Here is a 72,089-nt window from a genome sequence, read left to right as displayed (position 1 = left end):
AACACTAAAACGAGGAGCGTCCCTCAAAAAGTGGAAAACTACAGCTTTGGCACTAAAACGAAGGGCGTCCCTCAAAAAAGTGCGAAATCACGGTTTTGGCACTAAAACGAGGAACGTCCCTCAAAAAGTGGGAAATCACGGTTTTGGCACTAAAACGAGGAGCGTCCCTCAAAAAAGTGTGAAATGACTGTTATTGCACTAAAACGAGGGGCGTCCCTCCAAAAAGTGGGAAAACACGGTTTTGGCACTAAAACGAGGAGCGTCCCTCAAAAAAGTGTGAAATGACTGTTATTGCACTAAAACGAGGGGCGTCCCTCCAAAAAGTGGGAAATCACGGTTTTGGCACTAAAACGAGGAGCGTCCCTCAAAAAAGTGTGAAATGACTGTTATTGCACTAAAACGAGGGGCGTCCCTCCAAAAAGTGTGAAATGACTGTTATTGCACTAAAACGAGGGGCGTCCCTCCAAAAAGTGGGAAATCACTGTTATTGCACTAAAACGAGGGCCGTCCCTCAAAAAAGTGTGAAATCGTTGTTTTGGCACTAAAACTAGGGGCACCCAAGCGTGAAATCGCAATTTTGGCGGTGAATCGATAAGCTCCTCGAATAAGCGTTTATCCCAATCTTGATGGTGAAAAGAGAGTGCCTCTTGAAGAAATCCGTTTTGACGATAAGATGAGGAATGTCACTGCAATATGTGCGAAATCGCATATGTTCAAACATCAATGATAATTTGAGAGTATTCAACGTGTATCAAAAATGTATTTATTGACCATTAGAAATTTCTATCAATTTAATAAGCACAAATGTTTGATTAATTTTACATAATTCTTGATATTCAATTCATAATATTTATTGATGAACACATGACTTTTAAACACGCGTTGTATCTAACAACGCTGAATATTTTCAACGAAAGTGGTTATCGTAATAAGTCTTTATTTCATAAAATATGTACACACCAGGTGTAAAAAGAACATACAAAATTAACAACAAGTTCATATACATGGAAAAAGTGTCACCGTATGTATAATCTGAATGCATTATGATTATGGCATAGATTAGAAAAATACTCTCACTCTCATTGGCTTTATTAACAGATACAATAGTATATAACAATTGCATAATGCTGGACAGAATAAAAGATATGTACATACGGGATCAAATTAACGTGTACAAAATATAGAAATTGACTCAACTATACATAAAACATTGCAACTGTGCAATTTATCGTGGTTACAAAATATGTTTTCAGTTTCCTATACACGGAATTATTGAAATGTTGTGTTAATTTAATTTACTCATCCAAGTTATACAAACGGGTCTCACATTATTCAACAAAATAATTATAAGAAGGCCGTCTACTAATGACGGCGGAATGAGAGAAATGATAAATGTTATAAAACATGACGCAGGCATTAAACATGATGATTTTTTGCGGATGATTATGGTTCGATAGAAAATAGCGGATTCACCGTGTATCCATCAAATTCGAACGCAGCTTATTAAGGGGAGAATTAAGTACGTAACTAAAATCTAGTAAGTTTCTACTTATTTTACTTGAATGGAGGTAAAACTGGTAGTTCTCTGAAGATTTACTTTATTTAGATAAAGCTTCCACCAATATCATTTTTTCCTAACAACCACGGCATTAATTTATTGAAATTGCCGCACAGTCAATTCTATTTATAGTATATTTTTAAAGGAATTCTATGAAATTTCAAATCAGCCCCCATGTCGGAATATGATAACAAATGACTTGAGTTACAATGTACTAGTAAGAAAAATTCAAATTAAGAATTTAAAATACACAAATAACTGTTCATCTGAAAAAATCTAAGACAAGATTATCAGTACACCTAATGTAAGATCTTTGGACGGTATCGCGGGATAAGTCCTCTTAAAGTCACTTTAAGACGCAACGGTTATTGTCGAAATTCGATATTCTGCAAATCGAACTTAGTACAAAGAGGAAAACATTTTTTCACTCAAATTTCTCTGTCAAATTCGAGACAAGCAAATTCATTTGTTTTTCTATAGAAATCGCTTAAAGATATTTCAAAGTTAAGTCTTCACTCAATATCTATTAAATTGACAGGCAGCACTTTGAGGGTTTTCTTTATCTATTTGGCAAGTACGAGTTTTTTTCTGCTAGTCTAAAGAAGCGACCCGATGAAGCTTCTATAAACTAGTAGCGATAGATCGTATATATCAAATAAATGTAGACTACCTACAGAGTACTACCTGTTTAACGTCAATTCTTTTGGTTAATGAATTTCGGTCAATTTATTCTGGTTTAAACGGCTTGCTTCTTCTTAATTTTCCCTATAAATATATGTAGACTTTATATCATTCTAATCATTTCAAAATATCGTATAGCACTTAATTGAACGAATAATGATTATCATTGAGCGCTAAGTAAACTAAACCCATTTTCCTGGCAATCACGGAACTTATTTGTTGAAATTTTCGCACAGACAATTCTAATTATAGTATGTTTTCAGTGATCCTATGAAATGTCAAATCAGCCCCATTGTCGGAATATGATAACGAATGACTGAGTTTCAATGTACTAGTAAGAAATGTTCAGATTAGGAATTAAATACACAAATAACTGTTCATCTAAAAAATCAAAGACAAGATTATCAGTACACCTAATGTAAGACTCTGGCGCCCAATAAACTTCCTATCAGCGAAACAGAAACCTGAATGTCACCGTGGACCAGAATTTCTTATCACACCAGTTAGAATACTAGACTATGAAACTTACACCGGCCGAGGCAAGGATTTAATCCCAGGACCCCGGAGACGTCAAATCTTTGGACAATATCGCGAGATAGGTCCTCTTAAAGTCGGATATTGAGACGCAACGGTTATTGTCGAAATTCGATAATCTGCAAATCGAACTTAGTACAAAGTGGAAAACATTTTTTCACTAAAATTCGAGACAAGCAAATTGATTTGTTTTTCTATAGAAATCGCTTAAACATATTTCAAAATTAAGTCTTAACTCAATATCTATTAAATTGACAGGCAGCACTTTGAGGGTTTTCTTTATCTATTTGGCAAGTACGAGTTTTTTTCTGCTAGTCTAAAGAAGCGACCCGATGAAGCTTCTATAAACTAGTAGCGATAGATCGTATATATCAAATAAATGTAGACTACCTACAGAGTACTACCTGTTTAACGTCAATTCTTTTGGTTAATGAATTTCGGTCAATTTATTCTGGTTAAAACGGCTTGCTTCTTCTTAATTTTACCTATAAATTTACCCATTCTAATCATTTCAAAATATCGTATAGCACTTAATTGAACGAATAATGTTTATTATTAAGCGCTAAGTAATCTAAACACATTTTCCTGGCAATCACGGAACTTATTTGTTGAATTTTCAGTGATTCTATGAAATGTCAACAAGTGACTCCACAAGTTTCAGTCAACAAGTCCCCCCTGCGCACTAAGGCCAGCCTAGCTATCGTCTTCAAAAAATTATACCAATTACGAAGATACAATATCTCAATCTGCTACCACCGACAGTGGTTGGCAGGAACAAATACTTCGGATCGGTTTGTTTTCCTATATGAATCTGAAACTGAATGAAATTGATCAGAACTGAATTTGGTTTTTTTGTCGAATATAATTAACTTGATATTGAATTTGCTGATCTGCCACTTAATGGTTTAATTTAATTCATATGACTATTAATACTTCATTAAAGTTTCTGAATCTCAAGCTGTACCAACTAAGAATGCGTTACATTGATTTCAACTGCTTAGTGAAATATGGCTTAATCGAGTCACGATGATAGTTCAAAAGATCGAGAGGTACATTTGAATTTTTCAATTGTTGATAACCATCAATTTAATTTTAACCATTAGAATATTGCAGTGGAACTACTTCAATATACAGGAGGAAAAATGATGCTCATGTGCCCATAAACCCTTTGAGTAACTAGGTTACTATAGGGTATAGACATATTCATGTAAAATGTACCGCATTCTTTAAAATAGTCATTTGAACGGTTCACAAAGTAAATTGATATCTTGTCTCCAGTCATTCTTATAGAATTGTGGTCTTGGTAATATATGGTTGGGACAAACTTTTCTGAACATCTACCTCGGGGATTTTTTAAAACTTAGTGAGATTTTAAACTATGTAAATTTACATGTTCCAACCATAAATTACCAAAAGAGACTGGTAGATACGTATGAAAACAAACCACGGAATGAATGATTTTGTAATTTTTAAAACTTATTACAAACCAATGTTGTACGTGAGATATGTTGACGATATTTTCTGCATATTTCGAAATGAATTCACTTGTAAACTATTCTTTGAAGAATTAAATCGCCTCCATCAAACTTAAAATATTACATCTATATTTACATACTATCAATGATACTTTTAAATTTAGTGCTTAAAACGTATCCATTTACCCAATATTATTCAAATTAATATCTAAAAAATCGTTTTGTATTCATTGTTTTTAACATTCGAGTATCATTCTTGTAAATCGCTTAGAAACGCACATATAAGGCGGTATAACAATCATTACCTGGAATTGAATAATAATGGTAATACCATTATTATTCAATTTCATTTGAAAAGCGAACTCCATAGCCGCGCAATAGAGGGTAAAAAAGTCAGAGCAGATCCAGGTGGCTAGAGGCTAACTTCAGGCATTCAATGAATTCACACAGTTATCTGTAAAGAAAATATAAGATTAGACAATAGTCCTTTCATATTAAAGCAGCTTTTTGCTAAAGCAGCATCTCACTGAAACTTCAACAAAAATAATTCAAAAATAGAAATAAAACATACCACTGGATTATCTGTTCCTGCAACTTGTTGAAGCAGGTTAGCAGGAGTTTCTGGCACTGCATCAATCAGATCCGACAACTGATATTTCTTAAAACGAGGCAGAAACCAGTATGCATCTGCCATTGAATGGTTCTCCAAAAATTTCTTGTCATGTTGTAGTCTTTTTATGGTGTCAATGTATCTTGTCCACCAGTTCACCGTATTATCGTCCAAAAAGTTTTTCCATTTGTTTAGATTAGTAAGATATTTGCTTGATAAAAAGTCATCATAACATTGAATCAAAATTTCTGGCCGACCGACAGGTATTGAATTCAATAGTCCACCTCTCAATACACGCCATGTGCCCGAACTTGACTTTCTATAAAATAAACTGCAGCCATCCTCTGTTTTGCGGAAGCAAAAATTTCTTATCTTTGAATGCCCAGATATATTTCTAATATGGGGCTCAAGCCACGCCCTTATATCAAAAAGACCATTCAAAAATTGACCACCGATTAATTTCTGCAGCATCGCGTCAAGGGTTAAAGCTTCCTCCTTTCGTAAAGTTCCTGCGATTACCGAAAACATTTGATCAACATCCTCGTGTGTGTGACCGACAGATAGAAATGATAGATTTGTCTGCAAAATAGAATCATGAAAGTAGGGAGGTGAAGAAAGGCAAGGCAAAATTAATTCCATATCAATCTTATGAATCTGGAACGAGTGATATTCATTTATGAAATAGTCATGTCTTACCTCATGGCATATTCCAAGTCGTACAAAAAGTTCCAAAAAGGCTAATAGATAGCGATTTTTGTTTTCTCGACATGTATTATCCGCTTGAAGATAAAGAATTGGCGGTAAATGACCATTCTGAAAATAAACATACATAACGCTTTATCAACACTTTTTTGAAACCTACTTATAGTAAATTAGCTAAAATAGGGGATATGTTGTTTGCTAAATTATAAATTAGGCATCCAGGGATCCTTTGAATATAGAACTAAAATGCTTGACAACTTCTGACCACATTTAATATTCAAATCCCGCTAGCTATGAAAAAGAGCTATGAAAAAGATATTGCTGACCTTGAATCTCACCATGATGATATTTCATCAACCATAACTTTGTAACTCATTATCGTTACAAAATATGCATAGGTTCCATAATCTAATCATTAAATTTTTCAATGATGGTCCTTCGTGAAACTTGCCTCAACAATGTCAAGGTACGTAGGACTAAAACATCAAAAGCGTACCATATACGTACAAGGGTAGGCAAGGAAGACACATCAAGATAATTGATTAAAGCCTATTAAGACCTTTCGTGGGAAACTTCAGAACAACAATGGCTGCTCGTAGGCCATCATGATACTTATCCGGCCAGTTTTTGGGCAGCAGATGTGTCTAGCCACATGTATAAACCAAATATCAGCAAAATCAATTGAAGCGTCATAGAACTTTTTCCAAAACAACTGGATTCTTTCAAAGGATGAACATATTGAGAAAAAGCTTAAGACTCAATACTTACCACTGACTCCTTCCACAAAGTCTTCAATAACACATTCATTACCATGTTAGAATCATGCGGATACTGTAAGACATCTAAGTAGCAATACCTGCGCTGCATAGCATGACATATGACACCAGTCACGTGTGTTTTTAACAACTCATTAGAGCTAAATTCCTGCAAATAGTGTTAACCATTAAAAGAGTATGTATTTTCGTATGGAAAGATTATTGCTTTAATCAACATCGGCTTCAAACTAACCTTAGGAACTGAACCAGTTAAATGAGGAATGTACGTTTTCTTCTGATCCATACCATCGATGATTAATGATGTATAGCGTTGTGGGTTAGCTTTAGCTCGATTCCTCCTTACCGTATATGCCTGTCTATCCATTCTAAATAAAATCCAATTGCATACTTTAATAATCAGCTGTGTTAGGAGATATGAATATCGATGTCAATCGGTTATATCACTGAATCCCAAAAAAATCTGTATGGAGCATCAATTACTAAAATTCAAGGGAAGTGTTTATGTATATCTTATGACAGTGCCTTGCAAAAGCCTACTTTCCTTCTTAACACACAGCCACCATAAGAATGGTTTTGGTCTTGAACTGTTGGCCAATTGTGGAAAAATATCTAGTTGCCAATAATCTTAGACATAACAGAAATGCATGCCCGTATTTAAGGGGTTCAGGGTTCGCTTATTCATGAAGTTCCACTCTGATGTCAGCCTGACAAAAACTGGAGCATGACTCATTTTTGTAAGTGCTCGCTCAAATAGGAGTCGAACTTAATTCGAGGCAGTTTTTTGGAGACAGAAGTATTGAAAGTTGCTCCTTGTTGTATCTATTGTTTTAATGATTTTCTGGGGTAGCTTTACATGCCTTGGGTGGCATATTTATCACATATGAGTTAAACTTTCCTTAAAATTCAAACCCCCCCCCCCCCCCAAAGACAGGGCTGGCAATGGGCCTGAAATGCATCATTTTATAAGTACATACGTTATCTGGTCATAATGAGTTTGCCTCAAGCTTTTAATACGCTCTTTCATCGCTGGATCAGTTGTTGCTTGCATCTTACGATTTAGAATGACGCAAGTTGTGCATTTTGTGAAGGCATTTCCCTTGAAAATATATAGAATTCATCAACAATTACAAATTTCCAAATGAGTGAAATGAGTTGCACTTCAATAAAAAAATTGTTTGGATATAAGTAACTTAAGTGATTTAAATAGAAAGTAAATATCTTCCTCGCATACCTTCCGGATTTTAACATTTGGGAAAGATTCTTTCCATAACTGATAGAACGAAGTCCGCTTTAGGTATGGCAGGTTATGGTGATCTCTTTGTTTGCGGTAAAATTTCCAGACGTCAACCTTCCGAGTAGCGGATGGAAGCCATGCTTCAGCTTTGTGGGGTGCATGCTCAGCATTTTCGGTCAGGTATTTTTCTAACCAAGCCGATGCTTCGATGTTGACAGCTGTTTTAGAACGTGCACCCACCCTGACACGGCTTTTACCGGAGAGAACATTGCTCAGTGTCACAGCATGAATACCGTGAGCCATCAACCAAGCCTTCTGACACACACTAACACCTTTCACTGTATAGCTTTTTGTACTGCCCAATGAATCCTTTATAAACTGGTGACGTTCTCGCCACGATCTTGACCAAACGCTTCGGCGAATTTGCAAAATATCTTCTCTCAAAAGGAAGCTGTTGCAATGGTTCTTTTTACAGCATGGCATTAAAGCACGTGCTATTTGCCTTGCTGCTATTTTTTTCAGCAGAACGTTTGGTTTGGGATTTGATGAACCTACAAATGATTGCAATACATGTATCAGATTTAGTATTCATTGGGGTAACAAACTTAAACATCATTAAACTCATTGCATCTCCTCCTGCAATCAAGTGTATGATTAGTGGAACGAAGTGTGTGCACTAAGCAATAGCTATATCCCCTTCTACTACTTACTTTAGCCTATCCCTTGACTGAAATGCTCCAGGGCACCACATTGTATTTTTACAAGGAGCAGACTTGTAGGACCGTGTACCCCTCCCAACTTTCGCTATTGGGACTACCAGTCCTCTCATTCTGGTAAGTATAATTTCATTTTTTGAACCCATAAGTAGGTGCCTGTTTGAATAGTATTATAGGGGTCAGGCCATAAATGTGATCCCCTTCCACTATGATCCCTTTCAATTTATGATAGTAACTTCTTTCTGAATCTTTCTTTATCATGATACCTCCTCCAATACCATACCTTTTTTAATACATTTTCTAGGCTCCACTGGTTTGATAACGCAATCCATAGCAACAGGGGATTCAAGCACTTCATTTCCATCAACTGTAAGGCAAAAGATTTTCACAAAATACATTTTTGATATCATTTAATAACTAGGGGTCCTGGGAAAACATGGCCACTTGGGAGTTGGCTTGAAATGCTAAAAAATTAATTAAAATTATTCTTCAAAATTTCCCCTCAAAAACTTCAAATACATGTATAAACCAAATATGAAGACAATCCATAGAGATGCGAACAGCAGACGAAATAGCCTGCCTAGGACTGGGCTAAGTGGGCTAAAAACTGGTTTTAACGTGGCGTTAAAACAAAAGACTGGTTTTCATACATTTTATGAGTGTTATATTTTTTTCTTAATGTGGCCCGAATCAGCCACCATATGATGGGCTCTGAGGGATACAAATATATATGACAGATCAAGATAAATGATTGAGGGGTCTTCAAAATTTCCTCGATTAACCCTCGATTACAAGATAATTTGCTTTAATTCGACGAGAAAATGAAAAATGGCCCTTTCCACAAATAAAAACTATCCATAAAATCAATGGTAGTTTTTTATTTTGAAAATCCCTACGAAATAGTAGAGTATTTACAGAAGTATAGCTATTTTAGAAGTAGAATTTCCGTTTCCCTTACAAAATTCAGTGTAGGGATAGGGACCTGTGTTCTGGCAAAATTTAAGTTTTAGGTTATGAAGCCTTAAATAAATGCATCTTCTTATTCAGCTTGTGGAGAGGTTATCAGGGCGGGGATTAAACTCAAAGGACTAATGTTTTTTAAACTTAAGTCATTTTTAATGTGCGGAACTAAATAGTAAATATTGGTCCGGCCAATAAGGCCCCAAATGCCCCGGTTCCGCTGCCCATGGCTGGGTAGGACATATGTTCAAAGTGGGCTAAAAATTGATCTATAAAGGAATTCCCTGAAAATTTAATTCTATTAAGCCTATTTACCTTTGATGACACTAGTTATAGCGTTCAGGGTTGTACTCAAATCAAACTCGTTCGATTCTGAAAAAACACATGTGTTAAATGAATGATTTTGCTTTAGATGTCCATATGTTTCGTTGATTTTACAAATGCTTATTTCTTTTCGGGTAAACCTACGTTCATTTAGATCTATATCTTCATCATACAAGGAACGATTGTGTGAATTTTCTTCAACTAGCAGTGATCCCATATCTTCTAAAAATGATTTTATAACACAACATTTGCAATTTTCCTCATTACTGCAATGAACTGCAACTCATATTTAAATTCCAATTAGAACTCATTAAAAAATGAAAATTGTTTTTTATCAACATTGATCATTTGGGCCAAAAAACTAGATACCTTGTTTTTTATTACTATTTCTATTATCTTTAAGAAAAAATAAGTTTGTTATAAGACAATCACAAGCTTGCTCTCAGAAAACATGAAATACTTATTGAATATAAAACATTAAGGTAAAGGCTGACTTATGTCGACAAGCAACGCGACACCTATCGACTCGACTGAGAGCACCAGCAATCGCAGCCCAGCTTATGTCGACTGCGCTCCGATTCGCAGCAACTGATGGCTCAGATGGTCACGCGATAAACATTTAAAGAATAAATTTATATTATTTTGAATTATAGGGAAATATGTTTCTAGTTGAAAAGCTATTTCTTTAAGATCTTATCTTTCTGATTTTGTTTTGAATACAATGTGCTAGCGACATCATATAAAGATGGCCGCCCACACGGTAATTCTACCAATTTCATTTCTAGATCGCCGGTCCAGTCATCTGCCGTGCTGAAGGTTTGGTTTGCCTTTGAAATTACTTAAAGGGCAAATGCTGTCAAAATTGATCTTTCAGCGATTTCTTAACCAGAAGAAACTTAAGTATAATGACCCGAGACCTGACTTATCGAAAAAGGTTGCTCGAATTAGCCGTAAATTAGTCATTTATCCTTCACTCCGTGCGTATATTTCACATACAATACAACGCTAACTAGCAGTCAAAATTTGCACTGTACATATTCGGTCTCTGATTGGCTGGAATTCATGCGCTCAGTTCCATCGCGTCGTAAATGAGCTTATGTCGGTTGCGATCGAAAGCAACTGCCCGCCTGCCATAGGCCGGAGTAGAACATGAGCAACTAGCCGGATACGGTTTGCGACGAGTCTGTAGGCGTCGGGTTGCCGTCGCAAGCCGATTTATGTCGAACCGATAGAGCAGCAACTGGCGGCCTCTCGTAGGCCGCTATTCGGCGATAAACCCAGTTGCATCGGTAGGCATTGAGTGGCTTGTCGACACCAGCCATTCATGCAGTTCAGATTTTATCTATACTATTGAATTTTCAGGTCACTCTACAATCCTGGGCAATTTCGTTATCATTTAGCCTATAATTGTTTACATAAAAATTGAGACATGGGTAGTGATGAGAAACAAGGTATCTTTTTAGCCCTAATTAATTAACTTAAAGGGTTCATAAGATCCTATAAATTACACTTCAGTTTATCGTACCCCTACCTTCAAAGAGACCGACACCTATTTCACCTCCTTGCTGTGAAACGTTTTCAATTATTAGTGACTCCAATCCATCTGAAATTTATATTTGCAAGATTGTGATAAACAATTTTCATTCTGACTTTTCAGATATATTTCTATATTATCTTCATTTGATACTGTTTCTTGTGACAAACTTTTTGATATCAAGCCATGCAATGAGATTCCACTCCGCTCTAGATCATCAAAACCAGTTTTAACCAGGTTCACATATTCTCTGAGGGGTAATCAGATGTCACCTATGATCCGAGGTCACTGTTCTATGCAATCATTTATGAGAATTGGATAGTCGACCTCTCTCACGTCAAAATACATGATGTACTTATTTTCACAGTAACAGAATATAAATTAACTTTCATGATGCGGTTGCTTGGCTAAGGGATGATAAACTGGGGTCCGTGGACTTATGTTCACTTGGTGAAATGCTTGACAATCTGACAAATATAATATCCAATGCTGTGATGACTGACCAATTGTGTATGAAAATTGACTGATAAAACACCTGTGTGACAAAACAAAGTCCTATCCGAAGTATACCATCATGAAGTCCATCATGAATTTCAAATGACACACACCATGAATAAGCTACAGGGCATGGAAAATGTCTAAGTAGCGTCCAATTGACCTTGTCGAAAAGTGGCGTGAAAGACTTTACCTTTATGATACCACAAGCAAGGCATACGCAAACAGAACCACTAAACGCGCTGCCCACCAGTCACATGGCGCCGCCTTGCTTTTCCCTTGGTATTCAATTAAATTCAAATTTATTTAGATAGCGCGTGAGTTGCCGTCGATGTGCGCACTGTGGATCTCAACGATCGGCAAGTCAGATGCAGTTGCTGCAACTAACTGGTTGTAACTAGAATTTTGATTTGTGCGGGGCAATCACTTGTTAGTGGTCTCCAGTCGCTTTGTCAATGTACGCTAGGCTTAATTTACCAGGTTCATGTATTGATCTCAATGTAATCGTGTTGGTTCAGCAGCGACCACTAATCAGATCGTTAAAGAGTTCTTAGAATAGCCAGAAAAAGAGTTATGGTCAGCGATTTAAATTTTTTACCCTGCTGTTTTGTTGCACAATTATTCATTGTTGTAAGATTTCCACATGAGATTTACTTTGGACATGTCCGCAAATAGCTGCAACTAACAATATGTAAAAAGTACTTCTCGGTGAACAGCAATGGCTGCCAGCCAGCTAACTAGAATCTGATGTGTCTAGGGGTAGATACACGTATAGCCAAAATATCAAGGCAAAACATTGAACAGTCTTCGTGAAAAATGAACACAATTGCTTATTGGGACTAGGCTAAAGTCCTAAGTGGGCAAAAAAGTCCTGATCGGCGTTGATGAGTGAGACATCTATGTTCTCCGAAATCACACTGCCTTCTGCAACTACAATGCATAAAACCCCTTATTTTAAAGCATATATATGGAAATAAAAACAAACATTTATCATTCGTTTCCACTGCCACATCATCTTTTGACATCACACACGCGCGCACACACGCGCGCGCTCGCGCGCGCGCACCCACGCACGCACGCACACACACACACAATGGATGGATACATTTTCTCGGGTTAGTTCAGTGAATAGCAACAGTTATTTGTGTGTGGGCAATAAAAATATGTGTGTAATAAAACGCTTACCAGTACTCTCCTGAGGGGCTACAGATAATTCTAAGTCTTGATCAGCGTTGATGAGTGATACAATTGAGACGTCTATGTTCTCCGATATCACACTGCCTTCTGCAACTACAATGCATAAAAATCATTTTCATGTTATCCCTGTTAATAAGATAAAGGTTATTCATGCAATTGGTCGTGATACATACCTTTAAGTAGGGGTGAGCTTCTTTTCTTATTCGGAGTGCTTGAAAACACATTCATTGAAGTCACATCAACTGAAAATAAAATAAATGGGGTCCATATTTTTAAGTAATTTCTTTATGTATTAGCATATAACTTGATATTGGTTGCCCCCTAGCTAAAGGATAATAAAATAAAGTTATAAAGTTATCCCGATTAGATAAAAACATTACAAAATTTTCCTCAAAATATCCTTGTTCCTACGTAATGAGGTCAAAATGGTAGCCTAGCTGATTACGTAATAACACACTGCTCCTACAACCCATCAGATATAAGGTTCGTCCCTATCATTCATACCTCACATTTCACTATTATATGCAAACCATTAAAGATCAAGTGTAGCCTATTCATCAACATTCTTATTATGATCTCATTCCATAGATATACCAGGAGAAAAAAGTTATTTTTTCGATAAATACTGAACTTCAATAAATATATGGATTTGAGAAATGAATAACAGGTGCGCAAATTTTCTGAACGCGCACTGACTACTCGCTATGCATATGAAGTCGAGGGGGCTACAGTGAATACAACACAACGTGCGCTGTACATTCATTGTCAGTATAAGTCTTATCAGTCTTTTTATATTTCAGTAATCCATCACTCATTACAGCTAAAATTTCTCCAGAATGATAATTATGAATTTATGTAACATAATCTATTGTTATACACAAAAGCTATCTTGGGCTACACTTGATCTTTAAGAATCTGTAAGCCTAAGAATTCTAACCACAAAAACACTTTTTTGGATAATGCCATCGCATAGGTAAGAGTTTCTGATACAGCTAAATTTCATTGCAATACTGGGCTCTTATGTAAGTAGAACATATACACACTTAATATCAAATAAATTCATTGGGTTTTAACATGCTGATTTTGCGAAGAGGGGTTTAGTATGATCGTGCCAGATTTGGGCTGCAGATGTGACTACATAAGCTACAAGTAGGCTTATAACCAATTCCAAAAAATCCATCTTAGTGTCATCAAAACATCCCAAATTAAGTGGATTCCATGTACAGATGGACTACGGCAAAAAAGTAGATCCCCAAGTTGACTCGGGGTTCTCTGACATAGAAATCCAGAAAACTTTAAAAAAAATGCTTACCAGTACTCTCCTGAGCAGCTACAGATAATTCTAAGTCTTGATCAGCGTTGATGAATGATACAATTGAGACGTCTATGTTCTCCGATATCACACTGCCTTCTGCAACTACAATGCATAAAAATCATTTTCATGTAATCCCTATAAATAACTCAAGGCCGTTTTTCATTATTAGGTGGGATTACGGATCCGCCGCAAAAATTTTCCGATTCTTGATGTAAACAAAAATCTTATTCTTATCCCCCCCCTTATACTTAAGCATATACTATACGGATATAAAAACAAATAGGCCTATTTATAACTAGTAAAAAAACCCATCTTCGATGGGTTGGAAGATTATGTGCGGCTTCTTAAATGTCAGCCTAATAAATCCCGATTGACCTTTCCAATTAAATTCAAGCGATTTTTCCTCCCTCCCCTGAAATAATCCCCTTTCTCAACATGCCCCTCAAGCAACATTTCCTCCCAGAAGCCTGGAGAATGTCTACCCCTTTATTCCTGGATCCTTACTATGCCTTACAATAAATATTTATTTAGAAATTTATTGTTCACCCCGTACTGAGAGTGGCTGGTTTGCAGCGGATACAAATGGTTCAGTGAAATTCGGGTCAAATTGAGTAAAACATCCCCACACAACACTGCAGTAACAGATAACACAGCACATGCGCATGTACACGCAATCTACTTCCAACTTCTGGAATCTACTGGGATTTTGGGGATTTAAATGCAGGTGAAATTAGACCCTGGATCAAAAAAAGTTGTTATCTTTACCATAAGAAACCATCCCTCTATGCACATGCCAAGTTTCATTGCCGAACAACGAAGAGATTTCGCGCAAACTGGTAACGAAAAATGACAGTCCCCTTTATAGTATAGATTATTTTCCACTGCCACATCATCTTTTGACATCACACACACACAATGGATGGATACATTTTCTCGGTTCGTTCAGTGAATAGCATCACTTGCAAAATGATTACGTCAGTTATTTGTGTGTGGGCAATAAAACCTTGTGTAATAAAATGCTTACCAGTACTCTCCTGTGAGGCTACAGATAATTCTAAGTCCTGATCGGCGTTGATGAGTGAGACATCTATGTTCTCCGAAATCACACTGCCTTCTGCAACTACAATGCATAAAACGCCTTATTTTAAAGCACATGAAAATAAAAACAAACATTTATCATTCTTTTCCACTGCCACATCATCCTTTGACATCACACACATAATGGATGGATACATTTTCTCGGGTTCGTTCAGTGAATAGCATCACTTGTACAAATGGCGACGTCAGTTATGTGTGTGTGGGCAATAAATAGGCAATATTCGGGTATTGTTATCTCAAAACGACCTCCATGATAGTTTTATTATCCCGCTCCCTGATCACTTATTTAGTAATGAGTTCAATGCTTTGAGAGAAAAAGAATGTTTGCTTTTTAATTCTTTTCTTGCCTTTGCAATTCTTTCAAGTGCATCAAATCCGTGATCCAACTTATAAAAAACACCCCCATTGGAGTCACATCAACAACTGAAGAGAAGTTGAGAAGTTCTTGATTTCTCAAATTTTGGCCCCAAAAAAATAAACTTAGGTGTCAAAATATTTGTTCACCACACACAACCATAATTCACACAATTCCTTCTGAGCACAAATGCAGCAGTTTCTTTACCCAGAGATGAATGAACAAGAAACTTCAGTCACAAGCAATCCCAAAAGGAAATTGCCAAAAAGATAAAAATGACATCAGTTGTCAAGCATTCATGCATATCATGGAGATCCTAAACCGCCTGATACCAGAAATTTCTTTTTTTAAATTCCATCTTATATAGCCCAATGAACTATCTCAGAGTACGAAAATGTACACTCAAATTTAATTTATAATGCATGTTGATTAACTAGTTTTCTCGAGAGAAATAAAGCATCTATTTCTCTCAACTTCAGATTCAAGTTGTGTTGAGGAAAATCTAGCAATATTTATTGTTCAAAGACATGACTCAACTTCAAAATAGCTTGGCATCCTCGTTTCCAGTTGCTCAATTAGGCCTACTCAATGAAAAATTGTGTAGGCCTTGTGAACCTAGCACAACATTTGGTGCCAAAAAATCTTACCTACCTATCAGACTTATGCTAGTGTCAGTACAATCAGTTGATTCACCACCTGAAAGTACATATCGAAGGGAACTCATTATGAATTCTAATTTTCTAAAAGGGATAAAAATGTTTTAGATATGACCAGAGAAAACCGGTGTACACCCCACTTTACTATCAATTGCTATAAAAAAAATTAATAATTAGGGATAAAATTTGGTAAATTACTGATATTCTAGGCAGATTCTAAATAATATGATTTATGGCAGGAATCTGAACAAAAAGTTCAATTAGAATAAAGATAGAGTTTGGCGTGTCTGTTGCTGTTAACTTAAAAAGGGGTCGTCTCATTGCTCCGAAAGACCCATTACTCCGAAAATCCATTAGATAAAATGTAGTTAAAGCTGGTCCCATTACTCTGAAGTCGCAATACTCCGAGGTCCCAATACTCCAAACAATTTATTTGTGAGGATCAATAAAGCAGGACTGAACTTAAGATTTTATTAGGAAAGCTAGGCCTGATAGCACAAATTATGAAAAATGTTTAATTCAAGGCGCCGAAATAACATCCTTGAAAACGTTCTATTGATTTTTACAATAACATAATGCCGGGGTAGATAGTGATATAGGGTACGGCGACTTTACGATCAATTCCCCGTTTTTGAAATTCCGTGGCCAGGCGAGTTGTTTCAAAGCGAGTTGTTTAAAAGGCAACCAAAAGGCTCCCAATCTGAACCCTTCAAATAATGTTCATCAATGTCGTGATTGTGTCTCTTTTACCCCTTTCAATATAGGCCTAGTTACAAATGGATTAAAAATTAATATATAGGTCAACTGCCAGTGCTTTCAGGTTTCAATGCAGACTTTTTAGCAATCCTTCAATGGGGCCTACAGTGAAGAATTTATTAGAAATTAATGTTTTAGGTCAACTGCCAGTCTTCTCTGGCCCTAAAAAGACTTATATCAGGTATGTACCTCCAAAACTGACTGAGGTAGCCCACCTGGTATGCTCTCAAGTCAGGTCGAAATAGACATTAGACATTGTACTATCTGCATGAGGCCAAGGCCTAATTACCAATTAGGCCTTATTTGGCCTAATTACCAAATCACAAAATTTTTGATAAAAGGTATAGTTCCATCATAGCTTGGTCATTTTGATTACTTAAAAAAGGCACTTTTTTGCTAAAAAAATTACACTAAACATGTATTTATTTAAAAAGGATATCATTGACACTGATGCCTTTTTTCTTAAATGCCTTTTTTCAAATTCTGACATGGTCAGAAATAACAGCTAGATCCACCCTGATCCTCACTTGCCAGGGTTTGATTGCTTCCCGCCGCACAGCTCACACCAACACAAACCCTCTAGGCACCCACCAGTCTATGTATTAACCCAATCAGACGCGCTACTTTCCATCTAGGGCCTATTTAATTTAAACACCATCAGAGGGGCCTGACAAAAACTTTTTGACCCCAGTATCAGGTACTATTCTTAAAGGGTAACTGACACTTTTTTTTAATTTCAAAATATGATGTATTCTATTGATCTATACACTCATCTTCAACCGTTCTGTTCAAAAATGTTAAGTTCACGCGCAATTTGTGATTTTATAACATGATTTTTGACCTCATTTCGTTGTTTACATCGCTTACTGTTCAGCATCGGCTAAATCAGCAGGGGCGCGCTGCAACGTCATTAACCGGACAGCTGAGAAATAGCCTAGCGTCTATAGAAATGCGTTGTTGAATTTTGAGGAAACTGCGTGTATTTTCTGTTATATCTCAATGCCTGATTGTTCTTCAGCTTTGAAACTGGCCAGGAAGGCAAAAGGATCTATTGTCTATTGCATAAACCTATTTCAAAGAATCAATGAGTAGGCCTAATTTGAATAGGCTAAATCCATCAAATTGAAGATGCAGATTTCAATGCACTGCGTAACGGTACACTATGCTAAGCTCTCAGCACTGTTACTGCTGTTCTACAGTTCACCTATACAAAATGTAGTTCAGCACCACAGGCACAAAGTGTCTTAGCTGGTAAAAGTGCAGATTCGCACCTCTCGTGATTGACGCAATCTACTGAATTACAAATCACTGTTCTAACTTCAGAATGTCTCACAGAATCCAATGCAGTTATTTATTTTATGATATCTCTTCTAGAAAGCAGATTTTTGGCCCGGTTTTTATCCCAGAATCGTGACGATCTTTCAGTAGGATGCCTTATTGGATTAGGAAATCTAAAGTTAAGATTTGTCTTAAGTTATAACTGAAACGATGTGAGGGTAATCAGTAGGCCTACATAAAACTAATCAAATTTTTGTCAACTGTCACTGGGGTTATTAATGCTAAACCAAATTTCAAGATATCATCGTTGAAATAGACAAGAAATTTATATTTTCTTCCTCAAAATGAATGGGTCATGAAACATTGTTTCAGCAATATTCTAAACAAATCTTCACTTTAGATTGACCCATCCAATATGGCGTCCGGTTCAAAAATCGTGACGATCTCGAGACAAAATACAGGCTAAAAATGTACTTTCTAGTGAAGATACCATAAAATAAACCAGTGTACTGAATTGCTGATGACATTTTGGGTCTGAATCAGTGATATTTAATGTAATTGATTGCACCATTTTAAGAGAGGTGCGGATCTGCACTTTTACCTCTTAGCCTATAGGACAGATTTTGATCTCAAAAATAAATAGGCCCTAAATTCATATTCATTTGCTATTTATCCTACTATTTTTCATAGGCCTAGGCCTGTATAATAGCTAGATATAGACTAGTGCCGAGCAGCAACCTGTCTGCCCAGGTCTTGGACGGTGTTAGGCAGACCAATCGGAGGGTCTGCGGCCGGGAGACAACCCAATCGAGGAGCATGGGTCTCATAAACATTAGTCATCACTCTAGTCTCTAATCGTCTACAATAATAATAAAACCATGTTTTGTCCTTACTTTTAACTTTTTCGATGTGGCTCTGTTTTTACCGTACTTTGTTTGTGGACTCGGAGGAGGCAGGTCGGACAACAAAATGAATCGGCTAGCTAGGCCTAATAATGTTACGAGCCCTTGAAGTGACACTTTAGATATGTGAAACTGGTACCACTGGGGTAAAACACGTGTAGCCGTGTAACTCAGCAGGCTCTAGCAGAAATTCAATCGAAGGATCTTAAATAGGGCCTATTAAAGCGGATACTCCACACACCGCTTCTACGGTGGCCGTGACGTACATAACGGTACAGTACGGTGATCCGTGAGTGCAAATCGTTGCACTTTTTTCTCTAAAGATCCCCTGCTAGATGCACCCCGATTTGATCGATTGCTTTCCAAAAGCGATTAGGGCCTGGTCTAAATGAGAAAAGCTGACGAAAAAGAATTCCAAAGCCAACTTGAAATTCATTGGATGTAGCTGCTCTTAAAAAAAGGCCTACAAGCTGCAGGCCTATGAAGGCGAATAAAGGAGGGTACGGCCTAAACACTATATCGAACAATTAAAAATAACTTATTTTCAATTTCAGGTGTCGGATAATATTCACTTAGGGATTAACCTCGGGACGGCAGAGGAAATTTAAATATTCTTTTCTTAAATCCCGTTATTAAGCGCTTGATCATATCATATATCACATATTTTAAAGATTTCATTAACTTCCTATATTTATTGTCTAAGTTTGCGATTACGTACTGGTACTTTTTATCTTTTAATATTTATTGTCATAAATTTGTACCGTCGGAATTATATGGGCATTTTTAACATCCAACCAATCTATCACCTAGGGAAAACTCAATCAACCACTACGCGCGTAGCCTCCATTTAAAACGATTTGACGAGCGCCTCCCAAGAGAGGACTGGACTAGGTCTATAGGCTCTTGAAAAAGTTGGTTAAAGATAACCGGCGGATACAAGTCAACTATCCATTATGGTTACTCTAACCATGGACGTATATACGTCCATGCTCTAACCAACTTTTGACTGAGCAACTCACCCGAGATGGCACAATAGGCCTAGGCTAGACTAAATAATGATTATATTTTCAACTCACATATCGTCAAACTTATTTCACTGCTACCACAATCCATCTCCTTAATGTTGTAGATCAACTTCAGTATAACCACACGCCTTAATCCCAAAAATTTGACTGAAATGGTAAAATATTTCAAAATTGAACACAAGGCATGATACAGATAATCAATCATCCAAATCGAATACCCGGTATCTAGATCAAATTTATGATAAAACAATGTTGTTTTCACGTGAATTGGCCTTCGTGTGAAAAATTAAATCGAGACTCTAAAAGAAAACCTTACTTACGCGGACGCGAAACGGCTCGTGGAATGAGCGGAATGAGTGGAGTGGGAGTTCCAATGCAATCGCGTAGTGCGCAACCAATCATGTACCCGTATATTCATAGGCGCTATGCCTAAAACGTATCATGTGAGATAAACGCCAGAAGCGGGCAGGCATTCTTTATCACTAGGGGCCTAGATACTGAGTTAATGGCTAGATCTTGTTTTATTCGATCATTAGGAGAAACCCGGCGGAATGATCCTTAAGGCCTTTTTGAGGGCACGGATTATGGGAGGATAACAGGGAAAACGCAATTTTTTCATTATTCTATTAATTTTCAATAAAGTATTTTCCTGACCGAATCTTGAAAACATCCAAAAATTAGCGAAAATTGTGTTTAAATCAATTCAAATGCTGGGGAAGAGAAGCAACATATATGAAAGGCTGAATCCAAGAACATGTCTATCGCACTTTTGAGCCCAAACGTCTACTTTTACTTAGTAGTCACTTGAGAACAATAAGCAATTAACTATATCGGCTACTTTTCCAGTAGTATACATTTCAAAACAGTCACTCTGAAATTGTATTCCTTTCAATTCGGTTGGTTTTCTAAAGTGGCTGTTTGGAATAGTCTACTATTGAAAAGTGACCATGAAAACATCTGGTTGCGATAGTGCACACAAGCAGTAGAGGTGACTGTAAAACCACTCGCCTGTAAACAGTGACTTTGTGATAGTAACTCCTACTATAACGGCTGCTCCAAAACATATCGTTTCTAAAAGTCAGCTATTGAAAAGTGACCATTTTGAGATCGCTTGCCAGATTCCCTGTTATAAATACACTGTAGCAACATATGCTTCAGATTTGCAGTGATACGTGACAATATAAACATACTGAGAAACTCTACTCACGCTGTATAGTTCTATTTAGAGTGACTCAGTTAAGATCTGAAGATATTGTAGATACTCTTTGAGGATGTGAAAAATAATAAAATAATACGCCAAAATGTACGGTGTTTGAACTTCGCTGAATCGATGAACCAATGATCATTTAAGATGATTATCAGTTTTTTCCAACTAAACTCTTTTTCACAAATTGTCGTAAAATAATAACTACTAATATGTGGCACCATATTCGACGACAGAAGTGCATTCAGAGTAATAACGTTACCAATACTTGAATTCCGATGCGAATGCGGGCTAGAACCAACAAAGGTACCGATTTAAGGTGCAGATATACAGGGAATCCCTATCATAGCGACCAACACGGTTGTATATCGCTTCCGTGCCGAAAAGTGAATAATTTTCAACCTAAACGACTACAGGACCCGACGAAGTCGAATAAAATACTCTAATCCGTTAACTGTAGATAAATGAAGAAATTCCACGATAGAATTTTGTATCATAAAATTTACTAAGTTAACATGTTCTTGGATTCAGCCTTTCATATACTCAGGTCGAAATTTAGAAAATAATTTCAAATCCAAAATCAGAATTTCAAATCCTACGTTGTAGATTGAGTTAAAGTGAGATCTTAATTAGTCTGAATGTAGGCTAATAAGTGGAATGATTCATACCTTTAAAGAATAAATGATACGTGATATTGTGCAAATGTGATATGTGAATCCTTCATATACAGAGTCGATTTGCAAGCTTTAGATAATATTTTCTAGAAAGGATTCATGCCACGAGCAATCATCTCAATGACATAAATGCTCGTAGATTCATGTGACAGGTTTGAGGCCTCTGGCAACGGATAATGCCAGATTGCCAAGAAAACAAACTTTGAGTAGCCTATAATCAGGTCGCCATTAAGTATCTCAGCAAACATAGGCCTAATGCTTGTTGATTTTATAACAAATAATAGGTGAGAAGCTTCCTCAGACCAGAGCAACCAGGTTTAACTGCCATAAATGATAAAGAGAAACATGAAAATAATCTTAGATATTATTCTAATATAGGCCTTTATCTGAAGAGATCGTTTCGCAGATCAAATCTATGTGTATAACATGTCATGATTATTCATAAAATAAAAAAGACAAATTAAGAAAGTACATGTATAATATATCATAAACTTGATTGTTTTGCTATATAGGCCCCGTAACGAGCTGAAAATCGTGCTGTGCACGTTGCGTCCGCATTATTCGGTATATGGTCAGATGTCCCCGGGAAAAATTGTCCCCGGAAAAAATGTCCCCAGTCTATCATTACTCACTTGGTAATGTAGTTAATTTCACATCATAATAACTCCAGAGAACAAACTTGGTAAAATATTTTAATAACAATTTAAACATTTTATAACAAATAATGGCTCTACTTTGATTTAATTATATTTGCATTTTAAGTTTAAAATGTTCCTAAATTTGACGTATTAATTGAAGAAACTGTGCATCTACTTTATAACTTTTCATAATTTTTTCTATTAATGATGTGTAATTTAGCAAATGGCGCATTCAATTCAACAGTAAAATCTTCTTAAATTTGACGTATCATGTAATGAGTTCACGTGTTCTCAATAGGCAAAATTGATTAATGCCAAAGGCCTATAATTCTCATAGTCACTCAATGAATTCTTTTTTTATGGTTAATGTGCAATTTACTCGGTGTTTTGATGTAGTTGTTTGATGTGAAACTTGCTTAATTTTTCATTGGATAAAATTAACCCATCTTCAAGGCATTCAAAACCTCAGAAAGGCAAATATCAATAAAAACCATTCCGACTAAATGACTTTCGAATTCCCACCTCGATCGATTTGCTGCTCGTCGAGAAATTCACGATTCACATGTACCACAAAATTCACGAAATCACGCTGATGTTATATCATATATTCACGTGCACCAGTGCCTCTCACTATTATCAATCGATATTGCATTAGGCAGGCGGATCCAGGGGGTATCGGGGGTTTCGGAACACCGTCGAGCTTTGTCCATGCTCCTGGACTATCCCTCAATCTATTACAAGTTTAGTATAAAAGTTACTTTGTGTCATATTAGTGAAATATTAAACTTCATTCACATGGCAAAATGTCGCTTTCTTCTGTTTTGAGTTCGGCCTATTGAGTGCTCTTAATTTGGAACACCCTCGAGAGAGGACCCTGGATCCGCCCTTGATAAATCGGTTGTAGGTAAAAATCTCCTGGGTAAAAATCCCCTAGGTAAAAATCCACAAATATTCAAAGTAGGTAAAAATCCCCACTTGTTGAATTTCAAGGACATTTCAAAGCAAGATGTTTCTCCAATTTTGTTCGTTTGCAATGAGACTGAAATATGTTTAAACTGTGCAATGAAATCTTTTGTTGCGATAAATTCTTAAGAACATTCTTAGAATAAAATAAATAATTGTTAGAATAAATAAGAATAATGAACTTTTTATTTGTAATATCTTAAAATTCGAACTGGAATATTTTGAACTGTGAACTCTTGTTAACTTGTGGTATATTTCAGCTGTGCGATGCCATGAATTATTAGAAATAATGTACTTTTAATTTGAACTATCTTAGATTTAAGCTAGTGTAATTTAATTTGAACTATTTTAGATTTAAGCTAGTGTATTTGAAATGTGCGATGAACCTTTTCATTCAGTTATGCGATCACTTTAAGTACTAATTGAGTATCAATGAACTGTTAATTTGTAGTGTTTTAATTCAAATAGTTTAAACTATAGTTTGTATGCTCATGATATCCTTATGGTGTTCCACAGAATAATATGAATAAATTGGATGTATGTATCAATAATATGAATTGATTAACCTAAAGATTGTATCTACTTAGACTGCATTCGAAAGGAGGGGGATTTTTACGTAGCTACTTCGAAGAATTGGGTATTTTTACCTAGGGGCTTTTTACCGCTAAACCGATATAAATCTTGTCACAAAATCGTTTCACTATTCATTATAGCTAAAATTGTTTCACTGGCCCCTAATGACCCCCACCTGTTTTAGCGTATAAAATACGTTCCGGTATAACCTGGCGCGGGCTTGCTGTTGAATGTTAGCAATCTCTATTTCAAAATCGATGATTTCAAAGATCATGTTAGTTCGCTAGATCTACGAGCACTGAAACGTTACTCGTGGGCTAGATCAACTTTCATCAATTCTTCCACAAATAAAATGAGTCGCAAAACGAAGACAATTTTCGACAAAACGGCACGATTTACTAACATGGCACCCATTTCATAGATTAACCCAGGGCCGGGGTACTCGAGATATTTGTGGATTTTTTTTAAGTCACCTCGGGCCATCATATATGACCTAATAATCTTAAGTCGCAATGTAACATTCTATAATATGATCATGAGACAGTAGGCATTAGGTTTAAAATAATGTCATTTTTATGCACGTAGCTTGGTAAAAGGCACAGATTATCCAAGGTGAACATTGTGAAACACCACGGCAAATTTGAAATTTTTGAAAACTATTAAAGTTTTTCATAACATAAGAATATACATACATATAAGAATATATATACATAAGTATCTTATTGACTTTTGCTGTGAAATCAAATTTGGACGGTTTTTTATCCGGGAACTTTACCTAAGGACATTAACCGGGGGATTACGTATTAGGCCTACCTGTTATCGATAAAAATATATATCTGAGTTGAAAAATGAGTGTGCGTTTTATTGTTTCATAATTTTTTTTGGAATATGCACATGTCCTTAACCTTCTAAAATGAATTTACTTTTTATTTCTATAGGCGTTGATGAATATAAAAAACTCATAAACTGAAAAGAAAGATCTTTTCGGTTTATGAGTTTGCAGAACTTTACTTGTTCTATGATTTAAAGTAAATGACACGGGCGTTTTTAGACCACAAAATTGTATTTCATTCATTCTTCAACAAAAGATCACATGAGGCCAAATATAAAACTGAAGACTGGCGGACTGTGCTTATACATGTATCGTTTATGGTAGATACTCGTTCCAGATGTTAGCATTTCCCGCCGATTGCCACAAGGGATAAGAATAGCATTGTAGCCAGCTGAAACCACACACGAAAATCTAAATAGCAGCAGAGCGGAGACCTTCCCGTAGGCCACATGGTGCACTGTAAACAACGCTCAAGTTTGACCTATGCCGTATCTGAGACCGTGTACTCTAAAATGCTGAGAGCTCCCGCCGTAGAAACATATTTTATTCTAAAGCCTTTGCAAATTTTGTCAGTTTTACAACCTGTATAGTATATCCTGTGGTGTTAATATGTCAGCTGATGTTCATGTCAGCATCCAACATCAAAGTGATATTATGATCTTGTGACTAAAAATACGTATTTCACTATCTTGATATTCTTATCATAATCGCAAGTTCCAGACGTATTAAAAGAGGAATAATTTCAGTCAAATTTTGAAAAATCGAACAAAAACTGGTTCTATTGAAAATATGGGATTTCTGTTTAGCGGAAATTATGAGCATTTATGAAATGTAACGCATTAACAAATCTCAGTGTTGTTCACGGCGTGAAGACCATACTACTATTCTATTTTGGGGGTAGATTTTCCATGGACCCAAACTCTGTGAAAATATGGTGAATAAAGTAGCTTTTTGTAAAACACATATTTTTCGACCAAACCTTTAAAAACATTCTAGCTGCGCAACCGTGAAATATTTTCTTCGGGCCTGGTTCGCTTAAAATTAAATACCTGGCTTGTTGTCGTGTGAGAACAATGGTCACGATTTTAGTTATTTACCCCCTAATGATATTGATCGTAAACGATTGGATTTTTAGAGCAACCGGTTAAAATGCCGTCTCAATATTTGGCCAATACGTTTTGATCTTCGGCATATAGTCTATCCACACCAGGGGCGGATCCAAACCGTGTCACAGGACGGCCAAAATTGTTTGTGCCCTTCGAAAATCTATTTGATTATAAGGTTATTTGGCCCACACGGCCGTTAGAAGCTATGGACAACGCCTGGTTCAGGGGTCATAACATTTGATACGTGACATGTGACGTCTTTATTATATATTGATATAGCCGGGCCTCCTGCATGTTCTATCTAGCGAGGACCCCATTATCAAATAGTTAGGCCCGCTAGGCTGTTAGAGGTTGGGCAACACAACCCAGATCACAGAGGAAAAAACCATAAATATGGATTCCCGTTTTTTTGTATGCAGTGAAGTTTGTATTTCATGACCAGAATAAAAATTTTTTGCGTAAAAAATTATATGATTTATTGTATAGTTTTTAAAAATCCTTGTCGACTCGATTCAGCTTGCGACTTAATGAAATACTGAACTTGTAACATGTGCTCTCAAAGTACGATCTATAGCTATTGTGGGATAGACCTACGAGCAATTGTTAGATAATTGCTCGTAGGATAGACCTTCCGTTTTATATCACTACTCTACTATCATAGACCGGTCTAAATTTCGTCGTGTGAACGCGCCTTATCATATTTGATTGTTCGAAGTTCCTGAAATCCCCGATCGGTTGTACTCGATTCTGAATAATGAAAGAGTAATAAAACAAAGAGCAGAGGCATACGGGATTTTCACGTGGAGTGGGGGTGTTTTTAGGCGGATTTCGCTGCTCGTCGTCCCAAGAAACCTTAAAAATTAGTCCTATTTTCATGCATTCTGATAATCATAATTCAAAATGCACCTTGTATGCCTACTTTGCAGTAAAGCGTTGAAAGACTGGGTATAGATAATAAAGAAAGATTTTCAAAAGTTAATCATTTGTTGATTTACGTTAAAACTCAAGTTAGTCTCTTTCGATTTTGGAACGTTCTTCTTCACATGTCATGTTATTGTTACACCTTGGATCAGTAATCATATGGTTACACTGCACATGCACTATTTCCGATACAGTTGATCAGCAAGCGTATTAACCGAATTGGTTTACTAGGGAAATGAGACACTGTTCGAACATTTATCGTTTTAACGAATTGTTCGTATCATCGTGTTAGTTCACAGTATCAAACTACTTGTATTTTTACTAGTAATTTGTGTACCGATACATTCCACTATGTTATAAGAATTAACAAAATCGTATTTTATTCAATGACAATCATGTTCCTGACGATGACTGTCTTTGTATCCTACAAAGATATGTTTAACCGTTCAAATTATTAACAGCTCCTGCGCGTATATATTCGTCTTGAAAGTACATATTTCTATGATGAAACTTATCTTCAATCTTATTTGTATGAAGAAATGAAATGTTGTATAAACCTCATTCATCAATTTGACTTGTTAGATATATGAACGAAATGAAGAGATAAAACTGGAAATGATATGGAGAAAAATTTCAACAATGTGCCTGGGTAAAAAGGCTTTGTAGCCGACGAATATGGCTATGCGGTGTAGAGCTCTAAAGTTAGTGGATTACATGTGGCTATTTACTTAGGACGCCATACAATTAGGTTTTTATGCGAAATATATTCATTTTCTTGATTCGCGGAAAGTTCGGTGATAAGTCCAGCCCTTGATAGAACGCGTACAAAACGATTTTAGCCCATTTTTAACACGGAACAAGCTTTTCTGTTCGACTTCCTGTGAATTTTGTCTAGTGGAGGTATATTAAATGTGTATTTAACCGATTTTTTTTTCGAGTATCAATTCCTTTTCTGAAGACATAGCAGCGATCTTAGACACAGAATGAATAATGAAAAAATGATTCTCCAAAAAGTTCATCGAGCAGCAATCTCCCGCATAATATCCACCAACCCCCTTGATTTTGACGATTTTACTCTACTGTAAATTCTATCATTTATCTTAACTGGGTCAAGGAAGTGTAAGTTTCCGGACTAGGTCAACTACGTACGTACCATCTGTTTGGCCGGAGTCTGAATGCGCGCACTTTATTTCGAGTGGTCGAGAAGTCGCACGAAGCAAAATCGGGTAGCAGCTTTTCTTAAAAGTTCTAATAATCTATCGAGATGTGTAGCAAAAGTGATTCAAATGGATGGACATTTTTGTATGCGGATGGCTTAACGAAAAAGGTCATGTTAAGAATCGGAATGCAGGTTGTCGGTCAAGTGAAGAAGTTGCGTTGTGATAAGACCACGAATGACGGATTCATATCGGTAAGTGACTTTAGATTCATTGTCTTAAGAAATTCACCATGTAAATGAATATGAAAAATTCGGTTAGCGGTAAAAATTCCAAATTCTTCAAATAGGTAAAAATTCCCATTTTTTGACTTAGAGTGTTAGTAGATACAATCTTAAGGTCAATGTAGTCAAATTATTGATACAATTTAATTCATATTCACATTTACTGTACGGTATAACATGAATATCATGAGCATTCTAATTATCGTGCAATTGAAATTAGAAAATACTACAAATTAACAGTTTATCAATACTAAATTAATACTAAAAGTTATCGCACAGCTCAAATATATCGCAAATTAAAAAAGTGTTCATCGGACTTTACATTACGCTAGGGTGAAATAAAAATAGTTCAAATTAGTAATTCATCGAAGAATTCAAAGTAAAATATACAACAAGTCAAAAGGATTTCACAGTTCAAAAATATTCGAGGTCAAATCTATAAATACTAGGATAGAACCCGTCCTGGACACGGATTTTATCATGATTGAGTTTGAGTTGATTATTTTCTCATCTTGAAAATTGGTCCTGCTTATTGAAATCATAAATTTCGAAATCCAATTTATCTACTAATTTAAATACTGGTTTTTCTCCACATAATCAATTATTATCCAGACGTATCAACTCTACTTGATTTTGGTAAATGTCACTATGTGTCACTCTGTTATCGCCACCCTCTTCAGTCCACTTCACTTAGTTACATAATTTGTTTTTACTCTGAACTGTTTAGAATTGCTGTGGTTTCCACGGTACCCCTTGGTGTTTTATTGCTTGGTCTGTTTATCTTTATAGTTTTGACACACTGCTTCTATTTTAGATCCTGTGAGTTAATATGCTTTGTTACTTGTTTTTCTGGTCATTCCATCTGATGATGGCTGTTAATCAACAGCCGAAACGTTGTGGTTTCATAATAATAAATTGAATCGTATAATTTTAAATGCGAAGTGTGGGATTTCTTCATTTTTTATACGTAACGTAATATATAGTGAGTCACTGCTGTATAGGAAAGTTTTCAGTTACCAGGCGCCTTGCCATTTTGAGGCGATCCCACAGGTCCCGCATTATTGCACATATTTTACAGGGTGACAACTTTTTTAAAGATTTTCTACTATTCAATACTTTTCTACTATACAATAAGGCTAGGTGATTTCATAATTGGAAAAATCTTTTCAATCTAGTCAGAATTGATGATTTTGATGTTCGCGCACCTGTTCAGTGTATACATTGCTTCTGCTAAACGCGTGGTACTGTGTCTATTAATAGAACTACGTCACTAAAGTGACGGCTCGGAAATGATGTCTATAGAAATGAATAGGAAATAAGCTATAAAAGCAAGCAATTCAACAAAAAAAAGCAATTCAACTTAATTTTATACCTATTTGGCATTCGAATTGAGCCAAAATGCCTCTTGATTTTGAAAGTCTACATATTAATGATTATAATTAGCTGTTGAACGGACCATATCCGTTCAAACTAAGCGCAAAAATAGGATTTGAATAGCAATCCATGGCATTTTCTAGTAGACAGCAAGGAACATGGATGTTTAAATCATCGTTTTGTATTATCATTTAGTGATAGTAAGTATGATCATGGTTAGATCTAAGAATATTTTCACTTATGAACTGATGAAACTTAGACAGAATTAGCCGCAAGAACAATTTCAATTCCTTTCTTGAAATATACCTCGTATTGGTAGCGGCTTTGGTCACAAAATTAGAATATTTCCTCATCCATCCTATTTTAAAACTTAGAAATAATGTTTGTGAAAGATTTGTGATGTATCTATCAAAACTCTTCTGCAGCGTGAAACTTTAATCGAAAAACATTATTCCTTTGAATATTTGTTGTAAAGGCTGTAGAAATTTATTAAAATTTTTTGTAGTGTTAGTTTTAAAACTACTTAGTCTTAAATGACTATGAAAAATAGTAAATAGTAAACGAATATGAATTTATTCTTTAGCGAGATCGAAATCTGTGATCGCTTATAAGACACTTAGTATAGTATGCTTGTGGTGCTAAACTATAGGTGAACTATGGAGCAGCAGTAACAGTGCTGAGAGCTTAGCATAGTGTATTAGCTTCATAGCTGCGGATTGAAATCTGCATCTTCAATTTGATCGATTTAGCCTATTCAAATTACTCATTGATTCTTTGAAATAGGTTTATCCAATAGACAATAGATCCTTTTGCCTCCCTGGCCAGTTTCAAAGCTGTAAAACAATCTGGCATTGAGATATAACACGCAAATACACGCAGTTTCCTCAAAATTCAACGCATTTCTATAGACGCTATTTCTCAGCTGTCCGGTTAATGACGTTGCAGCGCGCCCCTGCTGATTTAGCCGACGCTGAACAGTTAGCAACGTAAACAACGAAATGAGCTCAAAAATCTTGTTACAAAATCACAAATTGCGCGTAAACTAAACATTTTGGAACAGAACGGTTGAAGATGAGTGTATAGATCAATAGAATACATCATATTTTGAAATAAAAAAAAGTGTCAGTTACCCTTTAACATTTTCTAAAGTAAAACCTTTAGCGCGATTAATTGTCGTCCATCCCTCTTTTGACACAAAATTTAAACTCATGAATCGTTAGAAAGGTGACAATTTCTATTTCCTGATGGTGTTTATTTAATTTTTCTCGGCTGCAACAATCGAACACAGTTACAGTTAAGATATGTCACTTTTAGGGAGGCACCTAAAAAAATTGGTAGTTTTGTGTCGTTGGCTGAATGAAAATAGAAATGGTCACCATGCATTCTGACGATTCATAAATTGAAATTTTGTGCGTACAGCCCGCCGCACACGGCACCGAAAAAACGTTTTTTCCTCGTGAAAAAAATTTAAATCATATATTGATATAATGTATATACTCGAATTTATTTCAAATCTTAGAGATTTCTCCCATAAATTTGATAATTTACAAACGATTTTATTCATTTATAACAAAGATTGTTGTATATCATGGAGAAAATAAGCAGTTATCTTGATCACTGTGTTGCGGGGCGTGGGTGGCATCCTGTATACGCAACTAAATTGACCTTTTGAAATCTAGATCTTTAATTACATCGCAATATGATAACAAGTTTATCTCATTTGATAGCTTTTACTCCAATCAGGGACTAGCGAGTGCAAGGAGAACATTATTTGTAGATCCATTGTGGAAGATTCCGGCGTCGATCTCCGTAATTATGTAACAACTCATGATTCGGTGGAATGTCATATTTCGCGTAAACTTCCAATGTGTTATTGCCATCGTTTTTTATAATACAGTTAGCGTTTAACTTAGAATGGTTCAAATATGCACCTGGATTATCCTCTATGGCCAAAAGTGTTCCATTTTTATCTCGACTACCATCGAGCCAGAGATTATTGCCCATATCATACATTGTTACGATCTCTCCGTTACGTTGGTAGACTTTTTCGCGTTCTATTCCCTCTTTTTTACTTATTATCATTCCCTTGTATTCGCAAATGAATTCACCGGCTTTGATAAATCGCGAAGAAATCGCCCCGTGCCCCTTTTCCTTGCATATAAATTTGTATTCCAACTTAACATCCTGTCTTTTTTCACCAACGTCGTCATTTTTTATATCTGCGGACCTATGTCTTGTCACCTTCGTAGTTTGAACCATATAACCGCGTTGTTTGTGCGAACAATATTTCCAGCCACGGATACCTGCCTCAGTTGACAATTGCTGAAGTAAAAGATGAAAGTGATAGCTATTTTATAATCTATGAAAAATTATAATCTAGATAATGATTTTGATAACTTCGATTCAATTATAACATACCCTACTGAATCTTTGAAATCCTTTCCCGATATCAATCAACTTTGGTTAACATGTTTTGATCTTAAGCCATGCTACGAACTCCATATGAAGTTCACGAGTACTCGTGATATTTTCATCGCTTTTTATTTGTTCATCACAAAATTCCTTCAAGAAGGGAATACTTGCTTTAACGTCGTTCGGAAAAGTTGAGCCTCCGTGGTGATGTCTTGCTCGTGGCATTTTCTCCTCACTAAAATGCCGACAATGACGTACGGTAACCTGTCTGCGCGTGGGCGTGTTTTGTGTGTATAATAGCTAGTGCGGTACACTATTCGACGGGGTTGATTGATGCGTACACATTGGAATGATTTGTCCAATTCAAGCGTACACGTTGATTCACATTGATTGCGCAAATACTTTTGATAGAATGTATGTATATATAGTAATAATCCCCTGGTAAATATCCCCCCCCCCCCCCCGGTAAAAATCCCTCTCAACGGGTAAAAACCCATTTCAGTTTTCTATCATATTTAAGTATAAGTCCTAAATGAAAATAGATTATACTTTTTAACAATAATATTCAGGAATATATATGTAAACCGCCTATCCCAAAGAGGAATATCGGTAGCCAATCTTTTAGCTTTATCTCACCAACACTATAATCTTACCAATATATATTCGGGTGAGCGAGTCGATTCAAATAAGAAAAAATAAAAAAAGGAAGACTTAAAACATATTTTTGATGAAATTTAAAACTGGAAATGATTTAGCTAAAGGGAATATTGTATTTCAAACTGTTATGTTGAACATTTTTTCGTGAAGCGCTCTGAGACATTATGAGATTTAGCGCTAAACAATAATAAATTTTGATAATGTGATTTTTATGCACATACGTAGCTTAGTAAAAGTCACAGATTATCCAAGGTGAATATTGTGAAAAACACCACGGCAAATTTAAATTTTTTTATCAAACTATCTAAGTTTTTCAACATAAGAATATCGAAGTATCTTATTGTATTTTGCTGTGAAATCCAATTATTAGGGGATTTTTACCGGGGGTTATTTATCGGGGGGGGGGGGGTTGACCTGTTACCGTTTTGATAAGCACGATCCACACAAAAATATATACTATATGTCGGTACTGATTAAGACGCAGGGGTGGATCCAGAGGGGGTTCGCGGATCCGAACTTTAGACCAAGTGCCCTTTCGAAAATCACATGTGGATAATTCCACACGACATTGATCTATGACGAAAGTCCACACCGGCCATAGGCCTATATTTGATACATTTTTAAAATATCTTTTCTACTGGACTGTGAAAAAAGAAGGGATCAAGCATTGGTTCTTTTCTTTGTTATTCAGTTAGGTTAAAATGTACATAGTTCGCTAGTTTGAACCGAGAGGTGGTGTAAAATATATATGATCGAATATCAATTTCGGGGATTTCGATTAAAACTAGAACACCAAGTAACTGATGCATAATGGCATAATATTTTTCTGTGAAACAACTAACAAGAAATCTGGATAGATTTACAGAATGTCATGAAATGCCCAATCAAGAAACAATATAGGATCTCGGCGCATTCGCTTGTCGCCTGGTTTTTTTTCATGGGTGTCATACAGCTTCTTGGAACTAATTTTCTTGTTTAGAATATCTGTAATAGGCTACTCCTCTACAAACCAAAATAAAACCTCTATAAATCAAAACTCGTAAACAAACAGCTCACGGGACTAGATAAAACATCTCATTTCACGATAAAAACTTTTACTAATGGTAATGTCACCTCTTATCGTCTAGTTCTTTTCCTTGTAGATCATTCTAAGATCGAATGAAGTCAAATGTTTAGCGCTGAAAGACTTCAGGTTCCGAACTTCTAGTGGTACTTTCACGCCACAAGCATCGGAGTCGCGGACGATCTTCAGTCGAGAATTTAAACAAAACTTCTCGGTCCAATCAAGATATGTTGTTGATGAGACGGATAATGGTAAGTATAGCGTCTTAAATCTAAATTTGTTTTCATTTCTTTCTATCCACTAAGCAGGCGCAGATCCAGGATTTTTCCCAGGAGGGGAAAAATGTTAATGTTAAACTGCCGACTAAAATCTCTAATCATAGGGGCCTATTCGGCATATTGTTTGGCCAAACATAAGATGATATGGTACCATCGGAGCCATCGGATATTTTAAGCTGGTTATAGGTTTTTATGATAGGTGGGTCGTTTAGGTCGCCCTTAGTCATCATTGGCGAATGCGCGACTCATTTGAGCTACTAAACTACTATTAGCAGCGACCGTCAGCGAGACCCCGATATGTTGTCAGTTGCATCTATGGGTAATCAGACTGAATTACTCCAAGGTTGCATTGGCCCGAGCATGTTTACAACACTAGCCGCGATCACACAAGTGTTTTTGGCCCGGGCCACCCGAGCCAAATTCTAGCACGAGACAAATGATTGCGTTTGAATTGCAACTGGTACCGGAAAAAACCCCACTTCGCTTTGTTCGAGCATTGTTTTAGTATCGATTGAATGGTTTGCGTGTGAATGCACTCTCTAATTAGGCACGGGCCAAATCGTCTCCGTGTGATCGCGCCTAATGTCAGCGACGAAAAATACCAGTGGCGAGTTGCGCACTAATGAGCATGGCGTCTGAACGACATCACTCGTTGCTGAATGCACGGGGTTTTTGACCGAGCGCTTCTGCGTCGCGATCGCTCCAAGGCTGACCTACCCCGGGTATATGACCTATATGACCTCTAAATAGAATAGGTTTAAATGCAACATTGCAACAAGCGTTTCAATGCTTGAAACAATAAATTTTCAATATCAAAATCGCTTATAAATAATTAGTGTGGATGTCAAATATAAACTGAATATTTTTGACGCTTATGCTTCGTTGTATGAATACGCAGAATTCCTTTTTCTAGGCATCGCTCCCTCACTAACTGAAGAACAGCCCGAGTCATCTGTTTATGGTAAATTATATTCCATTAATATCGACCCAAGCAGAAGCACAGTTTTATCTGCACTTAACACGAAAATGTCTTAATGTTTTAGATTTTGGACACGATATTCCAGAACATTTTACAAGTAAGTAGAGTATGATGGATGCTTTAGAAGCTTCATTAATGCAATCCCTTTAGCATTCAAACATACCATATTCAACAATTAAGATTAATCAATCCATAACGATTAAATTTTAAAATATTTCCTTTATAATTCCTCAATTTTTAATTTCCGTTATAGGTCAATCAGTTGAATCAGCGAATGAAACGAGTGAAAGTGAGTACCGGTAATTGTAAAATGAAAGCAGAATAATGACGCCTAATATGTTTTATATGTAATGGGTTTATCAAGTTACTTGAATTATCATATGAATAACATGTTTCCTGCCCACAGGTCAAGAAATCGAACCTCAGACATCGCGTGAGTTACTAGCAAGTACGTTATATTTAAAATTATTTTTGAATTGAAAAACAATCCATATGCCATCTAAAAGATTACCTGAAACCACCTTCAAAATAAATAGATAGTATATGTAGGAATATCAAATGAGCATGATTTATCTAATATCACCTGAAACATTGTAGGAACGCGTTTGCTGAAAGATGATACTATGAAATTCTTCATAGGTGAGCTTAAAAGTTATCCTGAAAAACGAGATCTCTAGATTCCCCTTTGTACGATGGTTGGGTAATTGAAATCCCTCCCGGTTGTGCAAACTGCTCTTGAGACAATAACGTCAATTTCTATGTGTCTTAATTCGAGCTAATTTTAATGATCATTTACGAAAAATAACATCTTGTGATATTTCGAAAGACGAATTACTCGCGCCGATAAACCTCATTAAGAAATTTTATCTGACCAACTGTAGGAACTCAGCCAGTACCTGCGTCAAAAATTCGACAGACAGAATGGTGCCGTTCAGTGCGGGAATTGAACGGCGATCATGTTTCTTATCTCGAAAAACAGTTTCTCGAGAATCCCGCATTCTATACAATAATGTTGGTGCGGCAGGATGGAGCGGGAGAATTCGAGGTTATCGGAGGAAATCACACTCTGGCGGCGCTAAACAGAGTTCTATTAAAAGAAGGTAAGATGATTTCTGATCCCTGTCGTGATGACGTAAAAATTGAATTATTGCAACCAAGTCCCATTTATTCTTTTCAGATCTAGGAGATAAACGAAAGGTTTATGAGACGCCGATATGCAGCGTATACTCCGCCCAGATGCCGGATGATTTAGCGAGATTTCTGGCTGCCGACCATAATCTGGCACACTCCCGGATACTTGACACTAAGTATACCGACTTGGTTCGGTCAGCCAGAATCGTTCTCCTTCAACTCGAAGGAAAATCTGACTTCGGGGAAGAAATCGCGGCTCGAAAAGAGATAATTCAGAGATGGAAAGCTTCTCTAGAAGTTATGTTTGGTCTCAATGTAAGTTTTCAAATACTTGTATTAGAATAAAACACTCTAATCCGTCTAAACTATAGAGATAAGTGGAGAAGTTCCCCAATAGAGTAGTATGATAGGTTTAGTATATTGCATTAATGTGACTTGTATAGTTTGGACGATTTAAAATGGTTCTTATAAACAGGTATCAGTTAAAATGATCCTTCCAATCTAAATTTGCTTTATCTATCAGAGCCGAGAAATGTGGGGTCTTAAGTTTAGTAAAGTATATATAGGTGTCACTAAACCTAAGAACCCCTAAACCCAACACCTAAGAGTAAGGGGGTCTTATTACAACGAATCCACAACGTTTCGGCTTTTGACTAACAGCCATAATCAGATGGAATGAGATTATCATCCACCTGACTATGGCTGTTAGTCAAAAGCCGAAACGGTGTGATCTCGTTGTAATAATTGCCATCGTGAATCTAGAATTCTATTATGTGTGACTTCTTTGATTATTTCAAATACTTGAGAATAATGGTACGTAAGTGAAACTAAAAGAGTCAAGTCGTTGTGATTTGTGGTTTGAACCGTCGATATAGCACTCGGCAGTGTTGCTTTTGGCAGATCGTTTCCCGCTAATGGAACTGTATTTTTTGGAATGAAACGAAACACTACAGAGTTTTTGCACAACGTTATTTAGACCGGTCTAAATTTGATCCGGTCCAATTTAGACCCGACCAAGCGTTCACACCGGCAAAAATTCCGTTCCAAATTGGCCCGGTCCATTTTAGACCGATCTAATTTTGACCACAAAGAGTGAACCAGGTCCGGTCCAAATTTTGGTACGGATTAAATCTCTAGCCGCGTTCACACGACAACTAGTTAGACCGGTCTAAATGAGTCAGTACCTGGGGCCAGTTGCATAGTCGTGGCTTAGACTTAAGACCAGTCTAAGACCAACTTAGTTCTATAGCCAATCTAACAAATTAAGATCAGTCTTAAGATTTAAGACCACTTTTAGACTTAAGTCACGACTGTGCAACTGGGCCCTGGTCCGGTCCAAATTTAGACCGGACCAAATTTTGGTTAGCGTTCACACGGCGTTTTGACACGCGTTGATAAAATCGCTTGTCTCTGGGCCCACAAGATGTTGCCATCTGCTAGATAATTAACTGGGCCTGGATGAAGTCTTACTTCCAGATTCCAAGTAGAGCAAGACATTCTTCATTTGACGAATTCGATTCTCTCTCAGTTTTAGACATTTTTGATTCAGACGCACTCATTTGTCCTGGACACAAATTTGGTCCGCCCAAGTCCGATGTTTTTGGTCGGGCCAAGTTTGACCCTCAAGCAGACACACGCCAAAAAGGGTACCCGTCTAAACAGTTTTCCCGGGCCAATTTGGCCGGTGTAAAAATGCCAAAAATGCTCGTGTGATCGCGGCCATAAACTGGTATCACACTCAAACCAATATTTTCTTTTAGCGCAAGCAACTCAACGATCGGTACCGTATCGTCATTAAAGCAGCACAAATGCCCACGTGTGCATGGCTGCTATGGGAAAAAATGATCGAAGGATGGTCGAAGGGGCATATCAAAGGCCAAAAATATGAAACAATCGACAGGAATGGCGAAAAAAGGAAAACATTGGTACCTTTTGGGTCAAGGAAGGTCAAATCTTTGGTATCATTACCTGTACCGGATATGATGGCTATCATGAAGGATATTACCAACGGAAAAATCGACCAAAAAGACATTATTCCATTATGCAGTAGTAGAGCCAGGTTAGTTTGCTATTTATCTGTTATATATATAATGTCTATAAATCATATTTTAATTTATTTATTCATTCCATTTACAGGGTTACTAAGACTACAGCTGCTAAGACTAGGGAAGTAAGTATAACAATTTAGTAGCTTCTCATTTAAAAATTAACCAAACATGTCTGATATGGATTCTCATACTGATATATTTCATTTGTTTACAGCCTGCCGTAGAACGAGAGAAGAATGAACAAGCTGAAAATGAGGTACAGACACTTACAGCTCATATAGCTCTTTTTTCGTATATGTCACATTTCTTACAAATGATGAATATGTTTCATGAGTTATTATCAAGAGGGAGATTTTGTTTCAGCAAAACAGAGCAAATTTAGATCGACGAGTCACCGGAGAGGTAATTTATGATTGTAAAAATATTATCACTTCATAAGAACTTAAAGCATGGACGATTAGTACAGAAGGAGTGGATTCAGTTGGGTTCTAGGAGCCCTCCCCCTCCCCGATTTTTGCCCAAAAGAAGATTATTGTATATTAGTGGTTTGTCTTAGGGCCTTAGGTTTATCTGAGGCCCACTTAACTTAAGTTATGTTTGAGGATGATAAACCTTTGACTGTGAACAGTACGTAATCTCTCAGTTAACTCATTTTGATTGATAGTCATCAGTGTTCAATCAACATTCTTTTATTGGAAGTCATGATCAAAGGAATTTTCTCATTTCTATTCGGTTTCAGTTGGAAGTTGACCAGTCATCATTTGCAGAAGATATGGATATGGAAGACGACCCTAGTGTCTTCATAGTAAGTATATGACTATTGCACGGGCACGTTGAGCATTTTTTAGGTTTATTTCTTTGTCAGTCATCGGCTGCCTAGGCGCATTTTCATTAAGATTTTCTGAGAAAAAATTTAGTGCATTATTTCTCAGCACGTATAAGATGGGCTGGCTGGCTGGTGAATCAAGGCACACGCGTCCTCTATGTATTGAGATGCCTTTTTGCTCTGGTTGCGTGGGTGATAAAAACTTAATTTATAAGAGTAAAATCAGAATTCATTAATATACTTTTTTCTTTTCAGGAAAAAGAACACGCATCAATCAGCCAAGAGGTATGGAATATGTCATTTACGTAGATATTGTTGTTACAATTTTTCATTGCTTGTCTAAAAGCTTACACCCATTCTATGCGACCAACTAAGTTTTTTTTCAAAATCAACATCGATTGTTACAATTACTGATATTGTAGGTCAATGAATTGTTGACCTCTATATGTTATCTACTTCTACTAGCTTCAGAGTACCTTTATTGATGGCAATAAACGAAGACGTCCGCGCCACGATTTAGAGGTTAGTTATCATTCAAAAAAGTTTAAAATGGGAAGCGTCCTAGGAACATTGAAAACATTTTTTAAAAAATCCTATTTTCGAAAAATATCCAACGTCTGAATTAAACAAAAATAGAATTTTTGAATAAAATACCCAGGGCCTGGTGTTATAGACTGGTATTAACTTTTAACCGAGAGGTTAACTCAATTGAAAATGAATTGAGTTAGCTCTGGGTAAAAGATAAATACAATTCTATAAAGCCGGCCCCAGGATTTTTTAATCAAACAATGATATTTTCCAGGACGCTTCCGTAAGGGTTAAACGTATTTACATTATATTGTATAATCACTTGTGTTTTTTGCACTTGTAACTCATTAATGTTGATAAACCAATGATTACACGGATACGTGTTAGAACAGTTCTTTTTATATATCCAATCAACCATTAGTCATGTTATATGTAACTCAAGTGCATATTTCTTTAGATATCCCATGTTCTACCTACGAAGAGTTTACGCTTACAGGCAAGTAAATCTTAGTATTTTTGTTTATAAAAGAAAAAACTGTATTTGCCGTCGCTTTCCCTCTCAGTGAATTATACAGTTCATAACGACCCTACCACTACTTGAGAACGAAATCGGTTTCAGCTATGTCTCGCTTTCTACGTTCAATGGTAACTGCTGTGTATTTTATAGGTGAATCAAATCAATGCGACAAGCCAGACCGAACCTAGTAATGAGGTATATATCGATAATGTAATCCTCAAGTTGTTTCAAAGGACATCGGGTGCCACAACAACAGTCAGTTTTGGTAGTATGTACTTGACATGTGTCAAAATGATCAGCATGCTAAACCAGAGAAATAAAATATCGATTCTCAATCCATCCTGTACTGCATGGCCCGATTTTATAGACTGGTATTAACTTTAACCCGGGGGTTAACTCAATTGAAATTGAATTGAGTTAGCCCCCGAGTGAAAGTTAATACCTGTCTATGAAACTGGCCCCAGGAGTTGAAGAATTGCATAAAATTCTTTTCACAAGGTGAATCAGAGAAAAAGTCACTCCAGCCGTAAATCAAGTTTAACCCATATATACCTATAGGGACATTGTTAAACATAAGAAAACAATTAGGTTTTTCTTCATTTAACAAAATTGGAACTGCGCATCTGTGCTGGTCATTTTAACACCTTTATCAGGTGAACTAATCGAGTTATGGCACCCCGGCTTCCTTTCAAACGTCAAGTCGAAATTTATACTAATGGCAACTTGCATCGAATTTTACAGGTTGTTACACAACAGCTCGTTACAGAGCTGAGGGAAAAGCTTGCCACCACTGAGAGAAGGCTTAAAGATATTGAGGTAAGGTTTGCGTACTTGATAACAATGAAAATCATCTAAAACATGTATATACAGTAAAACCTGCGATCATACGGAGACGATTTGGCCGTGCTAAAATTTGACTCGGGCCTGCTCCGACGTTTTTGGTCGGGTTAAATTTGTCCCGGGTCTAACTAGCGCGCGCCTATTTGTCACCCCTGCGAACGGTAATTGTAGGCCTAATTTGGCACCCGTGTGATATAATTGTACTTAATATAACTTTTTTTTAAATTTTGTTTTAAGATTGAAAAACAGTTCTCCACTAACATGATACAAGGCTTAGAAGAAGAATTGTTGGAAGTAAAGGTCAGTGTCACCAAATCTTACTACAAATTTGCCAAACTACCGGGTACAAAAAGTATCCCATTTCATGGTCCTGTACTAACCATGTCCTGATCTGGAATCTATGTATATTTTTGATAGAACTGTAAGGACTACCGCACTCCTTTTTCTGAAAATCATATCTTCATGGTTTTGTCGGCTCATCACCAAAGTGTGCGCTTTCAATATTGGCCGACGACTTTTTTGTACGATATCTTAAACATCGCGCGGCTGTGCGCCGCAGTAATCAGCAGTGGTTCGTGGACTAACGTCGACATAGGCCTAACTAACGGCTTCATTGTTTTTTTTTTTTATTTATAGAAGTCTAATAAGGAAAAAAACGAAAAGATTCATCTCTATGAACAGGTATGCCAATTCGATTTTTTTTTTGTCTTGGAAAAAAGTATTTAGTATGCTCTAACATGGGATGCTTCAACGGTAAAAAGCGATAATTATAACAGCTGTGCCCTTCAGTTACACTTCTATGGTTCCTGGGACCTTGGAGTAATCAGACTGGTGAAATCAGAGAGTACGTTCACACACGTGATAGTGAATTGACTACAGACCACTGGCCCCCGTAATCTATTAATGACTGCAGTTCATCATTGTCACCCGCACCTACACTCTAAACATCAAGTAGCTGTAATGAGTGTGATGGATTACAGAAATATTTATGATTCAAAAGTGTAAATTTGAAGGATTTTTAAATCTTATTACTTCAAGGTTTATCTAATCAAAAGTACGCTTAGTTAAAAACGGTGCTGATGAAGACACGATAGGGGCGATATGCTAAATTCACGTCAGTGTGAACTCCTAGCTACACACTGATATTCATTTCATCTACCCAAAGTTATCCCTGTAGTAATTATCTTATCCAAAGTACGCTTAGTAAGTTAAACTCAGATGAACCAGCCCCAGATTTTATGTATTGAATTTGAAAATGCAGTGGAAAATAATTTACCGTGATGGCTTTCTGTATTTAATGTTCTAATATTCATACAGTGTGCTTACATGTATTTCTAGGAATTGAAAAGGATTCGGCATCAAAATCCACAAGATGTAAATTGTAAAGGTAGATCATTTTACTTTATTGAAGGCCCACTAAACTGTCACTTAACCGATTTGGATCCTTCTTTTCGTCAAACATACATGTATTACTGTGTTATATTCATTTCTGTAATCAAAATGTGTTTAGATCATCCTCTTTTGAGAAATATAGCTTTAGAATTTATCTCTTCAAAATCTATAAAATCCCTGCATAACATAAAGGGGGAACTAGCTTAGTTCAAATTCAGATTCAGATTACACATAAACAAAATGTAGGCTAATTCAAAGTACAAATATTGACAACTTAAATACCCGTAATTATCATCATTATTGTTACTGTTACTCATTTCAAGTGCTGAAGTCACTTTGAGCGGTCTTGGTCAAGTGCCAGTATCCACTGCAATTAAGTGATCACTTGACACATGGCTAGTGGGGTAAAATATTATTGAGCAGCTGCCCTTGAAAATAGGTGGATCTTAAGAGTATTATGAGTTTTCAACGTGTGTCAGGTTTAACCGTGTTGGGCCTACAGTACTGTTGTGATCGCCAACCATTATCGCTGTGAATATTATAAATAGGCTAACAGTAGCTAGAGGGAAGGCCTAAGTGGCATATGTGGCTGTAGAAATGCGTTACTGATATATATATATATATATATATATATATATATATATATATATATATATATATATATATATATTTTTTTTTTTATTGTGCAGTTTGGATATATTATGATATAATTTCGTAACATAATTTGATGATGCATTACTAAGTTGATTACTACTGATACATGGAATAGAGGGGCTGGGGGTAACAATACCAATTTGGGGCGAATTTGATCTAGATTCTGTTTAGGATACCTGCGCTTTATAAATGACATTATAATTATTGTTATTATTATTACTATTATCATTATTATAAGTTCATAGATATATACTGCAGTATTTGACAGATAATATGCCTGTTATACTGCTCCTCAGCCCAAGTTACTAACACAAACAATAGACAGACGATCATCATGATGATCTATCTAAAAAAATTAGTTGTGACTCCATTTTACGTGTTCAAGCTCAAATTCATGTGAAATATAAATTTTTCGTGAAAGATTAAACATACCCCAGCATAGCTCTTATTGGTAAAAATGAAATGATCCTTTATAATTTACACAATTTACCGAAAAACTATGGGGCTAACATTAAAATGCATATGGTTTGAAATTGATATTTTCCAGCGAAAACGGCAGACATATCGCTGATTTCCCCAAATTTTAGTGATGAACTGCCATTAGTTGACATTCCCATGCAGACGAAGCAAACGGTAGGTTTTATAATACAGCCCCGGAAAAATCCCAAGTTCTGTTATTTTGTGTTAAAGAATATTTTTGGACTACATTTTTCCATCACTAAATAGAATGTTCCCACCATCAGGGACTTAGTCTTCATTTATGAAATTCACGCATCTTAATTGAAATACTGAATAACATAATAACTTGCTAGTTCTCGGAAACTATAAATAGCTGCAATACGCATGCGTTCGACATGCACATATAAAAATATGCTGCTACTGCACTCTGGGTTTTGAAGGGTTTATGGGAATTAGCTATGTATATATCATTAAGATTTAGATTTATTGGATTATTTATTAGATTTATTATTCTCTTTTAGTTCGATGAAGGCGACGTCCTCCTTGTCGACTGGACAAGATTTGGAATCTATTTGGCAGCAGTTGATTCCACAAAAAATCTCAATTCCTGCCAAAAGCATATATGCAAAAGACCGTCGCATAACTTCAGTGACGCCTTAGAAACAAGAGTCCTCAACAAAGAGGACGTGCAAAGTATGAAGTCGGTCGACCTGAAGATGGTCATTTGCAAGGTGCCGAATGCCAGGCGAGAGGACGACGCAATAGTTGGTGTAGATTACATTTGGGTACACGCCATGGTTAAAAAATACACCTCCCAACATTCTTAATAATTATTTTTCTGTTTAGATTACTTAGCGCTTAATGATAATCATTTATTCGTTCTATTATTTGATATATACGATCTATCGCTACTAGTTTATAGAAGCTTCATCGGGTCGCTTCTTTAGACTAGCAGAAAAAACTCGTACTTGCCAAATAGATAAAGAAAACCCTCAAAGTGCTGCCTGTCAATTCAATAGATATTGAGTTAAGACTTAATTTTGAAATATGTTTAAGCGATTTCTATAGAAAAACAAATCAATTTGCTTGTCTCGAATTTGACAGATAAATTTGAGTGAAAAAATGTTTTCCACTTTGTACTAAGTTCGATTTGCAGATTATCGAATTTCGACATTAACTGTTGCATCTTAATATCCGACTTTAAGAGGACCTATCTCGCGATATTGTCCAAAGATTTGACGTCTCCGGGGTCCTGGGATTAAATCCTTGCCTCGGCCGGTGTAAGTTTCATAGTCTAGTATTCTAACTGGTGAGATAAGAAATTCTGGTCCACAGTGACATTCAGGTTTCTGTTTCGCTGATAGGAAGTTTATTGGGCGCCAGAGTCTTACATTAGGTGTACTGATAATCTTGTCTTTGATTTTTCAGATGAACAGTTATTTTTGTATTTAATTCCTAATCTGAATATTTCTTACTAGTACATTGTAACTCAGTCATTCGTTATCATATTCCGACAATGGGGCTGATTTGACATTTCATAGAATCACTGAAAACATACTATAATTAGAATTGTCTGTGCGAAAATTTCAACAAATAAGTTCCGTGATTGCCAGGAAAATGGGTTTAGTTTACTTAGCGCTTAATAATAAACATTATTCGTTCAATTAAGTGCTATACGATATTTTGAAATGATTAGAATGATATAAAGTCTACATATATTTATAGGGAAAAAAATTAAGAAGAAGCAAGCCGTTTTAACCAGAATAAATTGACCGAAATTCATTAACCAAAAGAATTGACGTTAAACAGGTAGTACTCTGTAGGTTGTCTACATTTATTTGATATATACGATCTATCGCTACTAGTTTATAGAAGCTTCATCGGGTCGCTTCTTTAGACTAGCAGAAAAAAACTCTTACTTGCCAAATAGATAAAGAAAACCCCTCAGAGTGCTGCCTGTTTCATGTCGATTCAATAGATATTGAGTGAAGACTTAACTTTGAAATATGTTTAAGCGATTTCTATAGAAAAACAAATGAATTTGCTTGTCTCGAATTTGACAGAGAAATTTGAGTGAAAAAATGTTTTCCACTTTGTACTAAGTTCGATTTGCAGAATATCGAATTTCGACAATAACCGTTGCGTCTTAAAGTGACTTTAAGAGGACTTATCTCGCGATACCGTCCAAAGATCTTACATTAGGTGTACTGATAATCTTGTCTTAGATTTTTTCAGATGAACAGTTATTTGTGTATTTTAAATTCTTAATTTGAATTTTTCTTACTAGTACATTGTAACTCAAGTCATTTGTTATCATATTCCGACATGGGATGATTTGAAATTTCATAGAATTCCTGAAAATATACTATAAATAGAATTGACTTTGCGGCAATTTCAATAAATTAATGCCGTGGTTGTTAGAAAAAAATGATATTGGTGGAAGCTTCATCTAAATAAAGTAAATCTTCAGAGAACTACCAGTTTTACCTCCATTCAAGTAAAATAAGTAGAAACTTGCTAGATTTTAGTTACGTACTTAATTCTCCCCTTAATAAGCTGCGTTCGAATTTGATGGATACACGGTGAATCCGCTATTTTCTATCGAACCATAATCATCCGCAAAAAATCATCATGTTTAATGCCTGCATCATGTTTTATAACATTTATCATTTCTCTCATTCCGCCGTCATTAGTAGACGGCCTTCTTATAATTATTTTGTTGAATAATGTGAGACCCGTTTGTATAACTTGGATGAGTAAATCAAATTAACACAACATTTCAATAATTCCGTGTATAGGAAACTGAAAACATATTTTGTAACCACGATAAATTGCACAGTTGCAATGTTTTATGTATAGTTGAGTCAATTTCTATATTTTGTACACGTTAATTTGATCCCGTATGTACATGTCTTTTATTCTGTCCAGCATTATGCAGTTGTTATATACTATTGTATCTGTTAATAAAGCCAATGAGAGTGAGAGTATTTTTCTAATCTATGCCATAATCATAATGCATTCAGATTATATATACGGTGACACTTTTCCATGTATATGAACTTGTTGTTAATTTTGTATGATCTTTTTACACCTGGTGTGTACATATTTTATGAAATAAAGACTTATTACGATAACCACTTTCGTTGGAAATATTCAGCGTTGTTAGATACAACGCGTGTTTAAAAGTCATGTGTTCATCAATAAATATTATGAATATCAAGAATTATGTAAAATTAATCAATCATTTGTGCTTATTAAATTGATAGAAATTTCTAATGGTCAATAAATACATTTTTGATACACGTTGAATACTCTCAAATTATCATTGATATTTGAACATATGCGATTTCGCACATATTGCAGTGACATTCCTCATCTTATCGTCAAAACGGATTTCTTCAAGAGGCACTCTCTTTTCACCATCAAGATTGGGATTAACGCTTATTCAAGGAGCTTATCGATTCACCGCCAAAATTGCGATTTCACGCTTGGGTGCCCCTAGTTTTAGTGCCAAAACAACGATTTCACACTTTTTTGAGGGACGGCCCTCGTTTTAGTGCAATAACAGTGATTTCCCACTTTTTGGAGGGACGCCCCTTGTTTTAGTGCAATAACAGTCATTTCACACTTTTTTGAGGGACGCTCCTCGTTTTAGTGCCAAAACCGTGATTTCCCACTTTTTGAGGGACGTTCCTCGTTTTAGTGCCAAAACCGTGATTTCGCACTTTTTTGAGGGACGCCCCTCGTTTTAGTGCCAAAGCTGTAGTTTTCCACTTTTTGAGGGACGCTCCTCGTTTTAGTGCCAAAGCCGTAATTTCCCACTTTTTGAGGGACGGTCCTCGTTTTAGTGTTAAAACCGTGATTTTCCACTTTTTTGAGGGACGCCCCTCGTTTTAGTGCCAAAACCGTGATTTCCCACTTTTTTTAGGGACGATCCTCGTTTTAGTGCCAAAGCCGTAATTTCCCACTTTTTGAGGGACGCTCCTCGTTTTAGTGTTAAAACCGTGATTTCCCACTTTTTTGAGGGACGCCCCTCGTTTTAGTGCCAAAACCGTGATTTCCCACTTTTTTTAGGGACGATCCTCGTTTTAGTGCCAAAGCCGTAATTTCCCACTTTTTGAGGGACGCTCCTCGTTTTAGTGTTAAAACCGCGATTTCCCACTTTTTTGAGGGACGCCCCTCGTTTTAGTGCCAAAGCCGTAATTTCCCACTTTTTGAGGGACGGTCCTCGTTTTAGTGCCAAAACCGTGATTTCCCACTTTTTTGAGGGACGCCCCTCGTTTTAGTGCCAAAACAGAGATTTCACACTTTTTTGAGGGACGCCCCTCGTTTAAGTGCCAAAACAGCTTACACTTTTTTTAGAGACGCCCCTGTTTAAGTGCCAAAAAATTTGATTTTACACCTTTTTGAGGGACGCCTTCGCTTCAAAACAGCCTCAAAGAAGATGATTTTTCACGAAAAAAAATCATCAAAACAGAATCAAAAAATGTATCTTTTCGGATTTTACATTATTTTTTCGGACGAGGTTAGTTCTGATATTCAAAGTATCGTCTTCGGAAGGAACATTCCTCCCAATGTCAATCGATCGAAACTCGACCATATTCGAAACTCGGGGTCCGATATTCAAACGATTCCTCCAAAAGTCCAACGAAGAGAATTTTACCTTCTGGTCTTATATTCAAAGTATTGACTTAGGGAGGAATATTCTAAACGTTATAACCTGAACTTTTAGAATTATAGGTATTGATGCGTTGGGTGTTATTTGTTTTTCTTTTTAAAAAACAGTACCCAATGAAGCCAGGTAGATTTAGGAATTTCAAATGTTACGATACACAATATCCTAGAGCATGAGATGGTATGACGCTTACATATAATTTTAGAAAACTTAATAGATTTAGTATTTTCTTTCTCTAACAGTAAATTGCTGTAACTTTTTCGACAATCTGTTGAAATCAGATTTTATCAGTGCGCTTCTCATTATAGAATAAACACGAAGTTGAGAAATCGTTATTAAATCACGTGTATAATATAGAAATTGAGTTTAGATTTTACAGGGGACTATATAAAGATTGGTTATGAATTTTCACAAGACAACTGCGATAAATCTAAATAGTAATATGGCTCGAGTTTAGCTAATTTCATTTTCAATGGACGTAATTTGATTAATGCATTCTTTAAATGGAAATTTCATTTACCGATCGATACAAATCATTGAAGTTACGCGTACATAATCATCATTCAATTATAAAGCTGATACATTTAATTCGTCTGAAGTTTTCGCTCATTATTAGAGTAATTAGGAGATTCGCGTGTCGCGTGTGATAAAAGAAATTCGAGTCTTTCTTTCATTTTAAGGTCGCAAATTAGCCATTGTCCCAGTGTGCATTTTCTCATTTATACAAGTGTATTCGGTATAAGGGTTGATGTTTCACTCTTCACTCGTTTATATATAATTCCGAAAGTTAATTAGGAGGTTTATACTGCTAACCGAACTCAGTTTCAATTCAGTTCAGTTTTAGTTTATATGCATTGTGATTTATAAAATAAGAGAAAATACAATCCAGCCTACTGGCCACTGAACGTTAGTACCCAGAAAACGTCCGGAATTTACGGAGAGAGAGAGAGAGAGAGAAAAACATTGTTATAAAAATATCGGATAAAATTTATTCTAAACATAAGTTACTAAGCCCAGCACTCTGGATATCGGGATGAGATGTCTAAGGCAGATTTCTCCCATTGTCGCACAACCAATAATTACTCATGTGACCATTATGTTTAAACAACTCTCACAATCAAGCTTAAGATTAAGTGACCTGCGGTATATATATATATAACGCCAGGGGGCGCCAAAACGAACTTTCAGAGAAAATTGGACGTTTTTCGTTGTTTTGGCGTTCTGGCGTTCTGGCGCCCTCATTTACATACCAGGAATTTTACGCTATGGCCCTTATCAGTCACCATATAGATCCGACTCCTAACAAAATCGAAGGGAGACGAATCGGATTTTCAAAGAAAGTTCGACGTTTTTCGCTGTTTGGCGGGGGCGCCAAAACGAAAGTTCGTTTTGGCGGGGGCGCCAAAATGAAAGTTCGTTTTGGCGGGGGCGCCAAAACGGAATTTTCTTTGTTTTGGCGCGCCGAAACGAACTTTTAGAGAAATTTCGACGTTTTTCGTTGTTTTGGCGGGGCGCCAAAATGAAAGTTCGTTTTGGCGGGGGCGCCAAAACGGAATTTTCTTTGTTTTGGCGCGCCAAAACGAACTTTTAGAGAAATTTCGACGTTTTTCGTTGTTTTGGCGGGGGCGCCAAAACGAAAGTTCGTTTTGGCGGGGGCGCCAAAATGAAAGTTCGTTTTGGCGGGGGCGCCAAAACGGAATATTCTCCGTCTTGGCGCGCCAAAACGAACTTTTAGAGAAATTTCGACGTTTTTCGTTGTTTTGGCGGGGGCGCCAAAATGAAAGTTCGTTTTGGCGGGGGCGCCAAAACGGAATTTTCTTTGTTTTGGCGCGCCAAAACGAACTTTAAGAGAAAATTGGACGTTTTTTTTCGTTTTGGCGTTCTGGCGTTCTGGCGCCCTCATTTACATACCAGGAATTTTACGCTATGGCCCTTATCAGCCACCATAATAAAAGGCTTTTCATGGTGTAATATAGCTTGTGCAACAGGACGCCACTCAGTCATTACGTAAATTGTGAGAGGTGTTTATACATAATAGTTCCATGTGCAATTCATATATTGGGATCACAATCGGAAAAGATCTGCTTAAAACACTTTATCACCTTAGGGGGTTTGTGCTTCTTGATTACTCGATTAGCAGTGACACCGCAGATAAAATTCCCCCTTCAAAATCGCTCTTTCCAATAATTAATTAAAAGCCATTCAAAGCAAGATATTTTCTCAATTCTTTTTGAATTTTTTCATAATTAATAGCTTATTCTTAATAGTAATACATGTAATATCATTAGGAATCTGATTTTATGCACTTCTAGTTGTAAAACGTAGCTGTCGGATCTACGAGCAATTATCTCATTAATGAGATAATTGCTCGTATGTCGGATGGATGGACATATTGGTGTGTACCGGTCAACAGTGTCTGTAATCAAAGATGCCATTTGATATCTGTCGAATTTCTATGAAAGAGTACAAACAGAAATATAAACCGGCCTATACAGGGTACAAATCAGAAGTTAAAACTAGGACAATGGCTAATTTGCAAACAAATTGGCTCGAATCAGGGTCCGACTTTAATTGTTTTCATGGCTTACCAAAGAGCGCGCTGATTTTCATGTTCAAATTTATTTCACATTCAAATGCAAACCCATTCATTCGATACTAAACAATGCTTGAAGATACACTAAAACGAGTCCATACTTAAGCAAAGCGAAGTGACTGACTTCCAGAACCAGTTTAAATTAACACGCTCTAATTTGACTCGGCTTAATTTGACTCAGATCTGGTCAGACTTTTTGGTCGGGCAATTAGGCATGGGTCAATTTGGCGCTTGTTGTTTCTTTTCGTCAGATTTCTCCACCCTACCTTCAACTTATTTTTTATTATCCACGTATTTCAAATTCGATTTCTTCAACTTGTGTTAATTTTATACCCATGAAAAGCACACTGGTTACAATTTGCAGCAGTGCGCTATATAATGATGAGTAATATTGATTATTAATATCAATATCAAATGTGAATTCGCAGTTGAAACATAATTGATTTGATCAACAATATAATTTGATGTAGACCTCCCAGCGTGAATCAATCAAGAAAAAAATTTAACTAGTCGTCTCAGATCAAAACAAGAAAAAGGAAGATGCATTCTAATAACTGATTGCGATGTGAAGACTATATTAGGCTCATTATTAGAACCTGTACTACAGCTATTTAACTTTCTAAAATTATTTGTCGCAGACCCTCAAATACAGTGTATATTAACAATCAAATTGCCTAAATATGTCTGGTTTCGTCGCTATAGTATACTATTTATTAAAAACAATTACATCAATATCATTTATGTAGACCTATCATTCTAAAAGCTCAGGTTTTTAGCGTTAGAGGTTTGAACGAATATTCATCCCAAAGTCAATATTTCGAATATCAGACCTAGGTCCATTTTCCTTCGTTTGACAGTCGGAGGAATATTCCTCCCGAAGTCGATACTTTGAATATCAGAACTGAAGGTCAAATTCTCTTAGTTTGACCTTGGGAGGAATATTCCTCCCAAAGTCAATTGTTTGAATATCAGACCCCTTGGTCAAGTTTCCATCGATTGACTTTGGGAGGAATATTCCTCCCGCGGCTCATATTTCTATTGTGTGCCTATCCGGTGTAACGCGCGACACGCTTACATAATCTTATCTGTAAATGTGAAGACCTCGGGGGCATTATGTTCTCTAAAGCCCGACATTATCCCACATTCGGGACTGTGAATGGGTTGATTTTACGGCTGAGTCGACATGTTTCAACAATTTTTAACTGTTCATTTATGAATATTTGAAGACTAATGAACTTAAAATTACTTAAATTTTTGATACATTTTGAGAAAGTCACAAAACATTTGAGACTGCGTTTATATTCACTCGTGGTCTGAGGCGCTTAACAATAGCCAAAAATGTTCATTGTACAGAGAATTCAAAAACAACTTTGAGTACGAACAATATCTTGATACTAACGATACAAATATTGTACATATTATTTCAAAATTTCGATGTAGTCGCCATAATTTGGCAAATGAAAGCGGCAGATGGACCAGACTGGTAACTTCTAGAGAAAACCGTATCTGTGCATTATGTCGTAGTGCTGTAGAAGACGAGTTTCATGTTCACCATTCCTGCCAGGCGTATATTTCACTTAGAAGAAACTTTTTACCAAGATACTATACTCGTAATCCAAATATCTTCAAAATTGTAGAGCTTCTGTGCTCGCAGTCAATCGGCAGATTAACTAATATTGGAAAATATTTGTAAGGGATGTTCAGACACAGAAGATCTTTCCTAAGTGACACTAATTACTTATCTATATCAATTAAGATATTGTATGGTGAAAACGTAACCCCATCTGTATTTGTAATTTTGTTCAGTTTATTATCATTGTTATACAAGTGTAAACGTTTTGACGAAATAAATAAACATTATGTAAGTAGTGACTATTTAAGCATTGATTAGAGCCAAACAACGGTTAACTCGTGTTCGAAGATCGCCGATCGAAAGAAAATAAACGCTCATCACTGCGGTGAAAGATATTGTAAACCGTGTAAAGATTATAAACCGATCAACCACGAATGTTATATCAAGACAGGCTCCGTTGATCGCACGGCGACGAATGATAATAAATCGGCGGGTCTCGCAACCCATTTTAAATCGAAAAAGAACAATTCGACGTTACCAAGAAAACGATAGTTTTCGATTTTGAGACGGACTTCTCGTCGTCCGTATACACACCGTAGCAGACTGCGTGGCGTATCGTTTTTGCTACAAATGCAAACACGATCGTATCACCGATATTTTATCGAATGCGGTGGGCGAAATATGTTCAGATGCAAAACGCTGGACGAGTTTTGCCGATGGGTTTTTACTGACACTCATCGCGGGGCGACCGTATTCGCCCAAAACTTCAAGGCGTTCGATGGTATTTTTGTATTCACATACCTGATCAAGAACGGAATAATCCTGTTGATTATACCGGTCGGTGGTAAGATTCTTTCGATCAGAGTCGAACATCTCGAAATGACATTTTTGGACTCAATCAGTTTCTTACCGATGAAATTGTCTTAATTACCGAAGACGCTCGGCTTCGACGAATTGAAAAAAAGGCAACTTCCCTTACGTTTTTTTGTAGACCCGAAAACATGAACTACGACGGACCGTTACGGGACGCGTGGTTTTATAACCCGGACGGTATGGACGTAAAAGAAAGACAGAACTTTACGGCCTGGTATATAGAAAATGCGGGGAAACGTTTCCACATGGCGACGGAACTCGACGAGTACTGTCGATCAGACGTCGATATTCTGCATAGGTCGGTCTTCGAATTTCAAGAACTGTTTTTTTCGATTACCAACGTCGAGCCCTACGAAAACTACGCGACGATCGCATCCACGTGCACCAAGGCATTACGGCGATCATTCCTGCAACCGAATAAAATAGGTCTGATCCCCATCGGCGGATACCGGTGCGGGGATAACACGTGGATGGCCGCCCGTTGGTTGAAATTCGTCGCCGAAACGGAGAACGTTCGATTAGACCACGCCTTGAACGGCGGCGAGGTACGCATAGGGCCGTACCGATGCGACGGTCTACGAATTCAACGGCTGTTTCTACCACGGATGCGTTCGTTGTTATAACCGTGGAACCGTTAACCCGGTTTGCGGTCGAACCATAGAAGACCTTTATCAACCCGCGAAACAAAAATCTCCGATCGCGAGGGTACACGGTCGTTACGTTATGGGAGCTCGCGTACAACGAAATGCTGGTCAACGACGTCGGGTTAAGAGAGTTTGTCGTCGGTAATACCGACATCGTAGACGGTATCGACCCTGGAGATGCATTTTTCGGGGGTTGTACCAACGCTATTAAGCTTCATCACGTTGTCGTATTAAATATATAGACATTTGTTCTCTGTACCCGTTCGTAAATAAACATTGTAGCTATCCTATCGGGCATCCGATCATCGTAACGGAGAACTTTATACCCATATCCGAACATTACGGTATCGTTAAATGCATCGTTCTTCCGCCAAGAGAATTGATTTTGCCGGTGTTGCCGTATCGTTCACCGGATTCTAAGCTGACGTTCCCGTTGTGTCGAACGATGCAGCAGCACGAACGATGTCGGCACCCGGGCGAAGAACGGTGTATCACCGGTACTTGGGTAACCGTCGAATTGATGGCGGCGATTAGACGGGGTTATCGAATCGTCCGAGTCAACTAAATGTGGCATTGGGAAGAGAAAGAGACCGGTCTGTTTGCCCAATACATCGATAGATTTTTAAAAATTAAAGTCGAGGCGAGCGGCTGGCCGGAAAATGTTAGAACCGATACCGAGAAACAGCGATTCGTGCGGGCTTACAGAGATCGGGAGGGCGTCGAAATTGATCCGGAAAAAGTCCGATTCAACCAAGGACTGCGAGCCGTCAGTAAGTTATGTTTGAACTCGATGTGGGGTCGGTTGGGTATCAAACCTACTAAGACCCAAGCGAGGTTCGTGTCGGAACCGTTCGAACTCAACGACATGCTTTTATCGGACGACGTCGAAGTATCCGATGTTATTATCCTTAATGAAGAACTGTTGAAGAAGTTGCAGTTCAAAAACACGAACGAATCGTAACCCCAGACTCTAAATCGAACGTAGTGTTGGCCGCATTCACTACCGCTCACGCTCGCCTGAAGCTGTATTCTTACATCGAACCGTTGGATAGTCGCGTTCTTTACATGGACACCGACTCGGTTATCTATATCGCCAAACCGGGTATGTACGACCCGCCGACCGGTATTTTTCTAGGCGACATGACCGACGAATTAGAGGGCGATTACGGTGTAGGATCTTACATCACGGAATTCGTGTCGCGAGGAGCGAAGAATTACGCGTATAAAGTAAATTCGACCAAATACAACTCAGAGAAGACCGTTTGTAAAGTTAAAGGTATATGTTTAAACTTCAGGAATTCGCAATTGGTGAATTTCGAATCTATGCGCGACATCGTCGTGTCCGGAAGAAACAACGATGACGATCCTATAACCGTGATCAACCCTTCGGCTATCCAACGAGATACTAGAAACTGTATGTAAAGAAATGTACTTAAGTCGGCTGTAGAAAAGAAACGGTATCGAATCGTTTACCCTAAAAGAGCGTTCTTCGACAAACATAGAACTATACCGTACAGGTATTAACCACGTATTTCAATATTACCGCCCGAATAAATGCAAGAATATCTATATACGCGTTTATTATTATTTTATATATTTGACGTTTTTTTCACTTCGGCAATCCAATAGCATATTTTAGCTTATTTCTTACCAATGAAGTCGTAGAAAATATCGTGACGGAGATAAATCGATACGCGAGCGAAAAGATCGCCGCAGGAAACTTGAAGTCGAATTCACGTATCCGTCAGTGGCGCGATATCGATGCAACGGAATTCCGGACATTCCTCGGATTATTATTACAGATGGGTGTCGTGCATCTGCCCACGGTACAAATGTACTGGAGTCCTTAGTAGACTAACTCTGTTCGTTTTTTTTCGGGACGTTATGCTGCGAATCGGTTCATGCTCTTGTATCACACGATGTTTCACACGTATCATTCCAATCCGAACCAAACTCAAGAACGAGGCCACGAAATCAGAAATATGTTGCGTACAATGGCTGAGAAGATTCAGCGTCATTATAGGCAGTCTACTGAATATAATTTTATACGTCGTTAGAGTAGTTATTGTAAATAGTAACAGTTATGTATAAGATACTAACATTCTTTACAACTTTGTCAATTTACTAACCAACACTCGTAGAATAAACTTGTATATATTTATACCGATCGCTGTCTCTCGCTGGATAATATTGGATTATAGTTACATATTCGTATGTATCAAAGTCTTATAATGGTGGAGAACCCTGCCGCGAGATTCAACAGTTTTCTGGTATAATTATCTTTTTCTATTCATGGGTTTTTTTTAGTTGACTCAGCCCTGTGCTGTTAAACGTTGTTTTATCAATTTTTGGTGCTATTCAAGCTTCTTCGATCTTTCTTTCACACCGTTCACTACTCTTTACTATGGATGCAAAACCTACAATGTATCAGTGTCACAAAAAAACTGCCGGCGCAATCCCTAAAACGAGATCGGAATTTCAAATGCCATCTCGTAAAGTTGTGTCTCGTTCAGCCAAAGAAGTTGATCCTTTGCAGGCAAACCAAACGCCAGTGCGGCCTTAAGGGAACGATATCACTTTTCAAACGCCCACCGCACATCAGCAACAAAGTCCAATTGCAGACAGCTAGTGATACCGACCGTTCCTTCAATGGACGGAGGTACTTTAAATGTGCATGAAATTCCAGAGGGTGATTATTTGGCTTTAGAAAACGATATTCGGGACCTTCCCTCCATAAACGGTTAAATAAATCAACAGCTGGTTGAGGCAATCAATTATCTGCAAAATTCTATGGAATCAAAATTCGACGAAGTCATGAATTCAATTGAAATGCATTCATGGGGCATCGCCTCCATATACGAAAAACTTGATGAATCAGCGTACCGAAAACGACTACTTGCGTGATCCGCCCGGACACTACTCACCGAAAATGACAACGATTTTTCGGTAGCGGTTTGGATATTAATCACTGCGAGCAGTGACGAGGACGATGACGATGACGAATCCGTGTGAGGAAGGAACTGGCACCTGAAAGTACGCGCAAGTGTCCTTTCGATGCCGAGATTTTTGCCTGAAGCGAAACAATACCGATGTACAATATAGCGGGAGAAATAAAATCTTGGCTACTGAAAAAGATTTCAGTGGTCGAAAAGAGAAGGTCGACGCATTTTTCCGCTACCGCGCTGGTGATAAAGTACTAGTTGCCAAGTATGCAATAAGATTACGTGAGTCGTTTACAAAAAAAAAACTGAGCGAAGATCTCGTTATTCGGGCGCCGAATAAAAATCTGCAAATTTATTCAAGATAAATGAATAGTAAAACGAATATGTGTCAGGTCAACGTAATAATCTACTTGTTCGCCTACGGGAACATATACTGCGACGACCGCGTCAAAACCGCTATAGCTAACGACTTACACAAATCAATTTCTGCCGCCGATGCTGTTGCTTGCGAGGTATTGAGCACCGCATAAATCATCTCGAAATGTTAAGCGTTCGCGTGCGACGTTCTAGTCGAGGTTAATACATACTTCATCAACTTGTTCGCATGTGGGTAGGTGTTTGATGACACAATACAGAACTTTGCGCCGCCAACGACCTCGTGGTCGGTTTCAAATGTCGACCATGGGTGCGATAGTAATATCTTGTTAAAAAACGTAAAATACGGATTAGGTTTACTAAGAAATATACATGGCTTTTCAAAAACGATTTAATAGCAACTATTTGTCGTCGACAACGCGTCGACGATGCCGAGTATGCAGATAGTTCTGTATACTCTCAATCGACTATTTCAGAGGGCACTAGAAATTTCGGACATGTACGATCGATTAAAAGCGTCTGTAGGAAGTAATGACATTAACGGCGAATAGCTGCGTAGATATATGTGATTTTTATATCCCTGTGTATTATTTTATATTTCTGTAAAAATACGACACAATATTGTGACTCCCTCAGAGACTGACTTCTCGTTCGACATCCACAAGTTGCCAAGACAGCGACTCCCAACCACGTATAGCTGTAAATATTTACTTAGTTAATTCTCTAAATTGCAAGAAACCATTGAATAATCACATAATTTATGGGACAGGGACAACATAGCAATTGTTCTTTTAACGACAAAACAATACGATAGAGATATGGCTTTTTGCGTGCATTGTAGAATAATAAACGCAGTCAAAAGTGACATCATACTCCTTCTCGATATTCACTGATAGCCATATTGTAGAATATTTACTGCCAGCCATAAAAAACGTGCCCGGTCCGGCGCAACCGCAAATATTTTTCGATGTAGGAAGTACTTTTTTACTTTGTCGTTACTTCAATTTTTGGCTTCATTTTTTCAGGTTTTCACGATTAATGTTCTATGGACAATGTTCTAGTACCGCAGTCATTATACGGCAGGTCTCCAACACAGTAGATTGATGACTGATGCAAATCTCTTTCAGGTAGCATATCCACTGCTAGATCCAACTACGTCATCCTATACTAAATAGATGGCATCAAAAACCTTCGGAAAACTGACGTCTTCGTTGATGTCAGCTCTAACTACTTCTGAGGAGATGGCGATGAAAACAGTAACAGGCTGTGGGATGAAGCAAAAGCGCTTCATCAAGTGCGGGTGAATCTCATTATTCGTAAGTTTCATTACAGTCTGAGAAATTGTCAGTTTTCATGAAATAATGAGCTCCCATGGATTTATTTCTTTTATTAACTTTTTCCTCCCAGGCCATGTGATGGAAATATTTCCAGATATAACACCTGCCGAAATCCCAGCAAAAATGGCGCAGAAAATCAAGTATGACCGGTCTGAAAAATTTGGAAAAAAATTATCAAATTATCTCATATATTCTTGTCATACTTTGTACTTGTCTTTTGTTACAATTTTTACGAATGAATATAACCTTATTTAGAATGAATTTGATGCAAACGCAGTTATTTATGGTGTTCTATTCCTACTAACGGATCTCTAACCAGAGGAAATCATTTAAGAAACTAAAACAAAATACTAGGGTATTTCTATTGTGCAAAAATAGTATTGCAGGATTTCGACAAGATGTGGCAAAGGAGTTTAGGATTGTGATATTCGATCGATGGTATTCGGAGATTTCGTGATTGTATAATGAAATATTTTGGATTATTAAATTTACACGTGTAATTTTCTATATTTTTCACATGTGAATTGTCACATTTACGCCCATTACTTCCCATTACTGCCCATTTCACATCATGAGAAATGAATTATCACACATGTAAAAAAAATTTCACGAGTAATATTTTCGTAAGGGGAGTCAAACGTTTAACTCAAGGATGAGCGTAATGAGGATCTTCACTACATCGGGATGATCGTTAATGCCCATGTATAATTTCGCTGTATATGGAGGAGTGGGTAAATTTAAACTTCGAAAATCAGGCATCGAAGAGGATATCGAAATCGTTAAAGAAAATTATTTATACAAATGCGCCTTCAGCCTAGGTCGAAATAACTTTTTGAAAATATACCGTTCTACCCATACAGATCATTAGAATATATACTTGGGACATCGAGTGAAACAAAAGCCACCAGTACCGTATCCGTTTTCCGACCAGTATTACCGATATCTCTCGCACAGTGGTGTTGAAGGCAACCATTTCTGAGAATGGAGCCCAGAACAAGAAGCAAAATGTTGATTTTTTTCACAAAAATCTGGAGGATCGATTTTTATTTAAGCAAATATGAAAAGTCCATATTATGTACGGATATGAAATAAATTGAATTAAAAAATGTATAGCCGGCATTTGTTAGCATTCCTCTTTCTTGGAAAAGGAATTTGAACCATAGATGGATTGAAAACAGTTTTATACATCTCAACGAGAGAGAAGTTGAGCTATATAGGAATTGGTCCTATCATTTGGAGGCGGGACCAAGAAGGATCATTTGCAGATAAAAGGGCAAGGGACATTGAAATGGTGATGCGTGCTTATGTAAAAATCTTGACAGTTAACTCGCCAGCGAAAATGAGAAACGTGGACGTAAAATGTTTACACACGATGTTGGGGAAAAACAAAGCAAGCACCGTCAAAGACTACTTGATAGATTGTTCTAACTTTGTGATATTGGCTCTTAATGAAGCAAAAAAATGGATACCTTCTAAAACTGCAGAAATGTTGCAACACTCGCACATTAGAAAGAAAGCCAACATGCCTGAAGTTACATTTGTACAGTATGGTACTTGTCTCATTGACTTTTTCTTGGTAAATATTTTAGTAATTCTGGTATTGTATATATGTATATATTGTTTTCTTTTTCTACTGGTTCGTTGTTCATTGACAATCATGTCACTCGATTGTGATGAATAAGCAAACTTGTAACGTGTAACTTATTTAAACATATCGATACTCGTCTGGCGGTTATAGTCACTTCGCTTCGAATCAGCTAACAACCACGAGTTCTAAAGACGACACGTACTTCGTAAATACATTCTTTCTTGCAGGCGTCCACGAATTTCGTGCCTACACTAAAAATGTTGGAATTAATTGGATGCGACATCGGATCGAGTCGCGAGTTAAAAAGCATATCATCCGCATTGGCTTGTGAAGTGATATATTCATTTGGGTTAACTATCGACGTAACGATAACGTAAGGAGAATCACATAATACGAGACCTTATCCGGAGCTGTGAGAGGAATACGCGACGGAAATAGAGATTCGTTCGATTCGATAGTAAATAATTTACCAGCGCGTACGATAAAAAGAGGCCAGTTCTTTTCAGTTTGCGAAATGCCACCATAGAAAGCCGAACGATGGACTGGGGAAGAATTGTTTCATTTTCTATTTCTCGAAATTTGTCAGAGACCAAAAGTAACACTGCAAACACAGCGATACGGAGAGACAACCGTAGGGCGAGGGTGTTGATTACAATTAAAAATGCTGTTAAAGTGGGGTACAAAATCCGAAAGCATGAAATCTGGCACTGGCCTAACTTAGAAATGGGATTATTAACGAAATGCATTTCCACGTCTCAAAAACGCCAATAGGTCAAAACTGAATTTAGTGGATGGCCTCATTTCAAATGATCGATGAGAGAAGGAACGTTACGTCAAGGAATTCTAAGAAAGTGAGGAGTTAGAACTTGGGCCTAGTATTAACAGCATAAGACCATTATCTGAGGATCCATCCTCTTAAAAATTATCTTATCCTATTTTAGGACAGATTTGACAGGCAGAATAAGATACTATATGCGGTTGCGTCCGATAGAAAAGTTCAGATGAATAGATAATTTGTTCCTCAAGATGGGACTCTATTTTCTCCCAAATGATTGCGACTTTGAAATATTTGGACATCGAAAAACTGCATCTGAAACATGCGACTACATCCACATTATGAAATCGTCACAAACAATGAATCTATTTCTAATGTCAACTTTATCAACTCGACACACGTTCTGTAATGGTCTACTTTCTTAAGGGATAGTCAGGGATGAAAGTTTCGATGCGGTCATATAATTTACACGCTGATAAACTAAAGAATTCGACCATACAGTAGGAAATATAGTTATCAATAATCACCAAGTAGAAATATCTGGAGAAAATATACATGCAATAAAATGGAAATGTGGATGCAATTTACTGTTCACAAATGCAAAGCTGAACTCATAACAGACGTAGAAAAAAAAATATTCAAATCCGGTTAAAATGAAATACGAGAAGACCGTACGATGACTCCCGTGTGCGGGCCACATTGAGAGGAAAATTGTAAAGATCAATTGGTGTGCTTACCTCACACCCTTTAAGGTGCAATAGTATACGTCATATGCTGATTTTGAAACAAATTGGTACCCGATCCACCCCCATGAAGCTGGCCCCAGGTTCCCGGTTGGGCTCCAGATTTAAAATCATTTTCAATCGGGACACAGTGATAAAATAAAAATTACAATTACAATTTCAAAAATATTAAAATTCAAAATTTAAATCATCGAATTCATCATTCTTGAAAGGTGTTCAATAAGCGATTGCAGAATAGAATCACAAACAAGAAAAGGCGTTTTGTTAGTGAAAACAAAATGGAACTAATATTAAACAATGAAGGTGTTGTAGTTAAAGGGCCGTTTGGATTGCATTGGATAATTTTTGAAATAGTACAATTACTAGTCCCATGGCGCCACTAGCATTAGTGACATCTGCGCGTCACCAGTCAATGATATTGTTAATTAGCATAATCAGCCTCGAGTAGATGACTACTTGAGAACAATGCACAGATTGTACGCATACATTACTTATCCGCGTTTCGGGTGTATATAGACCTCGACAAGCTACCACCAGGCCAAACTTCATAAACATGTCTGCTTCGTGTAGTATTGGGTGTGACTCGATGTTGAAATTTCTCGGCAGCTGCTTGGACGTCGATGTCCAAGCACACCGGGGTATTACTTACGAGAAAATGTAAAATAACTTTGACCAGCTTGGATTATGTTGCCAGTATGATTACATTGTTCTAAATTTTGGGACCAACGATATAAACGGCAATCTTGCGGCTTTAGACAAAGCAAACAATATCATGGCTATTGCCACAAGGTTTTCGGGAAAAGGTTGCCGCTGCGTTTTGATATCTGCAATTCTACCCAGACCAATCGACGAAAAGAAAACCGGTGACAAAATCGTCAGTGTCAATCAACACGTCGCGAAGAAGGTGAAATCGCACGGAGCCGAGATACGATTCATGCGAGGGTATCGATTCTTCCTAGCCAAATCGAACGTAAAACCCGAACTGTTTGCGAAAGATAGATTGCACCTGAATCGTCAGGGTGTTTAAGGATTTGCCAAATATACACGGGCATATTTTCGGAGAGAGCTAAGGACCAACTTAGCGATTCGCTTTTCATTCACACGAATCGCTTCGATGGTTCCAGCTATGGAACGAATTATGCCCGTGTCGATTCCCTCACATAAGCCCGTGCCAGTACCCTTGGGTAAGCAGCCCAAGAAGTCACGTGTTGATAAGAAGAAAGCGGTGCGGAATAAATTACCGGAACGTGACCTGAGGCACACCATTGACAAGATGATGCAGAAAGTTAAGTAAGTATGTCTAGATCCGTGAAGCTCGCAATCACCTGGTCTCATGACTGAACGGTGGTCCGAGTTGGATCGGTTCAATTCCATCGGTTTTATTTCCGGGTATATTTTGCGCGTTATAAATATTAATACAAGTATAAATAGTAATACAACCGCCACGGTTATTACAACCATTTCATCAACAAATGAACACATCACTATTGAAACCAGATATTCTACACGAAACCCAAGTTCGAACGATCTTGACACAACTGCCGAAATTTAACGGGGAGGACGAGATCTCAGTTGAAGAATTTTTTGATCATTTCGAAGAGGTCATTGAAACCTTCGAGGTGCCTGCTTCTATAAATTTTCTACTGGTTCGTTGTTCATTGACAATCATGTCACTCGATTGTGATGAATAAGCAAACTTGTAACTTGTAACTTATTTAAACATATCGATACTCGTCTGGCGGTTATAGTCACTTCGCTTCGAATCAGCTAACAACCACGAGTTCTAAAGACGACACGTACTTCGTAAATACATTCTTTCTTGCAGGCGTCCACGAATTTCGTGCCTACACTAAAAATGTTGGAATTAATTGGATGCGACATCGGATCGAGTTGCGAGTTAAAAAGCATATCATCCGCATTGGCTTGTGAAGTGATATATTCATTTGGGTTAACTATCGACGTAACGATAACGTAAGGAGAATCACATAATACGAGACCTTATCCGGAGCTGTGAGAGGAATACGCGACGGAAATAGAGATTCGTTCGATTCAATAGTAAATAATTTACCAGCGCGTACGATAAAAAGAGGCCAGTTCTTTTCAGTTTGCGAAATGCCACCATAGAAAGCCGAACGATGGACTGGGGAAGAATTGTTTCATTTTCTATTGCTCGAAATTTGTCAGAGACCAAAAGTAACACTGCAAACACAGCGATACGGAGAGACAACCGTAGGGCGAGGGTGTTGATTACAATTAAAAATGCTGTTAAAGTGGGGTACAAAATCCGAAAGCATGAAATCTGGCACTGGCCTAACTTAGAAATGGGATTATTAACGAAATGCATTTCCACGTCTCAAAAACGCCAATAGGTCAAAACTGAATTTAGTGGATGGCCTCATTTCAAATGATCGATGAGAGAAGGAACGTTACGTCAAGGAATTCTAAGAAAGTGAGGAGTTAGAACTTGGGCCTAGTATTAACAGCATAAGACCATTATCTGAGGATCCATCCTCTTAAAAATTATCTTATCCTATTTTAGGACAGATTTGACAGGCAGAATAAGATACTATATGCGGTTGCGTCCGATAGAAAAGTTCAGATGAATAGATAATTTGTTCCTCAAGATGGGACTCTATTTTCTCCCAAATGATTGCGACTTTGAAATATTTGGACATCGAAAAACTGCATCTGAAACATGCGACTACATCCACATTATGAAATCGTCACAAACAATGAATCTATTTCTAATGTCAACTTTATCAACTCGACACACGTTCTGTAATGGTCTACTTTCTTAAGGGATAGTCAGGGATGAAAGTTTCGATGCGGTAATATAATTTACACGCTGATAAACTAAAGAATTCGACCATACAGTAGGAAATATAGTTATCAATAATCACCAAGTAGAAATATCTGGAGAAAATATACATGCAATAAAATGGAAATGTGGATGCAATTTACTGTTCACAAATGCAAAGCTGAACTCATAACAGACGTAGAAAAAAAAATATCCAAATCCGGTTAAAATGAAATACGAGAAGACCGTACGATGACTCTCGTGTGCGGGCCACATTGAGAGGAAAATTGTAAAGATCAATTGGTGTGCTTACCTCACACCCTTTAAGGTGCAATAGTATACGTCATATGCTGATTTTGAAACAAATTGGTACCCGATCCACCCCCATGAAGCTGGCCCCAGGTTCCCGGTTGGGCTCCAGATTTAAAATCATTTTCAATCGGGACACAGTGATAAAATAAAAATTACAATTACAATTTCAAAAATATTAAAATTCAAAATTTAAATCATCGAATTCATCATTCTTGAAAGGTGTTCAATAAGCGATTGCAGAATAGAATCACAAACAAGAAAAGGCGTTTTGTTAGTGAAAACAAAATGGAACTAATATTAAACAATGAAGGTGTTGTAGTTAAAGGGCCGTTTGGATTGCATTGGATAATTTTTGAAATAGTACAATTACTAGTCCCATGGCGCCACTAGCATTAGTGACATCTGCGCGTCACCAGTCAATGATATTGTTAATTAGCATAATCAGCCTCGAGTAGATGACTACTTGAGAACAATGCACAGATTGTACGCATACATTACTTATCCGCGTTTCGGGTGTATATAGACCTCGACAAGCTACCACCAGGCCAAACTTCATAAACATGTCTGCTTCGTGTAGTATTGGGTGTGACTCGATGTTGAAATTTCTCGGCAGCTGCTTGGACGTCGATGTCCAAGCACACCGGGGTATTACTTACGAGAAAATGTAAAATAACTTTGACCAGCTTGGATTATGTTGCCAGTATGATTACATTGTTCTAAATGTTGGGACCAACGATATAAACGGCAATCTTGCGGCTTTAGACAAAGCAAACAATATCATGGCTATTGCCACAAGGTTTTCGGGAAAAGGTTGCCGCTGCGTTTTGATATCTGCAATTCTACCCAGACCAATCGACGAAAAGAAAACCGGTGACAAAATCGTCAGTGTCAATCAACACGTCGCGAAGAAGGTGAAATCGCACGGAGCCGAGATACGATTCATGCGAGGGTATCGATTCTTCCTAGCCAAATCGAACGTAAAACCCGAACTGTTTGCGAAAGATAGATTGCACCTGAATCGTCAGGGTGTTTAAGGATTTGCCAAATATGCACGGGCATATTTTCGGAGAGAGCTAAGGACCAACTTAGCGATTCGCTTTTCATTCACACGAATCGCTTCGATGGTTCCAGCTATGGAACGAATTATGCCCGTGTCGATTCCCTCACATAAGCCCGTGCCAGTACCCTTGGGTAAGCAGCCCAAGAAGTCACGTGTTGATAAGAAGAAAGCGGTGCGGAATAAATTACCGGAACGTGACCTGAGGCACACCATTGACAAGATGATGCAGAAAGTTAAGTAAGTATGTCTAGATCCGTGAAGCTCGCAATCACCTGGTCTCATGACTGAACGGTGGTCCGAGTTGGATCGGTTCAATTCCATCGGTTTTATTTCCGGGTATATTTTGCGCGTTATAAATATTAATACAAGTATAAATAGTAATACAACCGCCACGGTTATTACAACCATTTCATCAACAAATGAACACATCACTATTGAAACCAGATATTCTACACGAAACCCAAGTTCGAACGATCTTGACACAACTGCCGAAATTTAACGGGGAGGACGAGATCTCAGTTGAAGAATTTTTTGATCATTTCGAAGAGGTCATTGAAACCTTCGAGGTGCCTGCTTCTATAAAAAGAAATTTCTGACAACGAATTTGACTGGCAAAGCCAGATCAGTTTACATACACAAAAAGAAAACTGACCGTACAGCTCTACCGACGTATGAGGCTATTAGGACATCTCACACAATCTTTTACCCAACAAAATGCAAATTTCGGCCTCACCGAATTCATTGACATTAAACAACAGCCCGGAGAGTCACTCGAAACATTCATCAAAACCATAAACAAAGAGGCCAGGCGTTGCAATGTACCGGAAGAAGTAAAACTAAGCGTATTCGTCAGTGGGCTTTAGGCTATCCTAAAGGAGTTTTTAATGCCGCATAATCCACTTAACTTTGAACAGACTCTCGCAATGGCTCGAAACAAGGAATGTCAGACAAATCGTGAACACCGTAGACACACATATCACTTCGACTCCCATATCAATAGCATCCCTCAAAGACACCTCACACGTTTAGAACCTATGCTAGAAAAGCTAAATCAAATGACACCAATTATGTGCGATGCTGCTACTAACTTAAATACATTCACGCAGAAAAAGTCGACCCATTGCCAAAACTGCCGTCGAATGGGACATTATGAAAACGAATGTCTCGCGAAACCGTATTGTAGTAAATGTCGTGAAATTGGCTATCGAACAGACACCTCCACTAAAGCAGCAGCACCTCAAACGTACACCAAGAAACCAAAGCACAAATTCGGGAAACGGCCGATAGCTCAGGCTGACAGGTCCCACTCTGAGCTAAAACAAATCATCAACAACTCAGCAATTTCAAAAGGACCTGAATCTCACGCCAGCTACAAAATTATATCCACAACAAACTCTCCAAGTTCTCCAAACAACGGTGATATAATCAAAACTATCCCTTTTGGAACTTTTGGCGAGATTATAGAAAATCATTCCATTGAGGCTACCAAAGCTTCGAAAAGTTTGGACCAAGTCGATGGTTTAGGCGGATCCAGTATAATCAAAACTACTGGAGCAGAAACCCATCCTATAGGGCCAAACGGTTCCAAACGAAGTAGTAGAAAATATAGAATAGATCCCACATCGTGCAGAAACCGATCCCACAGTAACAAAAATATAGTCGGTCGCTGAAACCAACCAAAACAATTGATTGAAAATAAAAAGAAGTTCTATAACGACCAGATAAAAAGTCTAGTAGATACACTAGGGTAAATAACAAAAAATCGTGACGAAACACCAAATCCGATTAATTATATTGTCATCAATTGGCAACCTGGTCAATTCCAAAGTTGATGGACTCACACCCGTCACTACATTGATCGATAGTGGTGCCGCCATTTCTGTGATGAGCAAGGAATTATTTAATCAGATATCGGAAATACGAGCTATTGAATTACAACCCTGCAAATACAATCACGCTAACAGAGCTAATTGTAGTAAAATAGAAATACTTGGCTTAGCCCAGGTACCCATTAGTCTTGGCGAAGTTGACATAATACAACCGGTCTATGTGGCACGACCACAAGAATATCGACTCATATTGGGTCTCGATTTTTTTAACACTAATGGTGCTATCGTAAATTACAATGAGGAAACCCTATGTCTAAATGGTAGCAAGCCAATCAAGCTTCAGAAAAATATAGCTATCAATGGGGCAAAATCAGTACATAACATCAACAACATAAGTTTACCCGCATTATCACAGAAGATTATGCACACGTGAATGGTAAAGAACGGTACCACGGTCCTCGCTGAACCCAACAAGGCATTTCCTTCTCAGGTCATCGGTCTTCTACCTGGACGGGCTTTAGTCACCCTAGAACAGGGGAAAGTCCCTGTACCAATAAAGAACATGAATAAGGAACCCCAAACGTTGCCGAAATATTTAACCCTAGCTCATCTGATACCGATTACCCCCGAAGTATCTTCCTCGTTTGACAAGACAGATGCCGCTACCGAACAAGCAGCTGGGGAGTTCAAACAATCTAATCATATTTAATTAGACGAAACCGATCTAAATCATTCTCAAAAGGAAAAACTCAAAACACTCATCGATTAATTTTCGGACACATTTGCAAAAACTAACGACGAATTAGGCTGAACTTTTAAAGAGGAACATAAAATCGACGTAGGAACCCAAAAGCCAATAAAACAACAACCATACCGTAGGGCACCTCCTATGAGGAAAATAGAATGCAAACTTGTAACGGACATGCTAAATTCAAAAATCATCCGCCCTAGTTCTAGCGCAAGGGCCTCACATACAGTATTAGTACCAAAGTCCGATGGCTCGTATAGATTCTGTGTTGATTATAGCAAATTAAATGAAGCGACAATTAAAGACTCGTATCCCTTACCTAGGATAGATGACACCCTCGATACACTAGGGGAGGCATCGGCACAATACTTTACGTGTTGCGATCTAATGTCAGGATATTAGCAGATACCGACTCGTTGGCCCGAAGCTTTCGCCGTACCAAATATAACCGCAGAAACCACGGCTGATTTACTATTCGACCACATAGTATGCCGCCATGGTTGCCCTCGCGTACTGCATTCAGACAGAGGTGCCAATTTTCTGACAGAAATCGTGGAAGTGCTCTGTGAGAATTTGAAAAAATCTCAGACACATATCAGCAGTTACAGACCGCAATGCGATGGCCTAGTGGAAAAATTCAATTCCACCCTTGCAACGCGTCTCACTGCTAATGTAAGGCAAAATGATTGGGATGTCTATATTCCAGCGGCCTTGTTTGCTTATCGAGTTGCACCAAGCGAAGCGACAAAGTTATCGTCTTTCTCTCTCTTCTATATGGAAGAGAGCCGAGGGTACCAGTGGATAATCTATTGTTGCCACCAGAAATCCCACATGGTGCCGTGACCAGGATATAAGTCACTTTTCGGACCTACACAAATTAAAGGATTACATTTCGTCATAAAAGAGCAATTTTTCATGTTCATTTCATAACATTACTGCTCTTAATGTATTTACTGATGAAATGTATGGTAAATTTCACCGGGTAAAATATTTGTTTCTGAAAACAGTGCTTAATAATTATTTGAAAAAAATGTGATTGATCGTTAATTGTGGTCATAGAAAAAAATCTCAACACTCTACCGAAGAATATTTCTAAAAAGAATTCTTTTTATCGACCAAAAAAACATATAGCGCCTGTATATTATGTATACTTGAATCCAATGATTGAATATTAGTTATTAAAAGAAAAAAAAAAGATTAGCTATTTCCCTATATTATACAATGCCGTATAATATTACAAATTAGGCCTACTGAGGTGGTTTTTAGATATGCCGTAATCTAGTATCCAAATTCAAAGGACGAGCTCTGACTATTGTTTAGTTGTTTCATCGGGTATATCATGCGATATTACAGCATTCAACAGTATTTATACTAGTATAGTATAGTATATATTTATTCCTCATCACAGTTGTACAAACTGGTTTGATGGGAAAAAATAGTTTTACAATAGTTTTACAGAAAGCATTCTACTGACGACTGCGGAATAAGAGTATGACAAAAGGTTATGTTATAGGTTAAATATCATACAGAGATGATTAATTTTCTGGTAACTATGGTTCGAGGGCCTTGAGAAGGAACTTTCTTCGTTTAGATATTTTAATAAGAAGGCATCCTAATTATAGTATTTATAGAAAGATTGACACGAACAAACTTTGGGCCTATTTCCAAACATAGACCTTGTCAAATAGAAACAAAATACTTAAGTAATAGACTCACCTTTCAGTTAAAGAAAAAATCATAATATCTATGATGTTATGATTTACGTCGTTCTTCTTGATGTTCTTGAAGAGAAAGAAATGTATAAAACTGCAATGAGGCTCCTTCACAAACACACTAACCATTACTCAAAAATGTCTGTACCATTGGTTACTAATTACTGAGTTCAGCTATAGGCAAGATGACACATCACAGGTGACACACTGTAATTAAAAATGGCATTGTTAAGAGTGCAAGTCGACTAACTTCCCTGAATAGGCTTAAAGAGTAGTTGCTCACCGAGCCTCGGCTAAACATAGCAACAACCAGCTTACTCTTAAAATTCCAAAACGCAAATGCCTCTAAAATATATAAAACGTATATAGGATCGTGGTGTTTGACTAGAGAGACCAGAAACAGAATTGATTCCTACAATTTGATGTTACAAATGCTTACAGATTTATTCAAGCAACAATATCAATATGTCACTGCAATATGAACAGTGTAAACCATGGAAATCAAATATGACATCGAATACACACAATGGCACAGTGAAACATAGGACCGCGTCCCAAAAGCGATATTCTACATTTCACTAAACCGTAAATACGTGTGCATTTAACAGTGTACATGTAGATACAATCATTAAACTATTCTGATTATTGTGAACACTATACCCATTTAAAATCTGTTGAAAGTTTTAAGGACTGGTAACTTTTACCCAGGGCATAATTTCCGTGGGTATTTTCAGCAACAACAGCAGTATAGACATTTTCCATATAGATGGACCCACAAACTATTAGGCGTAAGAAGTACGTAAAGGTTTGATGCTCTAGTCTAGTGAGACCACCCCCCCCCCGGGACAGGGTGTCTTTATCCCCGAAATGTGAACTGCCGATTAGTCATTCGTATTCGAAAAAAGGTTCAGATTTTTAAAGAAATCCCGTTTAAGATTCAACTCACCTTACCTCGCCTGAGGACCGGTCGTAATGCGCGTGTATAGTAAATTTAACGTGCGTTAAGAATGAATCCTCAGAACAGGTTGACAATACAATATTACATGATTTCAAAGACCGAACCCAATAACAGGACACAATGTAAACAGATATTGTCATAATGCGGTTCAACGGACACCGTAAAATGCACTGCCAGCACCGCTGTACTGACCCTGTATATATTCTAACTTCAAGCAATATTCTAACATTTTTGAAGTAAGATATTCTACCGGTCCTCACTAAAATGATACGTTTATAAAGCAACTTTAATCCGAAAAATCTTAGAACGGTTTGCGATATATACATTCAATTACTGCACCACCAATAGACTGTTTAGTTTTAGAAACGAGCTCGTTAGATCATGGATAGAGCAAAACTATCTCATCTGATAATGTTAAAAAATACCAAACACAACCATATGTTTTCTTTACTTCTCTCATTCCGTTTCATTATCCTTAATAACACGTTCTGTTAATTCGAACGTATGATGAATTTTTGGAGAAATCCGCGGAATGATGCCCCTATTATGTCGGCGCGGGATGATGGGATCCTGATACCCTCTAAGAGGTTGCCGATATACGTATACCTGGGGGTCACACATGCAAGATCTCCCACCGAATTACTAACGCTGATTTCTAACGAATCGTATTGTTCACCACATTTTTTTCTAATCAACAACAAAAATTGATTGTGAATATTCCTTCCAAGGTCAAACGAAGAGAATTTGACCTTCAGGTCTGATATTCATATCGACTTCGGGAGGAATATTCCTCGGAATGTCAAACGAAGGAAAATGGACCTGTTGGTTTCCATAGACAAGTGGCTACCAGATAGTTTTTCTCTT

At 37.3% G+C, this 72,089-nt stretch overlaps 2 protein-coding genes across 2 annotated transcripts; both read left to right on the top strand.

Moving 5' to 3' along the window:
* Window positions 1-38,239: 38,239 nt before the first annotated feature.
* LOC141910024 (uncharacterized) lies at window positions 38,240-40,340 on the top strand. Its single transcript, XM_074800712.1, has 8 exons — window positions 38,240-38,486; window positions 38,564-38,597; window positions 38,690-38,731; window positions 38,839-38,877; window positions 39,215-39,280; window positions 39,557-39,586; window positions 39,767-39,823; window positions 40,287-40,340. The coding sequence occupies exons 1-8, from the start codon at window positions 38,269-38,271 to the stop codon at window positions 40,338-40,340; spliced, it is 540 nt and encodes a 179-aa protein (XP_074656813.1). The 5' UTR covers window positions 38,240-38,268.
* Window positions 40,260-46,962, top strand: LOC141909801 (uncharacterized). Its single transcript, XM_074800428.1, has 8 exons — window positions 40,260-40,325; window positions 40,497-40,541; window positions 41,088-41,162; window positions 41,424-41,486; window positions 41,823-41,867; window positions 42,525-42,573; window positions 43,780-43,865; window positions 44,213-46,962. The coding sequence occupies exons 4-8, from the start codon at window positions 41,448-41,450 to the stop codon at window positions 44,516-44,518; spliced, it is 525 nt and encodes a 174-aa protein (XP_074656529.1). The 5' UTR covers window positions 40,260-40,325; window positions 40,497-40,541; window positions 41,088-41,162; window positions 41,424-41,447; the 3' UTR covers window positions 44,519-46,962.
* The last annotated feature ends 25,127 nt before the right edge of the window (window positions 46,963-72,089 follow it).

This window comes from Tubulanus polymorphus, chromosome 8 (genome assembly GCF_964204645.1).
Source record: "Tubulanus polymorphus chromosome 8, tnTubPoly1.2, whole genome shotgun sequence".
Classification (NCBI taxonomy): Eukaryota; Metazoa; Nemertea; class Palaeonemertea; order Tubulaniformes; family Tubulanidae; genus Tubulanus; species Tubulanus polymorphus.
Note: the sequence above shows the minus strand (reverse complement) of the source record. Positions and strands in the feature narration are given on the sequence as shown.

Coding starts and splice junctions, on each gene's coding strand:
- LOC141910024 (XM_074800712.1), top strand. CDS start 38,269: ATGATCGAAGGATGGTCGAAGGGGCATATCAAAGGCCAAAAATATGAA. Junction 38,487..38,563: donor TTATGCAGTAGTAGAGCCAG/GTTAGTTTGCTA, acceptor TTCCATTTACAG/GGTTACTAAGACTACAGCTG. Junction 38,732..38,838: donor ATGAACAAGCTGAAAATGAG/GTACAGACACTT, acceptor ATTTTGTTTCAG/CAAAACAGAGCAAATTTAGA.
- LOC141909801 (XM_074800428.1), top strand. CDS start 41,448: ATGATACAAGGCTTAGAAGAAGAATTGTTGGAAGTAAAG. Junction 41,868..42,524: donor AGATTCATCTCTATGAACAG/GTATGCCAATTC, acceptor ATGTATTTCTAG/GAATTGAAAAGGATTCGGCA. Junction 42,574..43,779: donor ACAAGATGTAAATTGTAAAG/GTAGATCATTTT, acceptor GATATTTTCCAG/CGAAAACGGCAGACATATCG.